Source organism: Mytilus edulis, chromosome 8 (assembly GCF_963676685.1).
Source record: "Mytilus edulis chromosome 8, xbMytEdul2.2, whole genome shotgun sequence".
NCBI classification, from domain to species: Eukaryota; Metazoa; Mollusca; class Bivalvia; order Mytilida; family Mytilidae; genus Mytilus; species Mytilus edulis.
The window spans coordinates 33135816-33196289 of NC_092351.1; the positions used below are offsets into that span (position 1 = coordinate 33135816).

The window sequence follows — 60474 nt, forward strand, 5'->3', positions numbered from 1 at the left end:
TAGTGTTATTTTATTTGTCTTTCTAAATTATTAACGTTTATATAAGTACTTCTTAGTCCATTTTTGGTAATATCCTTAAGACGTGGCTCGGTACTTGTACATCCCGCTATTGTGTTGTTGAGCTGGTGTCATTTTTTGTATTCTTTTGTTTCACTTTTGCATAAGTGCTTTGTCTATATGCCATTTTGTTTTTCCTTGTTGACATAATTGTTTGTTTTTATAGTGATTTATATTATAACACAACGTTGACTGCTGTACCCTATTTTTGACATTTTTACCTTTTTTTCTTTTTATGTCTGTTTGTTTTGTTCTGACATTGTTGTCAATATAATGGAACTTTATGCGATTTTCTTACAAGTGAGAGGTTAAGCTAGCTTTAAAACCAGGTAAAATCTTCTATTTTCTACATAAAAAAATGCCTGTACCAAGTCAGGAATATGATATGTGTTTTCCATTCGTTTGATGTGTGAGCTTTTGATTTTGCCAATTGTTAAGGGACTTTCCGTTTTAAATTTTCCTTGGAGTTCGGTATGTTTTGTTGCTTGCTACGTTTTGTTTTCTTGCGAGCTGGAAACTGACTGCTTGATAAAGGGATTAGGTATTGAAAATCTATTGGAAACTAAACATTTACCCCAACGACACTTACTCAGGAAGTCCTGAATAATTATAAGCCTATTCTATGTTTCTTTGGAATTTCTATCAAATATGAAAAACTAGATCTTCTTTCTCTGTATTGGGTACTTAAAATGCATTAGTTTCCTTACACAGATTTTATATTGCTGTGTTTTTCAAGTTCTCCATGAACACTCACTCTAAATTATTAACATCAGTTTTATCATCAATCAACAATGTATCTTGTTTTAGGGCGGATACATGATTTCAGCTTCCCAATTGTGAGCTTTCATTTCTACGAAGCAACAATCCTACATATTGAGTATATAGCTCCCAGTTGATAAGCATTTCAGTGCTTGTATTTCCTATCATGATTTCCTTGATAGACGATTGTTGTTTACAAGGAATCAGCCGAACCAAGAGTTCTGAGTTCTGAGTTGTGAAGTTGAATTCATCTCTACGAAAAATTTAACGGCCGCCATTACTAGTATAATGGCCGTTATGGAATATCTGTTTCACAAATGACGACAAATAGATTCCAATCACAATCCCGTCCCCTTTTCCTCGAAAGAGACTTTCTGATTTATACTTATCACCGGGTTTGTACTTACATGAGCAACACAACGAGTGTCACATGTGGAGAACAATCTGTCTACCCTTCAGGAGCACCTGAAGTCACTCCAGTTTTTGGTAGGGTTAGTGTTGCTCAAACTTTAGTTTTCTATGTTGTGTCTGTATACTGTTGTTTGTCTTTTTCATTTTTTGCCATGGTATTGTCAATTTACTTTTGACCTATGAGTTTTAAAGTCCCATTGGTACCTTTCACCTCTCCTTTACACAATTCCTTTTTTCCAACTTGTTCTTCACTTCGACATCTATACGTTTTCCTTCAATAGTATACAGATAATATACCCCAAGTAAAGTAATTTTCAGTTTAAGTGCAAACATTTAATAAATTTGAATTTTACCTATACTAATATAATTCGCCGTTGTATCAAAATCGTACAACTTTGACATTACAAAATATGGATATAATACTATACAACACTGACGCTTCTTTTAGATTCAGAAAGAAAATACATAAACTGTCATTCGGAAATTTTCGTTACATTTTAATATACCAAGTGACGGGGTTTTGAAAATTTTCTGTGCATACCTGAACATTGTTCCAATTAAAAATGGGTTATCTGTGCCTTTTGAACTAACAAACCAGCTCAGTATACCATCCTGTTTAGAATTTTTAGAATTGACCGAATGACCATCAACGGGACAAGAATCTCTGGTACCCCAAGATATGTCATTTATGTTTCCCAAAGCGTATATCATTAACAGCATCGACATTGATGGAATTGCCAGGAAATAGATAAAGCCATGAAAAATACAGCCTATTTCCTGAAAAAATTAAACGGATATTAGCTTGTTATATGAATGTATTATATTATAAATGTTTAAATAGTTAAAAGTCAAAAGCCCAAGTCATAGTTGGAATCAAGCATATCTTTTAATTGGAAAATCACTATTAAGTTAAAATAAATAACGTCTAACATACTGTAAAACAAAAAGACTCCGCGCATCAATAAAAATAAGCCATTGATAGAAAGCAAAGAGTTGAGGTATAATACATTTTCAGCAATGACCTAGAAGTGTTCATAATTTTTAAGAACAATTCATCAACCAAGCTTTTCGAAATTGTTTTTTAATTATATGCTTCATATTTTCTTGTGTGTTTATGTCGACAGATGTCTTTTGCAATCTTTCAGTTTAGAAACAAGAGTTCTTTTTTGCATAAATAACAACATGTGTGAAGGTGTAGATGAATATCATAATCACTTCTTAACTACCTAATGTAATGGATGCTTGAATGCCCATTTTTAACTTTAATCGAATCAGTGCCTATTACGGCCAACACGGCATCATTACGGGGAAATTATGGTTTAAACCAGTCATTACGAAACTACCCAAAATTCCAGATAAAATTCCAGATGGGTGACCATTTCGGGAGAAATCACTTCACTGGAAATAAATAAGCATCGTGTACAGAAAATCAACTTCCCAGATTTCAGCAAAAGGCTATAGGTGATTTTAAGAAAATCTATATTTATGATATAAACTAAAGTTTGAATTGTAAACAATCTGATATCAATACAATAATGACATCATTGCTAAGGATTTTCTACAACAGAACAGAATGGCAGGCGGTGGTCTGCAGGATCTGCCAACAATTACCCAACGCAAATTGGATAAAATGGCCAAAAGTGGAGAAGATATGACTAAAGTACTTGTGGACGACATCATACTGTATGAACGTTTGGTGGAAAGGGAAGAATTGTTACTTTTATTGAATTTGATTGCCGGTAATGGATCCGGAGGTAAAGATAATTTTAGAGTTGAATTGCAAGAACTGGATATATATACTCGTATTAATAAAGATTACGAACATAATTCAGGAAACTAGAGATTTGAAACTATAACTATGAAAGAAACAGGAATAAAATCACTTATAACAAAACTGAATGTGACTTAAAAATGTTTGTCGAATGTTGCAAGTCAAATGGTAGAAGACATTAATTTGGATGAATTGGACGGCTTACTTGCCAGATTCCATCTACTCTATGTATGATATTTGTGAATTGACAAATTTCTTTACTTTTTGTAAACATGTTTTGCTTTTTTGGGGGGTGTGCGAGCTGGTGGATTAAGTTAAAATTGTTGTCAAGGCCAGAACGTTGTGGGAATTACTTGTACATTTTATTTAAAAAAAAAAAGAAAATTATCAAAACAGATGTAACAAGTCTAAGAGCAGGGTTTTTTTTCTACTATATGCATATGCATGATGTCATAATAAAACCCATTCAATGAAAAGAACTCCTTCAACCATCAATCGCTACAAGTTTAAGTAAGATATTTGTCATAGGTACTATACATTTGTACAGGACTGGAAAAGTGCATGCATATGTCTCAAAATTTTGCTTTTTTGATTCATAGCTATAGGCTGCAAATTTTACTAATTATCAACAGGCATTGAAATTGATGTTTTAATTTTGTTAGGCACCAGGAGACAAAATGAAAAAAAAAGTAATGATCCAGATACACTGACAGGAGTCAATAACAGTAAATATATATTACTAAAGGACGATAGAATTGTATGTGATATAAAAAAAAATGATGAACCATTTAATCACTTGAGGATAGTACTTGAAGCAAAAACAAAAGAGTTGAAAAGTCAGGGGAAATGAAATAAGAAAAACCGAAAAGATCCCCCTGACGCTGATGAAATTAAAATGTTATATAAGAAGCAGTTACTTGGTGCAGGTTCCTTTCATATTATTATAGACTTAGTTCAAAATCTTTTGCAAATACAACATTTACTATTTCTACCTGTATGTGTTCGAGTAACAGATATTAGAAAACTTGAATGTCCTATTAGTATCCAATAAAATTATTAAATAATGTTAATAAAAAAAAGAAGATATGGTATAATTGCCATGAGACAACTATCCACAAGAAACCAAATGACACAGAAATTAACAGCTATAGATCACCTACGGCCTTCAACAATGAGCAAAGCCCACACCGCACAGTCAGCTATTAAGTACAGCTGTTTGTAAGAACCAGGCAGAGTGCAATACATGATGGTTTCAGATTTTATCAATAATTGGCCTAGTAGAAGCAGTAAATGAATATTGCTCAAAAAAAAATTTAAGTGGGAAAATATGAGTGGTTGCCATGGTAACGGACACTCTATTTTTTGGTCGTTAAGCTTGGTAAAATCTTTCAAAAAACAGCTAAATCACCACAATTCAGAGCCTGCTTATGAATAGAATCATGCATTTTTCATTAATGTTCAAATCTAACATTGATAGAACTTGGTTTAAGCTTCATTTTAGTGAAGATTGCATGTCAACCAAATTTGTAATTTTTTTAAAAATTTTGCGAAAAAATGCATATTTTCAACAATTCTGATATTGGGATTTTTTCGAAATTAACAAATTTTCTCTGGTGTTTTTCAAAAAAGTGCAAATGTGTAGAGAATAGTTAGCACAGTAGTTATGAAGTTTGGATACTACATTACCAAATTGAATTGAAAAATGCGTGGGATTTTCTTCAGTTTTATCACCATAGCAACCGATTTTTTCCTTGGAAACGGAGTTTTATTTGCAGAATATTGCAGTTTAATAGCTTAAATGTCTTGGATTTTTTCATAACCGATATCAAGTGTTGTCGACCTCAATTGTTACCACAGAAACACATATTAACCATAGCAACATCCACTCTGAAACTGCATAAATAGAAATTTATGTAAAAAAATACATAAATAGAGGGTGTTTATTTTCAAATTGGAACATGACTGCATGCTTTGCTTCACTCACAGTCTTGTCTGTTTTTTTCCCTTCAGCTTGTTCAATAAATGAAATATATAATGTAATATTGGGGTTAGAAGGTAAAAAAAAGGGGGGTAGGTTCATTTTTTTTTTAAAGATTTTTTTGAAAAGATAACGTTTGGTCGGCGAGCCTGATTATAAATAGAATCATTTTTTTCTCCCAGAAATTTCTTATATAACATCGATATAACTTGGTTTTAGCTTCAGAGCTAAGTTAAGGTACATTGTAGTTGTCATGTTTTGGGATTTTTGTCAGATTTTGGGAAACCTCAAGTTTTATTCATTTGAATGCCTTAAGAATAAATTTGTAAGGGTTCTGCGGAACCCAGTGTCTCGCCTACTTTTGCTGTAAATCGCAGGCTCAACAAAAATGAGGAAAAAAATCGGTAAAAATATTCCTCTTGATACTATCTTTTGATTGTAAGAAGCTTCTGTCCAAGTTTGGTAAAAATCCAGGATAGTTTATGAATCTAATAAATGTTTTTAAAACGTTTACTGCAGACTGTATGTCATGTTAACTGGAAGAAAATCTAAGTCCATTTAAAAGTAAAATACGGAAAAAATGGATTTTACAAAATTTACTTCTTGATACTATCCTATGATCATAAATAAGCTTCTGTCCAAGTTTGGTAAAAATCCAGCATGCCAAGGGTAGTTTAAGAAAGTTATTAAAATTCTAAAAACTTTAACCACAGAGTAAATGTAATGTTTCCCCGCAAAAAAAAAATAAGTCCATTTATCAGTAAAATACGGAAAAAATAGAATTTTATTTTTACAAAATTTACTTCTGGATACTATCTTATGATCATTGGTATCTTGTAGAGAGTTGTCTTATTAACAATTATACCACATCTTAAGATCAAATGGTCACTTTTAGAAATTTCTTTATAGTTAACCCTCTTAAAGCATTGTGTATACATGTTTCAAGATTTGATTGAGGCAAACTATAATTGCAAAATAGAAACCAATTTTGTGACGACTAATGTACTGACGGACATGGATTAAACCTACTACAACGCCCCCTCCCCCTCCCAAATTGCGGCGCGGCCATAAAAGTGTTTATTTTAGTTTTTGTCATTGTACCTTGAATCGATCAAATGTGTGCACAACGAGTGGGACATCGGAAATTTATTCTTTTTTTTTACACATGGGACAATAAAGTCTTGTATTCATGAATGATTACAACTTGTTGGGACTAGAAAACATTGATAATTACAAAGAAAAATAACATTGGTATGTACTGCGCTGTTTTTAGTGTTGCATTTAATTAAATAAGACCATGTGTGGAATTTGTCTTCAAATTATTACTGTTATTAATCTTGTATTTATGCAAATATTCTCAGCTTAGTGGTTTCATTCCAAATCTCGGGATTAATGCAGTCTTTTATAAAGGTTAGTTACAGAGACAGATACAGAAAATAGGGACGTAATTCATGTAAAGGTTAAAAAACGTTGAGAATAGCAAAATATTTTTTTTGAAATTTGAACCTAAAACAAGATGCTCCACAGGAAGCAGCTTTATACGACCGCAGAGTTCAAACCCTGAACATTGGGGCAAGAATGGACACAACATTCAAGATTGATACAGCTTTAAATTTGAATTGTGATTAAATAGTTGACACAACAAAGGTTTCTAACACATACTGAATGTGGTCTAAGAACTTAAACTTAAAAGCTTTAAATTTTAAATTGGACATTACCTATTATGGTCCAATATCCAAAATCAAAATACATGGTTAGATTCAGCATATCAAAGAACCCCAAGAATTCATTTTTTTATGAAATCAAATAAAGTTCAATTTTGGACCCTTTAGACCTCAATGTGGACCAATCTGATAACCGGTCCCAAACATCAAAAATCTAAATACATGGTTAGATTAAGCATATATCAAAGAACCCCAAATATACAATTTTGTTGAAATCAAACAAAGTTTAATTTTGAACCCCAATTTGGACCAACTTGAAAACTGGGCCTATAATCAAAAATCTAAGTACATGTTTAGATCCAGCATATCAAAGAACCACAAGGATTCAATTTTTGTTGATTTCAAACAAAGTTAAATTTTGGACCACAATTTGGACAAACTTGAAAACTGGGCCCATAATGAAAAATCTAAGTACATGTTTAGATTCAGCATAATTACCAAAGAACCCTAAGGATTCAATTTTTGTTAAAATCAAACTTAGTTTAATTTTGGACCCTTTGGACCTTAATGTAGATCAATTTGAAAACGGGACCAAAAATTGAGAATCTACATACACAGTTAGATTCGGCATATCAAAGAACCCCAATTATTGAATGTTTGATGAAATCAAACAAAGTTTAATTTTGGACCCTTTGGACCCCTTATTCCTAAACTGTTGGGACCAAAACTCCCAAAATCAATCCCAACCTTCCTTTTATGGTCATAAACCTTGTGTTTAAATTTCATAGATTTCTATTTACTTATAATGAAGTTAGGGTGCGAAAACCAAGAAAAATGCTTATTTAGGCCACTCTTTGGCACCTTGTTCCTAAACTGTTAGGACCTCAACTCCAAAAATCAATCCCAACCTTCCTTTTGTGGTCATGAACCTTGTGTTTAAGTTTCATTGATTTCTATTTACTTATACTAATGTTATTGTGTGAAAACCAAGAATAATGCTTATTTGGGCCCTTTTTTGGCCCCTAATTCCTAAACTGTATAAACCAAAACTCCCTAAATCAATCCCAACCTTCCTTTTGTGGTCATAAACCTTGTGTTTAAATTTCATAGATTTCTATTTACCTATACTAAAGTTATGGTGCGAAAACAAAGAAAAATTCTTATTTGGGCCCCTTTTTGGCCCATAATTCCTGAACTGTTAGGACCTAAACTCTCAAAATCAATCCCAACTTTTCTTTTGTGGTCACAAATTAAACCTTGTGTAAAAATTTCATAGATTTCTATTTACTTAAACTAAAGTTATAGTGCGAAAACCAAGAAAATGCTCATTTGGGCCCTTTTTGGCCCCTAATTCCTAAACTGTTGTGACCAACACTCCGAAAATCAATCCCAACCTTCCTTTTGACACACACACACAAACACACACACACACAAAACAAGATTTAATGTTATTGGAATCTTGAACTTATGAGATATATGTAGAACGACGCATAGTAAGGAATAATTCATAATTGATACAATTATTTTGCTTGATAATTTTGATTTGATTATCTTGCCAGTAATAGCATAATTATTTTACCGGGATTAGCACAATTCCAACTTAGCAGATGTATTCTATTTGTCTATTTCGGAGATCCTGAATTTTAATTGCGGGATATTAGTACAACAAAGGAGTTATTAATGATATGTTAATAGCTACATGTATATTTAAAGAGGATTCCATTATACTGGACTTCTGATATTAGCGATCAACAATTGACTATTATTATTTTTTATTAAGTCACCACCAACTTAAAATGTGTTCAATTTGCCTGTCCGTCTATCCGTCCGTCCATTACACTTAAGTTTCAGTTTAGAAATGCTTTGACCAAATGATTCTATTATTGGTTTGTTAATATTATGTTACAGGTCAATTTTGTGATTTATGCTGGAATAAAATCTTAGACGGGTGTGTGCCATAAGAAATTAAGAATTTTCTTACAATTGTTAGGGCCATATCTATCTTGCCTTGCTATAAGCCAGGTTGGCCCAGTAATTGTAAACCCATGGAGTTCATCATCTGCTAACTTCCAAAAATTGATAATCAGATGATGAACTCGGAACAAAGTCCGACCAAATGCAATTATCTTTTTAAGTATCTACTTGTATGCAACATTTAAAAAAATCAACATACCCCCTAACCCCTTCCCCCCTTTCCAACCCCAATGTTACATTATATATTACATTTATTGAACAATCTGAAGAAAGAAAATCCAGACAAGACTGTGAGTGAAGCAAAGAATGAAGCCATATTCCAATTTGAAAATAAACACCCTCTATTTATGTATTTATTTACATAAATTTCTATTTTTGCAGTTTTTAAGTGGATGTTGCTATGGATAATATGTGTTTCCGTGGTAACAATTGAAGTCAACAACACTTGACGATAGTAATTTAAAGTTTGAGTTGGCTTTTATGTATTTTCTTATTGGTTATAAAACTATTCAGGACATTTAAGCTCTAAAACTGCAATATTCTGCAAATAAAAACTCTGTTTTCAAGGAAAAAAATCGGTTGCTATGGTGATAAAACTAAAACAAATCCCATGCATTTTTCTATTTAATTTGGTAAAGTAGTATCAAAACTTCATTACTACAGTGCTAACTATTCTGTACACATTTGCACCTTTTTAAAAAACACCTGAGAAAATTTGACAATTTCGAAAAAATCCCAATTTCAGAATTGTTGAAAATATACATTTTTTCGCAAAATTTTTCAAAAAATATACAAACTTGGTTGACATGCAATCTTCACTAAAATGAAGCTTAAACCAAGTTGTATAAATGTTACATATGAACATTAATGAAAAATGCATGATTCTATTCATAATCAGGCTCTAAAATGTGGTGATTTAGCTGATTTTTGAATGATTTTACAATGCTTAACAACCCAAAAATAGTGTGTCCGTTACCATGGCAACCACTCATATTTTCACACTCAAAATTATTTTTTGAGCAGTATTCATTTATTGCTTCTATTAGTCCAATTATAGATAAAATCTGGAACCCCTCATATATCACATGTATATGGCACTCTGCCTGGTTCTTATAAAGAGCTGTACTTAAAGGCCCCGAAATCACAAATGCAAAACGATTCAATCGAGAAAACTAACGGCATAATTTAGGTACAAAAAAATGAACGAAAAACAAATATTTTACAGCAACAAACGACAATCACTGAATTGCACGCTCCTGACTTAGGACAAGAACATACATACAGAATGTGGCGGGATTAAACATGTTAGCGGGATCCCAACTCTCTCCCAAACTGGGATAGTGGTGTAACAGTACAACATAAGAACGAACTATAAAAATCAGTTGAAAAATACATTTATGTTATGGCCTTTAACATGAAGTTAAGTTTTCCTTGTTTTTCAATAAGTCTTTAAGTTTAATTTTGCACATTAATTCTAGTTTGCTATGATGATATTAATGGATTTCAATTATTTCTCGGCGTTGCCTCGTGCAACTGCAGATAAACATCCCCAACCATATTACCGACCTTTGACACATAACAGGGACATTATGCAAGCACCCATTAATTAATACTATTATATAGATTCATGCCGTACGAACTTCAAGAATATTTTATTTGATAGAATTGATAACCTTGACATACGAAAATAAGAGATTCAAAGACATAATGTATAATACTTTTTAGATTTAATATACTATACCTGTGGATGTAGCATGGCTGACAGAACAAATGCAGAAGCAACAAACAAAAGGAAAATTGTAGTCACGGAACACCATTGAGCTACTACAGCTTCCTTAATCAGTCCTACAATCACGATCATCATGACCAGAGCGTATAGTATTGATACGATGGCTGCATATGCCAACTACAACATTAAATACTTAATACACAATTGATATAAAAAATACAGCTTTAAATCGGTCAAAATGATCCAAAATTACTCGTCTTTCGTCATTATATTAAAAGCTTGATCAATCTTAGTATCTTCATCAATGTTTTATGTAAATTGGGTTTGACAAATTAAGTTACATTAACATGTGACTACAATCAAAATGTAATCGACTTATTTTATATCTTATAAATCACATAAAATTAACTAACATAACAAAATTCTCTGTATAAACTATCAATGTTAAATTCCAGGTTGATTAGAATGTCTACAGATATAGTAAAACAATGATGACATGTTTTAATTAAACACATTACTTTGAAGCTCTTACCTGCGTTTGTTTCTTCGAACTAAAACAAAGAAAAACCATAATGGCGACAGGAATAAGATTTACAACAAATGCTGTCCAAGGCTGTATTGTTGGAAAGGCTGTGTACATTGCACCTGATAAAATTTTTAATCTTTATAATGAAACATAGATATCAGATAGAACAAAAATGTCGATGATTTTGAACGCGTTTTTTGTTTAATACATCGTTTTGTCAATGAAATTCCCCACAACAAAAGTGTTCTAACATGTAACAAAACAGTAAGCTCCACTTTATTTGAAAATCGGGAAAACGTTGAATTACAAATCAAGCGAATTATTGACTTTAAAAATGCGTTATTCATTTACCAGCCGCTATAATGAGGACAATGCTCCAGCCACTTTTCATTCGAATTAAAGTGAGATCGTTAATTTGAATAAAAGAAAAGTATTACCTAGCATCATCAAAAGAATAGTTCCAGGTGTAAGAAGTGACGTTATCAGCAGAAATGTCTGATATGCTACACATATAATTGATATGTCATCATTTTTTGTAACCACTTTCTTCCAGTCAAATATCAAATCAATAATGTTTGCCATCGTTGAAGGAGACCAGCGACGGCGTTGGTTATAAAACACATCAAATCCCTCTGGTGCAAAGGTTAAAGCGTCAGATGCAGCCACGTATTCTACTTTATATCCTTGTTTCAAAAGAAGTGTGCATAACCATCTGTCTTCGCCTAGTCATTAAATAAAAATGATGAGCTATTTGCGTTGTTATACTGTTTGGGGTAGCACAACAATTTAAGGATATGAAAGGTACAGTTTGAGAACACATACAATCCAAAATGTACGCCTATATCTACAACATTCTTACACTGAGTATTTCTAAGAATGCACTTCCCGTTTAAAAAAATACGGTGTTATTTTTCTTATTGTTACAGCAAGTCTGGGCCTATTATAGCTGACTATGCGGTATGGGCTTTGCTCATTGTTGAAGGCCGTACGGTGACCTATAGTTGTTAATGTCTGTGTCATTTTGGTCTTTTGTGGAAAGTTGTCTCATTGGCAATCATACCACATCTTCTTTTTATATATTCATTTTATACACTCTTTCTTGTCTATTTCTTAATTGGACTCTTAGTGTAGTAATCATTTCTATGGTAGACAAAGATATTCATTGTGCGACAATTGAGGTAAACAACAGTACAGCATAGTGCCATAAATGAGTCAACTTTTTTAATGGACGCCATAATGAACAAAACTGTTATATGAACTTTGAATAAAAACTAATATTTTTTTATATTTTGTTATGCCACCCTTCTGAACTAGAACTTGTCTGCAGCGACGTGGAAGGCTTGAATAAAGTCTCTGAATATAAAATAATGGCACTTCTAACCAGGCACGCAATAATTCAGACTTCATGTCTTGAACGTTATGAACTAGATGAAGTCTATTTTTGTTTATCTTATACTTAATCAGAAGCCATACATTTTCAATCGGGCTCAAAACTGGTGATTACACAGGCCAGGTAAGTTGCGGTATTTGCTTTTTCATTCTTCTACAACCCTTCATAAACTAGGATAAGGATATACTAGCTGTAACAATGGTTTTTTTTCGAAAGTATTGGTTCTCAATGATCTTCAACTTCTTACTTTATTTTGCCTTTTTTTTACTTTTTGATTCGATCGTCACTGATGAGTTTTTGTAGACGAAGTGCATAATTGTTAACATAATATATATTATTAGTTTATTTGGTAAAATAGTTTTGTACATTTAATTGTTATAATGGCATACATATGTAACTATGTCTTATACCTTGATCATACTGAACATGCTGATATGCTTTGGTAGGAACTGCTGTATACTTTGCCATCACATTTTCGTCCATAAGAGCAGAGCCACGGAACAGACTGAAACATCCAGGACTACATAACACACATCCAACCATATTTTCTGCAGCTTTTTGTAACCAGTGGCTTATAGCATACTCAAATTTTTGATACCAAACCATTGGACCTTTTTAATACATCATATATAATATGTAATTATAACTAAATAATCAAAAACAGTAAGACAATTCGTATTACAAATTATCGTACACAGCTACTTTTGCATAGGTACTATTTCTGTACTAAAAAAAATGCAGTACTGGAAATTTACTTTTAATATTTAGTACTGTTTCTTTACTTTAAAACTATTGTAATATTTAGGTACTTGTATTTTACAGTACTTGATTTGTACTAAATATTTTGGTACAGAAATAATACAATAGTCCATGTTTGAAAATCATAACTTTGAGAGATTTGAAATAGAAAAAACTTTCAAAATGCTGAAAATGTAACGGTGGTAACCAAAAATCTGTAGTACCTAAATTTCAAGTACAAATAAAGTACTGTAAAATACAGGTGCCTAAATATTACAATAATTTTAGAGTAACAAAATAGTACTGAATATTAAAAGTAGATTTCCAGTACTACACATTTTTAGTACAGAAATAGTACCTATGCAAAAGTAGCTGTGTAAGACATTCAAATAAAGAAAAAAGAAAAAGACACAGCGGTATGAAAAGTAATAAAGAATAATTCTACTTCATATCATCAAGAATGTCAAGTGGAATGGGAGGATACGATTTTGAACACCAAATGTATGACATGTTAGTTGCTCTAACGCTGAATATGGTTTCTAAACATTCTACATACCGAACAAAAAATGATTGCTATTCATTATTTATTATTTTCATTCTGATGAATGAAAAAACTAAAAAGAAATTACAGAAACTCTTCATGCACACCAGCAAAAACAGAAGTGAATTTCCAAATACATTTCTATCATTTCAAAATACACCAAACTCGCGAATCTTTTATTACCATTGCCAATTGGATGGATTCGTCCACATGCCGCACCAACTTTCAAATTTTTCTTCATTCGGTCTATTAATAGATGTACAGCACGCGGCTGAAAATCAACATCTCCGTCAAGTGCAAGGATGAATGTATTCTGGGCGATAATTTTCTTTTCCTCGTCGTCTTGTTTTAGTAATGATAGTTTGTAACCAAGGAAGTAGTACATGTACATGACCTAATAATATAATTGAAGATACAAGTTAATCAGTTTTGAATCCGTCCCGCATAAAGAGGCAATGATACACACAAGACAAGAACACTCATAAAGCAGTTTACAAAACAGTTGTCCGAAATCTAAAGTCTGAGCATCACGAACCGCACAAAACAATAGTCGATCAATTCAGATGCTGCTTCCGCCATCAGGTTTACTTTTCATTGCAAGTACTTTATCTATTTAACATACAGTCTTTTAACTTTCATATCAACTTAATATCATATCATGTTGTTTAAAGCTTTTATGTGTTTAAATAATTTACATTTAAAGCTGTCCTTTAAAGAGATATGACATGAACCAAACTATTTAATCATACATAACTTCATCAAAAACATTGATAGCAGTATAAATTTCAAGTAATTGTTAAAATATGTACTTAAATGCATCGATCTTTCAAAAAAAGAGGGACGAAAGATACCAAAGGGACAGTCAAACTCATAAATCTAAAACAAACTGACAACGCCATGGCTAAAAATGAAAAAGACAAACAGAAAAACAATAGTACACATGACACAACATAGAAAACTAAAGAATAAACAACACGAACCACACCAAAAACTAGGGTTGATCTCAGGTGCTCGAATATTACTAACAAAACGCATGATGAAAAATGGTTGTGTTTGCGGTGTTTGTATACAATAAAGGAAGTAAGAAGATAATTGATTTAGAGTATCCCGTTTTTCGAACGTTGCTAACTTCAACTACCAATTATGTATTTTCAAGGCAGCTAAATCAAACTGCAACATATACATTGAGATTGAAAATTTTCTATTTTCAAGGCAGCTTAATTCAAGTGCAACCTATACATTGGGCTGCAAAAGTTTCTTATCATCTACATCCGATTTCACCTGGAAAGATGCACGCTTGATAAAGCTAGTTGGTCTAGCGAAATATTGCGATTATATATACAAAAGAGGCACTATTCTATACCCCTCTTTCTTTCTTTTTTTTTAAAGAAATGCATAAACGAAAAGGAAATGATATACTTCTAGACTATACAATTATAGAGAAAAAGCTTAAATTTGCCTCTAACTTTGAATCAATTTTAAGTGAGTTTTATCTCCCAAAACTTTCAGTCTACTGCTACAAAAACTGTTAAAGAAATACAAATAATAGTAAAACAGGCAATGTTAGAAGGGTGTGAATCATATCTTGTACATTCTAATATTGCAATCCGAATACATTTGTATATAATTAGTGACAAAATTTAGACAAGGTTAACCCTCACCTAATATAATTTTGTTGATACTTTTAGAATAAAAATAAAATATAAGATATGTACAATGTCTAAACCATAAGATGATGAAATCCGACTTTTTCAAAGTGTAAAATAAATAACAAATTAATAAAGTGTAATTTGGAACCAAACATTTAAAAGACATTTAAAAAAACAAATGTTTTAATATTTCACCAATATTTCACTCATAAGTACCCTCAGATTTCGAAGCAGTCAAGGTCTTCATCATTAGAGTCGAAGAAGAAACTTCAGAATAAAAATATGAGTGTTGTAATAAATTTGCTTATTGCAATAAACAAATGAAATGCTCAAAAGAGAGAGAGAGGGTTGAAATTTGGGAATTTAATTATTACTTTGCCTATGATAACGAGTATGTTATACTATATATGTGATGACTGAATAAATAGTCAACGATTAATCTTACAGGGCGATGGATCATGTAATATGATTCTGTACACTACAAAATATAATATATAACAAGTCAAAAAGAGTACAACATCACCATTAAATAACTATAAAATATACAAATATTAGATATTTCGGATAACAGATATCCTTCTTCGGTAATTGCACAATGACAAATGAATCATGTCAATTCAAATTGAGACTCTATCAAAATCTTGATTTATCAAGATTTTGATAGAGTCTCAATTTGAATTGACATGATTCATTTGTCATTGTGCAATTACCGAAGAAGGATATCTGTTATCCGAAATATCTAATATTTGTATATTTTATAGTTATTTAATGGTGATGTTGTACTCTTTTTGACTTGTTATATACTATATATGTGTATATATATAATTTGACTTTTTAAAATTATTTCAACATAATATATTCTTTTCTTGACTAATTTTAACAATTTTACCTCGTAACCTTTTAATTTTAGGCGACTGTCATACATGTGAGAGGTATAGCTAGCTTTAAAACCAGGTTTTATCCACCATTTTCTACATAAGGAAATGTCTGTACCAAGTCAAGAATATGACAGTTGTTTTCCATTCCTTAGATGTGTTTGAGCTTTTGATTTTGGAAATTGATAAGGGACTTTTCATTTTGAACAGTTTTGAAAATGGGGTTCGGTATTTTTGTTGTTTTACTGTTTACATTTGCTTGTTAGATTGAAAGTTCATTTACTAAAAAAACATCACAAAATAAATGTTGATAGTAGTAGGGAAGAAGTAAACAATTGATATTTTATTCAGACATGTTTTAAAAGCCGTATGTTTCTGTTTATTCAACTGTAACATATCTATGATAAAAATCCTATAAATTGAAGAAAAAAGAAAGTGTAGTATGTTTATAAGTTGAAGTGTGATGATGTATGGTTTAAAAAATCAAACATGCATCTCTTACGAAAGCTTTATTTTAGCTTTTCTCTCGTTGTGTATACTTGAGGTGTCTAAAACGGTACTGTAATAGTGAGAAAAAAAACTGATTTCAGTGGATTATCAATAATTTGAAACTAACAGTATTATTTTCTTATTTGAAAAAGAAAGAAACTACAGATAGCGTGAAGAATACATTTTCTTTTCTTTGTTATTTTCCACACACAAAGGCTTAATAATATGACGAAATGCATTGTCTTCCCGGATTGTCTTACGTTTAGAATTTATCGGAAATACTGTACATCATGTAATTGCGCAGAACGGTGATCGACATCTCCCAATTTGAGATTTGTTTTGGCTAGGAACCAGTGACGTCATCAAGACCACATATGGTCTCTATATTGTTACAAATCATTGATAATGACACGGGATGCAAACAAATGGCGATTGACCAGGTTTTTACTTCAAAGGTACACGATGCATGTTTTACAACTAATAATTATTGATTTATATTCAGAAAATAATTCCATAAAAATCGTGTCGCTTTTTTTTCAATAACATCTCTTTTTAAATAATACCTGGCTCCATCGTTTCTTCTTACGAATTTTCTTTTCATCTTTTAAATGTGCAACAAGCTTGTTTCCCCCTGGTAAATCCCAGATAAGTTGAGCTCCATATGGGGTTTCTATCTGTTTAGGATCCGATATTGATACATATTTATCGTACACAATGCTGTTAAGAGAAACATTGTTTTACATTTTTTTTAAGTTGGCTACAAAGTGTGATTTTCAAACTAGCGATACTAATAAACCAATTTTGAGCTGCACCCGTCATTTTGATCTGAACAACTCTAAAAAGACTGAACAATATTTAATACAATCATTGCCAGTGTTTCGGTTTAGTTTCACACTTATCCACTGTAGTAAGTTCAGTACTGTAAGTTACTGGTAAAGGAATAAGTTTTAATTGTGCGGTGTAATTTATAAGTAAATACTTAATATGTGGCAAGATTGACAAATATTTTATAATGATTCTTTACAATTGTGGCAGTAATCCACTATACTTATAACTATGGTCACAAGTCAAAATTCAAGTTTTTACCAAATAAAAAGGAGGGAAGCATTTCATTGATTGATTGTTGGTTGCTTAACGTCCAGTGGCAAATATTTCATGCATATTCAGGACGAGAACAAGTTCACAATAAATACATTAGGTAGGTTGATACGATAGAGGCCATCTGGGATGTTGGTCGGGAAAATTTGGACTGCCACTGGAAAAGGAGGGTATATTGGATAGGGACAGAAATTTTGCCTTGCAACAGGCCACCTACGGACCCCTCAAAGAGTTGTTGCAAGGGTTCTTAACGCTCTTTACACGAGGCATCGGATTTAACGTCCCCCCCCCTTCTGACCGGACGTGACTGCGAACTTGATACATCCCGCACAGCCAAACGGACGCCCCACTTCGGCCAGCGTTTTACTGCCGGTCGGGAGAAGACCAAATGACCATATTTCTATAACCCAGTCACCCTTGTTATTTCATTTATTTCATGAAGCATTTCATCAGCTATGATATAAATTTCCTTCCATGTTTGTATATAGGTTCAAGATGATGATGACAATTATCAAGTTAATCAAATTTTTAATGTGTAAAACACTGGAAGTGAAATGAATTTTTCGTTTGTTTACATTTTGTTGTACAAGTGTTACGGCAGTGAATGTATGTAATTACTCATGGCTTACCTTCTACATGCTATATATCATGTAATTCCCGTATTAAGGATCATTTCTTGTAACAAAATATTCATATCTAAACGTCTGATATGCCTGATATACATAGGAAAATACTTCAACAGCAATTGTTTATTTACGGAGACTTTGTCGTCTGCCATTTTGTGGAGACCGAAACATGTGTTTTGATATCTTTAAATACCAATTCGTCCCCTGGACAATTGATCTAATATTGTATTTTTAATACCCCAGATAAGATATTTTATAAGTATACCCTGCCGGACACAAATATATCGTAAATATTTAGATGGTTGAAATGAACTATGTTGTATGTTATTTACGTATTATGTACTAACGCAGATCGTCTGCTAAATCAATGCGCGCGCAGTGATGTCCGATTGTTTATTTCAAGCTTCTTTATCGATGCTGTAGCTTTGTTTTGATATTTTATGTATAGGAACAATGTTCGGACAACTTAAGATAATATGTATAATATGTTTTTCATTATCTGAAATTTTTAGTTCCGGCTTCCCGGAAAGGGCAAGTTTCCATTGGATTAGTATGTCACGTGACAATTACAATTTAGTATATAAACGCGCGAGCACCCAGCAATGGCAGATAGCCCAAAGTTTTGCTGGCGGCAAGTTCAAAACTTGAAAAACAAATAAAGCAATAATAACCTTTAGGTGAGAATTAGGATAACATAATGAAGTTTAATGATATTTAATTAGCCGTCTTTTGTACAGTAAGCCATCTCCCACCACGTCGGACACCACAAATATGTATTTAAGGATTTATGATTCAGTACACTTGAACGCAACTGTTTATTTATATAGTTTTACGATGTTATAATGTTACATACTTTTAACAGTGAACAAATAAAAACTGTTAACATTGGAAAGATATCTTTACTTTATTAAACTTGGACACATACAAAAAGCACATGAACTTACACTGATGAAAACAATAGATGTCGGAGGACGCTCGTTCAAACATAAAAACTATGGAAAGCCGTTAAGAACGAAATTAGCTCAATAACACGCGAATACAAGGGATCGCTCAATACATACATATTAAACATTCCGAACACCATACCTGACAAGTAATTTAGGAAGTTTAATACAAATGTAGAGTTGCTACATGAGTCACATACTGTATTTAAGTGTTATTAAAGTAAACTACCGAGTATAGGACGGGATGCTCTCGGGTGGCTTACAGTACTGTTTAGACTAGACGCTTGCAGTTAATATAGATCTGGTCAGCCTATGATCAGACTATTCAATAGTTGTTGTTTACCTGCTAACTTCAACATTATACTGAATTGTTTGAAAAGCTACTGAACAATACTGAATTAAATGATACTGATTTGTCTGAACAGTACTGAAAGACTGAGCATGACTAAAACTTTCTTGTTCAGATTTTTCAGTTGATGATAAGATCACAATAGCCGTTTCAGACTTCAATTTATTTGCTAGTGTATCAAACAAAAGTGTGAAAGTTCATCTTGTTACTTGTATTCGAATTAGATATATCAGCGGTTTTATACTTCCATGAGCAACACGACCGATACGACATGTGGAACTAGGTATGATAACCCTTTCAGAGCACCTGATATCATCGCCGATTTTCGGTATGGTTCATGTTGCTCAGTCATAAGCTTTCTTTGTTGTGCTTTGTATATTGCATACTGTTGTTTGTCTAGGGTTTTTTTTGCCATGACGTTTGCAGTTTATTTTTGTATTATGAGTTAGAATGTTTAACTGAATCTCATTCAAATTGTAAACATACAGCTTGAATTTGCGACAGGCCTAGGGAGGAGACATTTAGGGACAAAAATACAGATTGAACGCTCTGCTACTGGATCGAAACTGAACATTGAGTTTCTAGATAAAACGTTTTGGAAAACGCACCAGTACATGTACATTCTTGTTATACATATATATTTTGGATAAATGAACTGTGATGTAAAAAATAAGAATCGCTTTGAAATGTAAGTCGAAGCTGAAATGGTTGGAAAAGAAATTGTTCTCTAAACATTACGAGATTAGTAATCAATGATATCAATACAACGTTCAAATATGACGTCATGAATTATTTTTGATGGTTATAATGCATTGTAGTTGTAAATTAAATTCGTTGTAGTTGTAAATTAACTGTGTACAAAACATTGCATTTTTCGAAAAAACTGTCGAATTTCTACACACATGAATAGATTTCCTTAGCTTTTCTACCGTGTTTGAATCGAGCGTCACTGATGACTCTTTTGTAATAGAATAGAGTTCTAAATATTACACCTGGTATCTATTATTTTATCGAATTAAGTGAATACGAATTTATATGCTTACGATGTTGCATCTCTGACGCATTTGATAAATGTCCGCACATATTCATTAACTGTATAGCTCTCTTTTTCAACGTCATATTTGAAAGCATCGTCAAAGAAAACATGTGCTGAAAAAGTAATTAAATTGTTAGTTACAATGTATGAATCGACATAAAAATAGTTACCAAACGGCAAAGAACACCACGAAGGTCATACATTTATTTACATTTCTAGTTGTCTATCCTTAATGATAAAAGTTTGATGATTTTTTTTTATGAAATGTATAATTCAGAACCACAAGTCTCTTAGTAGACACTAATACTACACAAGAAAATCATACCTTGAATATTTGTTTTTACTTCTTTTGAAGACAAGTCTACATAATTTTATATATGACATTCAACGTCGGTTGTTGGCCTCGGTGAATATCATATCTCTGGGGTTGATAAATCATTGTACCAACCTCATCAAAAGTCAATAATTGTATAATATTGATATGCTAATTGCATTTAGTGTTTTATTACAACAATGAAAAAATGAAGTAAAAATTTCATGAACATGCGGTGAAACTCGATATCGTAAGAATTCAACAAAACATTTGATAATTTTCTATTATTAACAGCATACCTTGCATTTCATAATAGTCTGGATCATAATCCACAAATTGATCTGTGACGTTTCTTCTTGCACTTTGATCCTCGTCTGTTCTGTTTTAGAAAAGAAAAACAAAATCTGAAAATTAATAAATGTGCACAAATTGTGTGATAAAGAACAGGTAACTTTTACTTTCGAACAAACTTTTCTGTTCATTAAAATACTTAAGTGAGAGCGTTAGCGCTATAAAACCAGGTTTGATCCACCATTTTCTACATTTGAAAATGCCTGTACCAAGTCAGGAATATGACAGTTCTTGTCCATTCGTTTTTGATGTGTTTTGTTATTTGATTTTTGCCATGTGATTATGGACTTTCCGAATTTATTTTCCTCTAAGTTCAGTATTTTTGTGATTTTACTTTTTATCATTTGAAAATAGTCCGAGACAGAACTGAAATAAGCCAGCAAGCAAAAAGGCAGTGGACATTAAGATAAGTTGAACAATATGGAAAACCAAGACATACGTAAATAAATGAAGAAAGACCGTATCAAAGCTATTTCATTTTAGTACAGGGGTGCAAATTTTAATCTGATAAAGGCGAAACATGCGTGTAACGAAGTACAATGTTAGCCTCGTGTCTTTTGTAAGTTTTTTTGACACCTAATTATAGACTTCAGAAGTTGTATCATCTCATTTCGTTCTTCATGCCACATAGTTGCGCACATGTATATCATTGGCGTTTTGACTTTCCTCTTTGATGACCAGTCATCTGTAGGATTATAGTCTGTATCATCCACAGATTTTGGTAGTTTGACTTTGGAAGCTTCGTTCTGTAAAAGAGAAACTGTAATTTGAACCGAAATGTCAAGATATGTATTGTATTTCTTCTCTCGCTCTGGCCTAAAATATAATTACTTGACTACGTATATATAGTATTAGGTCACTAGCACACTGTTTTACTATTAGTATCGATAAAGATAAAAAAAAATATATTTGGAGTTTTCTCTTTGTAAAAAAATTTCTAAATAATTTTTCACAAAGTATATCCTAAGATACAATAAATCAAGGTAATTAATTATGAAATCTAACACACCTTTCAGCTGATAATAACAACACTAAATATATTTATATAAGCATATTGCCGTATGTTTGTTTATTCCAAATTGGCTAGATGTAAAAGGGGAGGGTTGAGATCTCACAAAACATGTTTCTATGTTTTAATGTTACACTAATATTTCAGGTTAAGGTGAAGGTTGGCAACTGTTAAAACGTTTAAATCCGCTGCATTTGTTTGCATCCGTCCTAAGTCAGGAACATGTTGTTCGGTGGTTGTCGTTTGTAGAATGTGGTTCATAAGTGTTTCTCGTTTCTCATTTTTTATATAGATTAGACCGTTAGTTTTCCTGTTTGAATTGTTTTACACTAGTATTTTTGAGCCATTTATAGCTTGTTGTTCGATGTGAGCCAAGGCTCCGTGTTGTATGCCGTACTTTGACCTATAGTTGTTTACTTTTTACACATTGTGACTTGGAGGGAGAGTTATCTCATTGGCACTCATACCACATCTTCTTACTTCTATTAACCTCGCCGAGATTTTGCGCCTGTCCCAAGACAGGCACCTCTGGCCTTTGTAAGTCTTGATTGTTTTAATTAATTTTGGTTCATTTATATGTTTCGTAGTTAAGTGTGATGTCCAGTTTTGATCAACTAATATACATTATTGTTTATGGGCCAGCTGAAGCTAGTCTCCGGGTGAAGAACTTTTTTTGCTGTGTTGAAGACCTATTGGTGGCCCAGGACTGTTTTATGCTCTTTGGACGGGTTGTTGTCTCTTTGAAGCATTTCCCTTTTCCATTCACAATTTAATTCCTATAATTGTTCGAGAGGGAGTTCAATTTTTGATCTGTATATATACTCTTTTAGCCGAGAGAAGCAGGAGCAATGTTAATTCGTTTTCCGTTTGCACTATTCTGTTTGATTTTTTCGAATATTCATTTTTTACGTATTTTCTTATTTAAAATAAGTATTATTGCGTAAACAATTAAATTATTAGAACTATCTGTATATGATTCGAATATAGTATCCTTTATTAAATTTATTAAAATTACAAAATTGTAAGTTTTTGACAACTGTTTCTATCAATGGTTTAACATTGTAACATTAATAAAAGAATGCTCAAGAGTTTTGATATTGTTATCTTCATCACATAATTGAAATATTTCGTTTAACATATGCTCTATTTGAAGTCTGTTCTCGGTATGTAATATACATACATTTCCATTGACATTCTTTTAGTTTTCATTTTAGTTCCACTTTACTGAGAATCGGTCAAATTTTGTCCCAATTTATGTATACACTAAATATTATTATTATTGTGTTAGTATTAATCAAAATCCATTATCCAGAAACATGAAATAACGATTAATATAACATGCTTTCGAACAATTCAAGAAAACAAGGCGCAAAATCTTATCGAGATTATTTAGTACACTGTAAGTCAATGAACTTTTTGCCCATCATATATAATTTCAGCGCTAGCACAAGTGATATGATAGAATACATATGTTTAGTTTTTAAGGTTCCTAATTGCTGCATCATTACGTGTTACCATGGTTACGTGTGCATATCCGAATCGCCAGTGTTTTTATATGAAAACATTTTAAATGTATATGCATTGCTTTACAATATAACCTTTTTACCCCAGACACTTTAAATAAAGTATGGAAAACTTAAATTACCGAGTGTGTTGTGATTTCATAATCGTGTTCACGGTACCGTCTATTCAATAACAGGGACAGGTCTAGAAAAATACCACAATACATAGGTTTAATGAATAATCTGAAAAAAATAAAAAAAATATTCCTTGAGTACTGTATTACTAATCGCAATTCCTATAACTAACCTTTACATCGGCGAGGGACAAGGAACAGTTTGAGGCGGGGGCGGAGAGGGGGCCAAGGTGCGGTTGGAGGCGATATACGTCAATGATAACCCAAACGACAAGAACAACCAACATATTTTTATATGGCAAAACAATAGACAGGTGTCTATATATATATGCAAATGTGCATACCATCTTGGTTTTTATAGGTTTTATCTTAAAAATAATTCTAATCATAATTAGCAAAGTATCACAATTTGCATGACGAGAACAAAAAAAAAAAAAAAAAAAAGACAAAAAACAAAAACAAATAAATATTACCAAACTGTGACTAAAATGACAATACGCATGTAATAACAAATAGCACTAACAACAATGAGAGGTACTGCAAAATTTCACAATACTAAGGTTTAATAAATAATATGAAAATATATCAATTTAAAAGCCTTAATGAAAAAATGAAGAGAAGTGTTATGGTTGACCATAAGATGTATAAACATGATTTCAAATGAAGTGGTACAATATAGTAACCATTTTTAGGCAATCGTACGACATCCAAAACTAAAGGCCTTATTTATAGCAAAACAATTTACCAATAACAAATATAACAGACATGAACCAACGACAACCACTTAATTCCATGCTTCTGACTTGGGACAGGCACATGAAGAATGTGCCAGGGTTAAACATGTCTGAGATTGCTTCACTATCACTCGAACACGGGACAGTGGCGTAACGGTAAAACAAAAACAAATCTTGAAAATCAGTATCAATTGGCTATCGGTACGCGGACAGACCGACTAAAATAAAAACAAATAACACATAACAAAAAAATGAGAGTACTCGCAGTTGCTAAAAGCTATTTCAAAAATAATTACAACTAATAAATAAATCATGTTCTCCCAGATTAAAGTATCAATTAGTACATATCAAACCGATATAGTGTAGAAACGTCTAGACAGTCTGAGACACGCTTGCCCTTCAGTAATGTCAAAATATAAGTAAGCAGTATTAACAAGATGTAGGATGAGTTTTCATAACTGTATATTATATTGCAACATATATTTAGTTATGTTGTAATTTGTCAAAAAACGGAATAAATGTTAGTTCCAATAAAACAATATTTAAATTGATAACCTTTGAAAATAAGTTTATTCATAGAATAAATTAGTCTACATGAACCGTATATAAATTAACGGGCTTTGTTAAACAATATCACCGTTAAAATTATGATGTGATAACCCGTTACTCTTCAAGTACAGTCAAATTTCCTGCAATTATACACAAATTACCTTCATTGAAATATAAAGCGCCACCAAAGAAAAGGGCATAGCGAACAATTAATGAAATATATGTAGGACTCTAAAGTGCTATGGTACTCTATAGTGCGATGGTCATGCTAAAGTGCGATTGTCTACGCTAAAGTACGATGGTGTATCACGCTAAAGTGCGATGGCTGTTTGTTCGCTAAAGGACGATGGTTTATCACGCTAAAGTACAATGGACCAACAGATTAATGTTTAAAGGGATTAAAACATTAAAGAACACGGATGTAATAAATAGTCTTTTTGCAAAAGCTAGTATGATATTATAAGTTATCTACGTTCATATCCGTAGATATGGATATTTTAACACCCTGAAGTACCCCAGTACACCATGAGGCGTAGCCGAAGGGTGTACAGGGTACTGAAGGGTGTTAAAATATCCATATCTACGGATATGAACGTAGATAACGAATTTATCCCCGGTCTTAGTCCGAATTGGGCAAGTTTTATGGAAATTCGGGTACAAAGTGTAACGTGAAAACAACGTTTTTTTCATTATCTATTTTTTTTTTATTGAAATTTGGAAATTTTACATATTTTTTACGGGGTGTAGGGTACTACCTTTGGTAGAACCCTACAGGTAGTCAAATATAAGACGTTTCTAATACGGAGACAGAGAAACTGGATTGAGTCAAATTTGGCGCTCAATGTTGTGAGAGTTACGTCATAGATGATGTGACGTCAATGTGGGTCATTTGCATAGCTAGGTCAGTAGTCCCAGTCCTTGAAAATGTGGCAGTCAAGTGATGCATTTAATGAAATGAGTGTAAATGATCGGCATAATAGGACAAAATCGTTAATGAATTAAATATTTAATTACAAACATCATGGATAATCTACAGAATTCAATATTTCACAAGGAGCAATCATGGAACTAAGGAAAACTTGCGTGAAGTTCCCCGGGATAATGGTTAGCAACGTCCGGGGATATGGGTTAGCAACACCCAGGGGCTATGGGTTTTGTAACGAAGTGCGTTAACCAATCAAAATCCTAGATATATACTAAGCCGAGGATAATAAGGTATTATAACATAAGTACCTGGTCACCTGCATTATTTTGCTATTATTTCATATAAAAACACATTTTTTCAAAAAATATTTTGAGGGCATGTATGGTTGGATTTTCATCAACAAGGCCTTAAAAGACGTAGAATTGTCTAAAGTATGTTTGTTCACGTAATAATTTCTCAAATGGTAATTTAGGTGTGACAAAAATCTATATATCCTGCATATGATTTTTTTTTATAATTCGGGACGGTATCAAATATTTGGATAATTGGTGTAGCTTGCCGTTCACATGTAGTCTATCACTAATATGAGGCACTAATATCACCTGTGAATGGGGACGAAGTCTGTATGTATTATTTTCTTACCTCAAACATGTTAATAAAGGAAACGGAAATACCGTAACGTTCCCGATTTCGGTTCTGTGGTTAGGGATTTAGCTGTGACGTTGTTTAAATTATGACGTCATATTCAATGTAAACAAAAGAAACGCTTCCATCAGGTAACGTTTTTTTTTCGAATCAAACAATTATTAAAAATGAAATTGTATTGAGTTCCAATATTATATTTTACTAGACTGATACATATAATTTTCTTTTCAAAGTCTCATGCAAACAAGACAGATTTCTGCGCAAATGCGGGGAAAACCGGAACAGGAACTAGATCTGAAAAAAAAGTTAACGATTTTGAGTTCATTAGTAGAATAAAAAATTCGGGAAATTTTCCCGATTTTTTTTTTTTTTTTTTTTTTTTTTTATTGATTTTTCTACCGTAATTGGGGACTTCGTCCCCATATAATGTGAACATTTCCCCTTAAAGTCGTCATTGTAAATTACAAATACAAAATTCGTTCATGAAACATAATATGAGGCAGGCATTACCTGTAAATGTGGACGAAGTCGTATGATTCAATTATTTTTTTGTAACTTAAATATTTGTTTAAAAAAAAAAGAAACGGAAATACCGTAACGTTTCCGATTTGGGTTCTGTTGTTAGGGATTTAGTTGTGACGTTATTTAAATTATGACGTCATATGCAATGTAAACAAAAAAACGCTATCATCAGGTAACGTTTTTTCATATCAAGGAATTAATATGAGGCAGGCATAACCTGTGAATGGGGACGAAGTCTGTATGTATTATTTTCTTAATTCAATCATGTTGATAAAAGAAACCGAAATACCGTACGTAACGTTCCCGATTTTGGTTCTGTTGTTAGGGAATTAGCTGTGACGTTCTTTAAGTTATGACGTCATATTCGATGTAAACAAAAGAAACGCTTTCATCAGGAAACGTAACGTTTTTTTCATATCAAACAATTATTAAAATTGAATTTGTATTGAGATCCAATCTTATGTTTTACTAGACTGGTAAATATAAAAAAGAAATCAAAGTCTCATGCAAACAAGACAGATTTCTGCGCAAATGCGGGAAAACCGGAACAGGAACTAGATCTGAAAAAAAACGTTAATGATTTTGAGTTCATTAGTACAATGAAAAATTCGGGAAATTTTCCCAGATTTTTTTTTTTTTTTTTTTTTTCATTGATTTTTCTACCGTAATTGGGGACTTCGTCCCCATATTAAAAATGAAATTGGTATTGCGCGTTCCTTCCTATTTTATACTAGACTGATAAATATATATTTTACTCAAAGTTTCATACAAACGAGACCGGAAAAAGGAAGTACATTGTACATTTCTGCGCCGGTCCGGGATTTCAAAACACGACAAAAAAAATTTGAACGATTTTGAGTTCATTAGTACAATGAAAAATTCGGGAAATTTTCCCGTATTTTCTTTTTATTGAATTTTCTACTGTTATTGGGGACTCCGTCCCCATATAATTGTTTAAAACATTCTTATATAAATGAGAGATAAATACAATGTTCTCCTAGCTTTCTCCTTTTCGCAGCGGGTTCAAATACAGGTTGTATTTTCCTACAATGTACAAACTATTTTTTTAGCAGACAATTTATGATTTACGCATGAAAACATGTATCTTTATTTTTCAATAAAATCGACAATATTTTAACGGGGACCGTAAAGTAACTGCAACACAAACAATTATTTCAAGGCATCCGTTAGCTTCTAATAGAAACAGGATAAAGGATACTTATGCGTATACTTTTGTATCTGTATGGTAAGATGGTGGACTGCAGGACAAAAGCCATTCTTCCAGTACCCGAAAAAAAAGGAAAAAATAATAATCGGGAACGAATTTTTCATAAATATTTGTATAGCGTTTCGTGTAGGCGACTGAAATATCCAAATCTAGAGGGACAATTATTAATTTATTTAAAATAAGTACCTTTGGGTATATTTTCGCATAAATTCTTGCTTATTCAAAGCAATATTATCAATGTAACGTTATGTAATTTTTAAATTTATCAATTACATGCAAGTAAGACGGATGTTTACTGAGTTTGGCCTTAAACTGGATATCAATACAGGAACAAGTCTTCATATTTTAAAGGGGCGCAGTTTGTACCAATATGAATATTTACAATCTGAAAGGTACATAGATGTTGTCAAAAAGAAAATTTAACGCTTTAATCATCTCATCACAAGTATATATAATGGAAAAAAACAAAGGATATTGGGTTATCAATCCATTACACAAAATCAGTACATGCACAGAAAAACACACAGACGACCCCTAGCACCAGCTTCAGCAGAATTCTTTGCGAAATAATTCGGATATACATGTACGTTGTTAAATATAATATCAAAAATACCGAACTCCAAAAAAAATCAAATCAGAAAGTCCCTTATCGCATGGTAAAAACAAAAGCTCACACACATCAAACGAACGGTAAACAACTTGTACAGGTATATCATTATGTATAACATGGTGGGTTTAACCTAGGTTTATAGCTACTTAAACATCTCACTTGTATGAAAGTTCCATAAATCTCATTATATTGACAAAACTGTATGAACAAAAACACCTGACATAATAGATAACTAGAGGCTTTAAAGAGCCTGTGTCGCTCACCTTGGTCTATGTGAATATTAAACAATGGACACAGATGGATTCATGACAAAATTGTGTTTGGTGATGTGTTTGTAGATCTTACTTTACTAAACATTCTTGCTGCTTATCTCTATCTATCTATAACAGTACTTTCTGTGGAAAATGTTATTGAAAATCTTCAAATTTTAAGAAAATTGTTAAAAATTGACTATGAAGTGCAATAACTCCTTAAGGGGTCAATTGACTATTTTGGTCATACTGACTTATTTTTAGTTCTTACTTTGCTGTACATTATTGCTGTTTACAGTTTATCTCTATCTATAATAATATTCAAGATAATAACAAAAAAACAGCAAAATTTCCTCAAAATTACCAATTCAGGGGCAGCAACCTAACAACCGATTATCTGATTCATCTGAAAATTCCAGGGCAGATAGATCGTCACCTGATCAACAATTTTTCTCCCTGTCAGATTTGATCTTAATGCTTTGGTTTTTGAGTTATAAGCCAAAAACTGCATTTTACCCCCATGTTCTATTTTTAGCCATGGCGGCCATCTTGGTTTGTTGGCCGAGTTACCGGACACATTTTTTAATTAGATACCCCAATGATGATTATGGCTAAGTTTGGTTAAATTTGGCCCAGAAGTTTCAGAGGAGAAGATTTTTCTAAAAGATAACTAAGATTTACGAAAAATGGTTAAAAATTGACTATAAAGGGCAATAACTCCTAAAGTGATCAACTGACCATTTTGGTCATGTTGACTTATTTGTAGATCTTACTTTGCTGAACATTATTGCTGTTTACAGTTTATCTCTATCTATAATAATATTCAAGATAATAACCAAAAACAGCAAAATTTCCTTAAAATTACCATTTCAGGGGCAGCAACCCAACAACGGAATGTCCGATTCATCTGAAAATTTCAGGGCAGATAGATCTTCACCTGATGAACAATTTTACCCCATGTCAGATTTGCTCTAAAAATGCATTTTACCACTATGTTCAATTTTTAGCCATGGCGGCCATCTTGATTGGTCGGGCGGGTCACCGGACACATTTTTTTAAACTAGATACCCCAATGATAATTATGGCCAAGTTCGGTTAAATTTGGCCCAGTAGTTTCAGAGGAGAAGATTTTTCTAAAAGATTACTAAGATTTACGAAAAATGGTTAAAAATTGACTATAAAGGGCAATAATTCCTAAAGCGGTCAACTGACCATTTTGGTCATGTTGACTTATTTGTAGATCTTACTTTGCTGAACATTATTGCTGTCTACAGTTAATCTCTATCTACAATAATATTCAAGATAATAACCAAAAACAGCAAAATTTCCTTAAAATTACCATTTCAGGGGCAGCAACCCAACAACGAAATGTCCGATTCATCTGAAAATTTCAGGGCAGATAGATATTGACCTGATGAACAATATTAACCCAGTCAGATTTGCTCTAAATGCTTTGGTTTCAGAGATATGAGCCAAAATCTACATTTTACCCCTATGTTCTATTTTTAGCTGTGGCGGCCATCTTGGTTGGTTGGCCGGGTCACGCCGCACATTTTTTAAACCAGATACCCCAATGATGATTTTGGTCAAGTTTGGTTAAATTTGGCCCAGTAGTTTCAGAGGAGAAGATTTTTGTAAAAGTTAACGACGACGGACGACAGAAGACGGACGACGACGACGACGGACGCCGGACGCAAAGTGATGGGAAAAGCTCACTTGGCCCTTCGAGCCAGGTGAGCTAAAAATGTCATGTATAGGGGTCAACATTGTGTTATAATCTTAATTAATAAAACAATCAATATGTCATATAAACAAAAAAAAACATAAGTAAAAATGAAAGACAAGAATACAAAAAATTACCACAGCATAGAAATACAGTGGCGGGATGCATAAGTACACAGCCACGCCAAAAGGATATGACTAAAATGGACTAATCAGTAAAGGATAATAATTTACAATGACGAATAAATGAATAGTATAGCATGTAATTAAGATGATAAACAACGTTAATACCTAGAATCTATACTGCAAGACCACTTTGTATTATTTGTGAAGTTGAAATCGAATATTTATCAACAAGTAAAATTGAGAAAGGAAATGGTGAATATGTCAAAGCGACAACCACCCGACCATAGAGCAAACAACAGCCGAAGGCAACCAATGGGTCTTCAATGTAGCGAGAATTCCCGCACCCGTAGGTGTCCTTCAGCTGGCCCCTAAAATATGCATAATAGTACAGTGATAATGGACGTCATACTAAACTCCGAATTATACACAAGAAACTAAAATTTAAAATCATACAAGACTAACAAAGGCCAGAGGCTCCTGACTTGGGACAGGCGCAAAATTGCGGCGGGGTTAAACATGTTTATGAGATCTCAACCCTCCCCCTATACCTCTAGCCAATGTAGAAAAGTAAAAGAATAACAATACGCACATTAAAATTCAGTTCAAGAGAAGTCCGAGTCTGATGTCAAAAGATGTAACAAAAGAAAATAAATAAAATGACAATAATACATAAATAACAACAGACTACTAGCAGTTAACTGACATGCCAGCTCCAGACCTCAATTAAACTGATTGAAAGATTATGTCTTCATCATATGAATATCAGGTACAATCCCTCCCGTTAGGGGTTTAGTATCATACTATCATAAAATATATGAGAAGAACATAACCCGTGTCATGCCAACAACTGTTTTTTTAGAAATAAATGTGTTTAGTTCCGAGGTCTTGGTATTAGACACTGGTGACGTTTTATAAAGTCTTGGTAGCAGCTGCATGCTCTTGAATACCGAATGAGTTGGGAAATGTATATCCCATATGCAGGTGAAGTTGGTATATTGCTACCAGGGTTGGGACGAATTACATTGCAATTACTTTGACAAAACCATGCATTAAATTACAATTACATGCTTTTATCAAAGTAATGCATTACAATACAATTACTTTTGCAAAGTAATGCAATTAATTACACATTACTTTTTATAAATTTGTAATTTATAAATTTGTTATGAAGTGAAAAATAAAAATAAAACATTTTGAAAAACAACATAAAGTCACAAAAGATTCTAGAATATTCATCAACTGTATTAAATTTAGTCAGACGTGTAAGAAGCTTATTCAACACGAACATTACATTGTAACATCATAATGGTTTTGAAAGATTTCATGAGCCTTCATGCACATTAAGGGTTTCGAAAGGTTTCCTCCTTCATGCACATTCTATCAGGTCTAAACTTTCAAATGATATTTCTGACTATCTGACTGTTTCACAAAACCAACCTATCAGAGTCGATAGCTCTTCTATCTTTAGTTTTAATGTTTCAAGATATACATTTGTACATCTCTCATTTTCACTAAAAAGAAATTACAGAGATGAAGTTTGATACTTATTTTAACTTAATGTTAACTTTACTTTTTTAAATATACATTCAATGTTTTTTTTTATTAATTTTTAATTTTGCAAAAACATCTTGAAATTAAGAAGCAGTAAACCAAATTATATGGTGTATGGGGAACTCGGAAGATTTCCTTTGGAAACCATTGTTTAACGTAAAATGGTGTTGTTTTGGAATAATTTATTATTGGAAAATAACAAGTTATCTTCCGTTATGTATGAATTAATGCTCAAATTACATTTTCAGAACACCACAAAATTTAAATGGATTACGTACGTTAAAACCATATTTGACGAAAATGGAATTAGCTTTATTAGGCAAAATCAACTTCCATTGAATAAACTGGGGTTAAAGAACATTATTTCACAAAAACTGAATGACCAATTCATCCAACATTGGTTTTCCCAAATGAATAACACTTCAAGAGGTGCATTTCATTCATTTTATAAAGAGGAATTTCGTTTGGAAACCTATTTAATAAAGTTGAAGCTGTGTGACAGGATTTATATAGCAAAATTCAGATGTTCAAATTTAAAATTTCCTGTAGAAACGGGGAAATTGACCGGAACACAAAAACATGCACGTATTTGTCATCTCTGTGGAAATGGAATAGGAGATGAATTTCATTATCTATTCAAATGTCAAAAAGAGGAAATAAAACTTTTTAGAAATAAATATATACCACAATATTATACTGCAAATCCAACTGAGTATAAATTAAAACAGCTTTTGACATTTTGTCATGTAGAACTTTACAAAAACTTAGCAATATTTTAAAAAATTCTTACACGATACTTGTGATTTATGTTTGTCTTTTTTGAGTTGAGTGTTATGGTAGATTGTAAATTGACTTTTTGCTAAATTTTACCATGTATGTAGCATTATTTTCTTTAGTGTGAATGTATTGAGTATAAAAATGTGTATAATTGTATATATGATGTCCTCCGGTACACCTATGTGTCTGAGGTTTATTAATAAAGTATTGTCTATTGTCTATTATTTCAAAATATTTACTCAGAATTTCTTTCCTAATTATATTATAAAACATATCTATGACCAAGTGTCAAGTTGGTGAAAAGATTAATTGTAAAATAAACTAATTAGTTGTTTATGACAATCTGTTAATTAATCATGACAAGGTATTCATTGATCTTTTGACAACAATGGAACACTTGTACAGTAATACTTTTCAAATATCACTCTTTTTAAAAGGAAAATATATGACCTAAAATGAAATAACAAAAAGAACTAATTCTGATTTATAGTGTTGTGTTATTCCATCAAGTGATTTATGTGAAGTGTGAAAAAGAAAAAGAGAATAGAAAATTAATATTCAAATGATTATTTTCTTTGTTGACCAAGAAATCTTAATTTCTGTTTTTGTTAAATCTCCAACAATCTGTTAATTCAAAGATATAATATAGTATTTGAAAAAAAAGTAATGCATGTAATGTAATGTAATGCATGAAATTACACAACTTTTTGCTAAAGTAATGCATCAAATTACAATTACATGTAATGCAAAAATTGCTGCATAACACATTACATGCAATTACAAGGAAAATGTAATTCATTACCATGCATTACAACTACAAATTTGCATTACCCCATGCCTGATGCTACTAAGGTGGGGGAAATTGATAATTCAAAATTAAAATAGTCTCGTTTCTCATGAATTCTGGTACTGAGATGACTGCTTATGTCAAATATGAGGTATAAGTGTAAATAGAGGCAGATGAAGCCGTGTCTGTGGTTTCTTTAATTTCTAGTTCTGGAGGATATATTATAATGGAATCCAATAAGGAAGGTTGAATTGTTATTGGAAAGGACATATATATCTATATATATATATCTGAATTTGTGAAAATAAATGATCGGGCTTCTTTGAATATCTTATTTTTGGCATGTGAATGAAGGAACTCCAACTCATATGAAAATAAACAGCGGTTGACAAGGAGAGACGAATTGTGAAAGGTTAAGGACTGGTGATCCTTGTAGAAAATATATTGACTGATGATTTTGAATAATACAAAAATGTATGAATGAACTATAAAAGTGAGGGCATATATATGTATAATCCACAGACACCCATCAATACTTAAATTTTCATTCGTGTCATCCGTCCCATACAAAACGAAATATACCTTACTGTATGGCAAGACGGATTTGTGCTATAGTATCTGACCATAACATTCGAGAAGTACGTTTTGAAGGAATTAAAAGGCTATTTGACACAACAGCTATACCCAGAGGGTTTAATCGAAAGTGAAATTCGAAAATCTAAACTCTTGACACTTCAAGAATTACGAACCCCGAAAGTGAAAGACACGGACGAAACCTTAAAGAAAATACCGTTTGTTAGTACACATGACCCATATTTACCAAACGTTTTTAATACAATTAAATCAAACCTTCCTATTCTACACGAAAGTGAAACTATGAAAAAATTGATACCGGAAGAAAACTTAATCTACAGCCGAAGACAACCTAAAAACTTAAAGAAACACTTAACCAGAGCTCGGTTCGAACCGAAGGTTAATGACTTTGAAATAAAGTCTGGCGGAGATTCAAGATGCGGTGTTTGTGGCCAAGATACGAAATATTTAGAAACGGGTAAAATGAAATCATTTAAAGATGGCAAAACATTTCATGTGAACGCCAATATGACATGTAAGACAACAAACCTTATTTACTGCGTCACATGTCCTGGTTGTCACGAAAATTATATTGGACAGACCGGGAATAGCCTCTGTGAACGGGTGCGAGTTCACAAAGAACAAATAAAACACCCACAATACAGAAATTCGCCAATTAGTGCCCATCTTGACATTTGTGGTAAAAAGCATTTTCAAATAATGCCTATTTTTAAATGTAGACGGGATGAAGCATATAGAAAAGAGATGGAACGTTATTTCATAACAACGTTCCGATCAAAATTAAATCCCGAGAACTTTTAATAACGAACAATGACGGAACGTCATAAACCTCCTTAACGACGTCGCTTATAGCGACACTACATCAGTTATCCTGAAGAGTCCCAATGGAAGGATGCAATCGATAGAATGGAACTGTTAACTTTTTACTTATTTTATTATTTTATTTAATGAATATATATATCTGCACATGTGAAAATTATTTTTTACGCCTATATATACGAGTGTGCAAGACAATAAGATGAGTAAATCAAAAGGAGGATCAGAAAGTACAGATAAACTGTTATCGGAAATATCCGGAAAATTAACACCAATGCTTACAAAGTTCGAAACGCTTACGGGAGCAGTAATGGAAATGGGAAACTCGCTGAAGAATCAAGGTAAGACATTTGAAAATTACCTTGAAAAATCTGGAGATTCTGGGAACAATACTTTAACAAATCTCACTCAACTTCAACAACCATTTCCTTTTTTACAAGAAATGAACGATATCCAAATAAATATTGAAGCAGCACGGCAAAGAGATCTCATCAATGATATGTGGAAAAAAATCTTTGAATGAGAGAAAAATTGCGTACTACAATGCGTTGAGGTGTGATAAAAACGCAGAAATATACATAAAGTGGCAAACAATGGAAAACCCGATTCTACCAGAAAAATTTCTTATACGAGAAATTAAAGGAGAACACTGTGAAGAAACGGAAATCCGTGGACAACTAGCCCTTCAACGTCTAGCTACGGAGATATCACTGCTTCAAACCAGAAAACACCGATTTGAAGAAAAGTTTCTGTCAATAGACGCAACAGTATTAGCCGAGATATCCGAAAAATGTAAAGGCAATATTGAAGCAAAACTTCACGAGATGTGGACACAGGACACAAAATGTGAAGAAGAGAAATCTAAAGCGGTGTGGCAGAAACATCAAGAACATTTCGATAATTACGAAAAGAATTATGGCGATGAGTCCATATTGAAACTAAAACCGCAACGACCAGCTAGAACAAAGGGAAACAACGATATACACATGAATAATGTTAATATCAATACCACCCCTAACCAACCAAATGTTTCACAGAATACAAATACTGGAACATATGCCGCCGTTGCTTCTAAATCAACTCAAAAGAAATTTGACAACACCGCATTAAGGAATAAATCGTCAAAGAGACCGAACACTCAAAGCCGCAATCCGTCCCCAGAAAATTTTCAACAAAATAATGATGAATGGAAAGTTGTAAATAATAGAGGCAGAGGACGCGGAGGAAGACGTGGACGAGGTCGTGGAAGAACCGAAAACTCTAATCGCGGTGGTAGAGGTGGAAACAGCAGAGGTCGAGGAAGAGGTACACGACAGCCTTTTTTAGAGAGAGGCCAAAACTTGCAACCACCCGACCCGATTTCGACTGCAAACCAACATCCGAACCGACGATAGACCCCAAAATTATAAACCTCTCACAAAGAACATTAAACGAAAATGAAATTTATTTGTTATCAAAAGGTTTTAAATTTGCTCCCGTCCCATACTCAAATGTTCCGGAATTAAAAGCTGATATCAACAATTTCTCTAGACGCCTCCGTTTAAAAGAAGAATTCGGAAATAAAAAGGACCATGATAAATCTCTCGTAAAAAACAAATCAACTTACACCCCAAGATCGGGGAAAGATGATTATCTAGATACTTACATTGAGACAATAACAAAATTTCCCGTCCGTACACGTAAATGTAAACAGAATTTAACCCGAAATGAACAGGATGCGTTAAAAAGTCTTAAAGATGACGACTCCATTATCATTAAAGAAGCAGATAAAGGAGGAGCCATCATCATTATGGATACCGACTTTTATAAAGAAAAAGTTTTGGAACAGCTTAATGATGAGGAATACTACAAACAAATAACAAATAACCCGGATAAAGCAACTAAAAAGAGATTAAAGAAACTGATAAAAGACTACAATCAATGTCTAACCGAGAAGGAAATAGCGTACTTGTGTGACTTTGATCCGAAAGAGAGTAATTTTTATGGACTTCCAAAAGTACATAAAAGTGCACAAATACAAAATACTGTTCGAGATCAAAACAATATTTACGTTGAAACATTCCGTCCCGCCGATTTGAAATTAAGACCAATTATAGCCGGACCGGAATCATTAACTCAAAGACTAAGTCATTTTATCGACCTTGTTATCAAACATCTATGTCCGTCAATTCCAAGTTATATCAAAGATGATATGAAATTTTCAAATCACATTCCTGCCATAGTTCCGGAAGAAACACTATTAACAAGCTTTGATGTTACAAGTCTATACACAAATATTCCCCATGATCTAGGTCTTACAGCCGTAAAATACTGGATCGAAGAAAAACGGGATGAAATTGACAGTAGATTTGAAACAAACTTCATACAAGAAGCTACCAAAATAGTTCTGGAAGAAAATACATTTTATTTCGACGGAAACAAATACAGACAAATTAAAGGTACAGCCATGGGAACTAAAGTTGCCCCTACATACGCAAATTTAGTGATGGGATACTTAGAGCAACAGATGTATCGACAAATATCTGTCCAATTCGATCAAAATTTCTGTGATTATGTCATTAAATTTTGGAAAAGATATTTGGATGACTGTATAATATTTTGGAGCAGATCAGAAAAGGATTTATAAATATAAATTTAAAGATCTTATCAACTCCTTACATCCGTCGATTAAATTCACCATGGAAACCAGTGACACACAACTACCATTTTTGGATATCCTCATCTTAAAATCAGGCAGACATATAACAACGATATTTATTATAAATCCACAGACACCCATCAATACTTAAATTTTCATTCGTGTCATCCGTCCCATACAAAACGAAATATACCTTACTGTATGGCAAGACGGATTTGTGCTATAGTATCTGACCATAACATTCGAGAAGTACGTTTGAAGGAATTAAAAGGCTATTTGACACAACAGCTATACCCAGAGGGTTTAATCGAAAGTGAAATTCGAAAATCTAAACTCTTGACACTTCAAGAATTACGAACCCCGAAAGTGAAAGACACGGACGAAACCTTAAAGAAAATACCGTTTGTTAGTACACATGACCCATATTTACCAAACGTTTTTAATACAATTAAATCAAACCTTCCGATTCTACACGAAAGTGAAACTATGAAAAAATTGATACCGGAAGAAAACTTAATCTACAGCCGAAGACAACCTAAAAACTTAAAGAAACACTTAACCAGAGCTCGGTTCGAACCGAAGGTTAATGACTTTGAAATAAAGTCTTGCGGAGATTCAAGATGCGGTGTTTGTGGCCAAGATACGAAATATTTAGAAACGGGTAAAATGAAATCATTTAAAGATGGCAAAACATTTTATGTGAACGCCAATATGACATGTAAGACAACAAACCTTATTTACTGCGTCACATGTCCTGGTTGTCACGAAAATTATATTGGACAGACCGGGAATAGCCTCTGTGAACGGGTGCGAGTTCACAAAGAACAAATAAAACACCCACAATACAGAAATTCGCCAATTAGTGCCCATCTTGACATTTGTGGTAAAAAGCATTTTCAAATAATGCCTATTTTTAAATGTAGACGGGATGAAGCATATAGAAAAGTGATGGAACGTTATTTCATAACAACGTTCCGATCAAAATTAAATCCCGAGAACTTTTAATAACGAACAATGACGGAACGTCATAAACCTCCTTAACGACGTCGCCTATAGCGACACTACATCAGTTATCCTGAAGAGTCCCAATGGAAGGATGAAATCGATAGAATGGAACTGTTAACTTTTTACTTATTTTATTATTTTATTTAATGAATATATCTATATATATATATAACAAGTCAAAAAGGGTACAACATCACAATTAAATAACTATAAAATGAACAAATATTAGATCTTTCGTATAACAGATATCCTTCTTCAATAATAGCAGAATGTCAAATGCATCATGTCAAAATATTCAAACTGAGAAACTTTTTCTAAATCTCGAAATTTATACAATTTAAGCGAACACCACAGACACTGATACAATTTTAAAATTTCCAAACACGGCCCAAAGATTACAAAGATATGTCAAATGAAAATAGTTATTTTCGATGTGAACTGGCACAACTCTAAATTTTCAAAGGTTGTGACAGTTTAGATGTTATAACTGCATTGAGGGCAGTCCTCAAACAAAAAAATCAAAAATGTCCTAACCGATCCAAGTTTGTATAATATTTCAAATTTGACAATGATAGGGCAATTGCAACAGAAACTACATATTTAAGCCTACCAAACGAATAGCAGTCTAAATGATTAGAAAGTTAAGTTTGATCTAATGAGGTAAAATAATTGAACGTGGCTACGTACTTATACATCCATCCCGAATGAATGAAGCCCTGTAATTTAAACTGGTATTTGAAAAAAATTCGAACTGTAAAGCCAGTACTATAGCCGGAGTTACTGGAAACAAGTGACGACAGGAAAATGAGGGGCTCATTCTATGTTTTTTCACTTATGCCCTCTGGGGAAACTGTCCGTAATTTTCTTATCCAAAATCTTTTCCGAGCGACTCTGTCAATCTTCGACCAACCCTCATTGTGGTCTATGATTGTGATGGTAAGGTTTTTGAGATCATCTTGTGTGTGCCCAGTTGATCTCAAATGACGACTAACGGGTAGGTCGGGCTTGCAAGTGTAGTACTTCGATGACCATTCATGCGTTTGTTGAATGGCTGCTCTGTCGCGCCAACATACTGCATGCCACATCGACACTGAAGGGGGTATACAACATTCTGGGTTTTGCAAGTTACATTGCAAAATATAGTGTATACAGACCCAGTCGAGTGGCAAGTAAATGGCGAGTATTTAGTATTTGTTGACAAGTCAGACAACGTCTGTTACCACATGACTTGCACCATCCTGCAATTGAATAGCTTTTATTTGAGGAGACGTCAGCTCTAACAAATAAGTCTTTGAGACTTGCTGGTCGCCGAAAAGCTAAGACAGGAGGATTGGTAAAGATCTTGGATAATTTAGGGTGTTTGGCAATAGTTTGCCAATTGGCACGGATCAAACGTGAAAGGTTAGTAAAGGCTGGATTGTATGTTAGAACAAACGGGACTATTTTGCTGCGCCTCTTCCTTTTGTACTTTAAGAGGTCATTGCGGCTGTTATTGTTAGCGCGCGCAAACCCCCTATCTATGTCAAATTTCTTGTAACCTCGTTTTGTCAAAAATCCGCGAAGTTCCTGTAACCGTTTCGTGACAGCCTCATCACAGGAGCAAATCCGCTTGACTCTGAGAGCTTGACTGTACGGGATACTTTTTGTACAGTGTTTGGGGTGACAGCTTTGGGGAGAAAGGTACTGATGTTTATCTGTGGGTTTACAGTAGAGGTCTGTTGATATGACACCGTCCTTTATATATGTGGTTGTGTCTAAGAAAAATATCTTGGAGTTGGAAATTTCATACGTAAATTTAATTGAATGGTGGGCGTTGTTTGCATGTCTGATGAAATCATCAAGTTTTTGTTGGGATTCAATCCATTTCATGTCAAGATCATCAATGAAACGGAATCAAGACAAAGGTTTGTATAAAGATGCTGCAATAATTTGTTTTTCTTATTTGCCCATGAAAATATTGGCGTAAGACGGTGCCATTTTCGTCCCCATCGCTGTCCCGTTTATTTGAAGGTAATGATCACCATTAAAGGTGAAATTGTTGCATTTCAGGACCAGAGTAAGCAGCTGGTCTAAACATTCAGTAGGTGGTTCGAAAATGTTGCGCGAGTCCCATATTTCCCTACAAGATTGTATGCCGTCATCATGAGGTATGTTGGTATACAATGAGGTGACATCCAAAGTGACAAGGAGGGTTTCCGGGGGAAGAGGGTTCATGGATTCCATTTTACGAAGATAATCTGTAGTGTCTTGAATGTGGGAAGGAAGATTTTCTACAGTCGGATGGCCGTTTGTGGATACAATGGGTCTACCAGGGTTGTTAATCTTGTGTATTTTGGGAAGAAGATACAATCGACCAGGTTTTATCACTATATCATCTCGGTTTCTCAGCGATTGTATGGCTTTTTTCTCGTCATGAGAGGTGTTATAAAATGACGAGTACTTGTTGCTAGCTAGATGAACTACATCCGATTTGATTTTGTCTATGACATCTTCCAGTGTAGCAGATTTACTAGGTTTTGGAATCCATGAACTCTTCTTTTTAAAATGCGGAATTATGATTTCTTCCTCCGAGTCAGACGTGTCTGAGTCTTCCTCATAATCCACCTCTTTATCCTTGTTACCAAAATATTCTTTGATTCTGAGGGTTCTGGCAAAGTTATCAAGGTCATCTCCTAGTTTCATATTATCTATGTTATTGGAAGTAGGGCAAAATATTTGTTCATTTTATAGTTATTTAATGGTGATGTTGTACCCTTTTTGACTTAATATATATTATGTTTTGTATTGTACAGAATCATATTACATGATCCATCGCCCTGTAAGATTGATCGTTGACTATTTATTCAGTCATTTTATATCTATATATATATTTATATATAGGCATTGCAGTATGCCTTATAGTGCCTGACAGTATTTTGTGATATGGACGAATACGTCCTTAAAGTGATGGCATTTAATTTTCATGTAGGCAGATTTGTCTTCTTTGAACTTATTTAACTGATTTCGTTTGGATGAAATGGACAAATAAACAATTTAATAACAAAAAATCTATTTTCTGTTGAGACACACTCATTTTTAACCTTTTATAAACGTGCGTAATATTATCTAAATGTTTCTCCTAAAAAAAATCTTTGTAAAGGATGTAAAAAATGTAAAGTATCTGGAAATTGTGCTTTTATTAACATTGTAAATAAATGTGTCATAAGAGACATAATTCAAACCGGAAGAATCAAATATAGGTTTCATGATTTTTTATTACTTGTTATTGGCTTTGAACTAGCTGCCAGTATTCACAGATCTTTACATAGTGTCCTTTTGTTGCGGGGATGTATAAGTACCCTGCCACCTCCAACTGATAAGTTAAGCCTTTTGCAACTGATTTTTATAGTTTTTCTTATGTGGTACTGTTACGCCACTGTTCCATATAAGGCGGAGGGTTGGGCGCCAGCTAACATGTTTAACACCGCCACATTCTGTATGTGCCCGGCCCAAGTAAAGAGCCTGTTATTCAGTGGTTGTCGTTTATTTCTGTGTATCATATTTGTTTTTCGTTCATTATTTTGTACATAAATTAGGCCGTTAGTTTTCTCGTTTGAATTGTTTGACATATGTTTTTTTCGGGGCATTTTATAGCTGACTACACGGTTTGAGTTTTGATCATTGTTGAAGGCCGTACCGTGACCTATAGTTGTTAATTTCTTTCTTTCTTTTTGTCTTTTGTGGAGAGTTGTCTAGTTGGAAATTATAACACATCTTCTTATTTTTATATTCATAAATTATCTTCTAGCAATGGAACTGACTTTTATTTTTTATTTTATTATTGCTGTATTTGGCAAAACTTTTAGGAATATTTGGTCCTCAATGCTCTTCAATTTCGTATTTTATTTGGCCTTTTTAGCTTTTTTTTATTCGAGCATCACATATGAGTTTTTTGTAGACGAAACGCGCGTCTGGCGCAAATACAAAATTTCAATCCTACTATCTATGATGAGTTTGTTATTTTTACTCAAAGCTTTGCTTTTGTACCAAATTTACCAAATGTTAATTTAAGATAAGCTGAAAGACCTTTAATTGATCTGTCAACAATTGGTTTGCTATTTAATTTCTTAAATAATTTTTAAATACAAAGCCGTCTTATTGGCAATCATACCACATCTCGTTTGTATGATAACAATACCACAATAAAACCGAAAAACAACAAAAAGGTCAACGAGCAGTCGACAAAACGTAAAATGAAAACTTAAGATGAGTAACTCGAACCCAACTATATACCGGGGTATACACATAAACTGTGGAAGGGTAAGAAAATCCTGCAAACGTCTATTTCTCTCACACAATCTCAACACTTAATAATAGTGTTCAAACTGATTTTACTCACGTATCAGTGGATTGCAGTCGTTCTTTTTTCTGAATCCATATGTAGCTAGTGGTAAGGCAAAATGAACCAAAGCTGAGAAGTCCTCCTACAAATAACTTCCAACTACTATCATTATTTCTATTTTCATTTGACCAATGTGTCAACTCAATTTTGCATTTACTAGAACCTAATAAAAATAAAACAGTGCTATCCTTTTTCGACAGTTCGTAAATTAAAATGAACGATATCGGTGTCGCCATTGTGAGAGGAATTCCGAATGCCAATTTTTGCGCAAGTATCTTGCAAGCTGCTTTGCCTATTTTAAAACAGATTCCATTCAGAACAATATAAATTAAAGCTATTAAAAATGGAAACAAGTTGCTGAAAGTTTTGCACTGCTCAAAAACAGTTCCCTGTGTTAAAATTGTAGTCATGATTGATGGATTTCCAGTAGCATTGACTTCTCCTGAATTCTTTACGAATAATACATTTAAGCAGTCATAATTGCAGTCACTTTCACAAAAAACTAAGGCATACCAAGCCGGAAAGGATACGCTTAACAAAATCTTATACAACATAGACACAAAAAGGATCTTACTATTACGCTGTTTAGATTTCAATGACCTTTCTATTTTACAGCAACACATAAGCCAGTGTAATAGATTGTAAAAATTTGGTTTAAAATTTTCCCACCAACTGAAAGAAATACAAACTGATGCTACTATTAGCCAAATATAAAGCGATGTATCGATGTACCAGCACGTAAGACTAAGGCCACCTATATGGAATAAAATTGCAAAAAAATTCACGATAAAACCTCCTATTCCAGAATGATTTGGGTTGTCGATATTCTGTTCAGTATCGTTATTGAGTGATCGCTCGTTGTTGTTGTCATTTCTTTGGTGATAAGAGCACTGGTTCTGGAACGAAGAAACAAGTCTCAGAATCACCGGAATTGTGACGATATTCAATATGGCAGCACATGAGACTAAGGGTTCCAGATCTGGCAAAACTACGAACAGCATAAGAAATATTCCAGTTGAATGAATGGTTTCAATAACAACTTCCTGCAACATAATAATATGTGTTATATCATATTTTTGTGCCCTACAAGAATCTTAGAACACGATGAAATGCATAGTTTCCGTTAGGTCAAATTTTCGAATTAACAGTTAGAAGAATTAAATCCGTTTTTTGAAATTCACGAAAAATGATGCAACGAAAAAGTAAAATTGCAGTATACTCCTTGATATCTTGAAAACATAAATAAATGTGTACTAGATATTAAGTAAACGAACTTATCGTAAAAGACCAGTTTTGTCTCATATGAAATTAAAAAAAAGTTTGTCACTACTTTGGGTTGCTGCCACTAAATTGGTAGATTTAAGGAAATTTTACAGTTTTCTGTTATTATCTTGAATATTATTATAGATGGATATAAACTGTAAACAGCAATAATGTTCAGCAAAGTAAGATCTTCAAAACAGTTACATGAACAAAATTGTCGAGTGACCCCTAAGGAGTTATTGCCCTTTAAAGACATTTTTACACAATTTGTTCATTAAGTTTGCTAACATTTAAAAATCTTTCCATCTGAAACTACTGGGCCCAAAACCTTTAAACTTTAACTTAATGTTTCTTAGGGTATCTAGTTTATAACTTGTATCCGAAGTTTTGATCCATCGACACACATGGTTGTAGTGGCTAAAATATAACATATGGGTAAAATGCAGTGTAAAGAATTGCCCTAATCTTAACGTACCTTTTTGCGGTACGGCCACTATCTTTGTGACGTCGCGTAATTGTGATACTTTATGTTGTATTGAATAGAAACGTATAATGGCAGACGTAGTTCTATCTTTAACGCCTTAGTTGGCTTACGATCAAATACACAACGCAACGCAATAATCTACATTGGTGCCGTGACTTCAAACGGAGAGAATGGACATCAGCCGACTAAAATCCTTGAGAGCGGGGAACAAAGCAGCAGTAACAAAAGTTTTAAAAAAAACTGGAGGAAGCCATCGGAGATTCAGAAATAGACACGGAGGAAGTATCAACATTGCTCGAAACAATTGAGAAGAAAAAGAAGACGTTAGCCTCAATAGACGAACAGATATTAAATGCAGTCGAATCAGAAGATATTACAAATGAGATTCTTGAAACATGAGTATTATTTAGATTTAGAGGGTAAAATTCGAAAATTTAAAAAGTTCTTAAAACCCGTACCAAAAGCAACATCTTCGATACTAGATTCAACCGCACCAGAGTTTGTTCCATACACAAACCCATTTACTCACACAAGTCAGCAATTATCTCAGTCAAGTTCGACCTCAAGTAATAACCATCGCCTACCAAAGCTATCTCTTCCCAATTTTAATGGAGACATTTTACAATGGCAATATTTCTGGGATTCATACGAAACCACGATTCATCACAATCACACTTTATCTGACATTCAGAAATTTTCGTACTTGAACTCATTGCTTCAATTTGAAGCTGCAAACGTAATTTCAGGATTGACCATACCAAATCCAAACTATCACAAAGCAAATGAATTATTGAGAAACCGCTATGGCCAACAACATAAAATCATTAATGCATATTTGAGAACACTACTTGATATACCCGCACCACATGGTACATTAGAAAGTTTGAGAACATTTCATGACAACTCAGAATCTTACATACGGGGTCTAGAGTCTCTCGGACAATGTCAGGAAATGTACGGATCACTATTGATACCAGTGATTCTCGGGAAGATACCGCATGAAGTACGAAAAAATATAACACGAGAAAACGGGAGCGACAGTTGGAATATTCAATCGCTTAGAATTGCGATAGGTAAAGAGATTTCTATTCAAGATTCCGGATACGGAGATTATGCACGGACGTATTCAACCGCAAATTTCATAACAGGCGTTAAACGAGTAACTAAAGATAAAACCCGTCCGATAAACACAACAGACAAATCATTAACCTCGAATCGGAAGAAACAATGCACATATTGTGACGGAAACCACTGGCCAAACGAATGTAAAGATGTCATACACGATAAAAGAGTAGCCATTATCAAAGAAAAGAGGTTATGCTTTATTGTTTAGGTAAGCATAAAATAGCCGATCGAAATCCAAGAATACGTGTAAGTGTTGCCACCGGAAGCATCACTCTTCTTTGTGTAAACAGAACTCGTACTCAAATAAACACCATATTGAAACTGCACAATCGCAAAATAAAGTAGACACAGAAACTTCTAAGTTGTATACCGCTAGCGAAGAAAGGTTCACTGTTTTATTGAAAACCGCATTCAGTCCAGTCGTTCACAAAAATACATGTATAGATACAAGAATACTATTTGACGAGGGAGCTCAGCGCTCGTTTATAACCGAAGAACTAGCAGCTTAATTGGACATTAAAAAAGAGAGGTCTGAAACATTAAGTATAGCTACATTTGGAAGTACTACAAAAAAGGTGAGAAATCTTGACAAAACAACAATTAATCTAAGTCTACCGAAGGAGAATTAATCCCTATTAAAGTTTTAATTGTATACCAACCATTGCTTCGCCACTTCAAAATACAACATAGGCATAACGCAGAAGTTTTCATATTTACGTGGTCTACAATTAGCACACCCAGTCATGGATGGAGAGCAGTTTGAAATATCCTTATTAATTGGAGGTGATTTTACTAGGACATAGTTCAAGACAAAATAAAATAGTCCGTGGAAACGGTCCAAACGCAGTTAGCTCGAAAATTGGATATTTACTTTCCGGTCCTGTCCCTACACGAACCAGTAATGCATCTTTATCAATGATAAATATACTAGTATGTCACAAACAAGAAGAGTGCGATCCTGAAAAATTTTGGAAGCTTGAATCGTTGTGAATTGACGCTAAAGAACAAAATGATCCAGACCTAGCTGAATCAATTGAAAATTACTTACAAACCTCCATTACGAAAAAAAAAAATGATAAGTATATTACGAAATTACCATGGAGAGAGAATGCGCCAGAACTACCGACAAATGAAGACATCGCAAAACGCATAACGGAAAGCGTTATTCGTTGCCTTAAGAAGGATCCCGAGATGTTCCGAAAGTATGGTGAGATAATTACAGACCAAGAGCAAAGCGGATTCATTGAAAAGGTATATGATAAAAGTACATGCACAAACAAGGTTCATTACATTCCTCATCATCCCGTAAAAAGGATTCAGTCACCACCCCGATACGCATAGTATATAACTGTAGCTGTAGAACGAACGACAGTAGTCCTTGTCTTAACGATTGCCTAGCAACATATCCACCAATTATGACTGATTTGACTGAGATATTAGTACGCTTTAGAATGCAGTTACAGCAGATATTGAAAAAGCATTTTTGCATATTGAATTAGATGTTGATGACAGAGATGTCACAAGATTTTTTTGGTTAGAGAATCCCTTGCACATAGAAAGCCGTTTGATTACTTACTGGTTTAAGGTTGTACTGTTCGCCATTCATGTTAAGCGCCACGCTAATGAAACATTTTAGAGACAATCCGTCAAATACAGAGTTACAGAGAAATTTATACGTGGATAACGTTCTGACCAGTTTTATAGATAAACAATCACTTTTGAAATTCTACACGGAGTCCAGAAAGTTATTGTCAGAGGCAGGATTCAACTTACGGTCTTGGAATTCTAATAGTACAAAATTACAGAACGTCGCAGGACGAGACAAGAGCGGCGACAATGACGACATAGTCAAAATTTTAGGCATGAGATGGGATAGGCAATCCGACGATTTCAAATTTCAACAGATTGAATTGATGGAAAAGGGCAAAATGATAACAAAGCGTGAGGTTTTGCGCACATCGTCTAGAATTTTCGATTAATCACCTAGGATTAATCACGCCAATTACGGTAAAAGCTAAGCTGTTTATGCAGAATTTATGGAAGGCAAAGTTGGATTGGAATGAATGTTTGTCCGACGAACTGAGAAGTAAATGGCAGGTAATAGCTTTAGATATCGAGGAGGCTACCAAAATAGTATTTCCACGAATGTTTCGGAAGGAGTTATAACCGAGAAAACGTCGCTACATATTTTCACAGACGCCAGTCAGTTAGCATACGGAGCTTGTGCTTACTTAGTTACAGCAAATTCATCGGTCATCGTCATGGCTAAAAACAGAGTAGTACCCGTAAAACCGATTTCATTACCACGTTTAGAACTTATGGGCGCGCTTATCGGCACCAGATAAGCAAGGCATATTCTTAAAGTCATAACAACAGAACATGTGTATATGTGGAGCGATAGTCAAATTGTTTTGAGTTGGATTAAATCGTCAAAAAACTTATAACCGTTCGTAGCAAATCGACTTAAAGAAATAAGAAAATTAACAGCGAATGCTGAATGGAATTATTGTCCAACAGATGACAATCTAGCTGATTACTTAACTCGCGGAATTTACGCTAAACACCTTTATAATAACAGCTTATGGATGAACGGTCCACAATGGATTTTAAATCGTGAAAACGGGCCGACATGGACGAGGAAAATTGAAGACTGCAGCACGCTGTTAGTGATGACAATACAGACGATAAAAGTAAAAATACTTTAACACAGACAATTTCATGTATAGATATACAACGATACAGATCTTTAGAAAAAAACAATTAGAGTAACAGCATACGTGTTGTGTTTTATACAGAATTTACAGAATTCAAAAGATAAACGGTCAATCGGATTAATCAGTGTTGAGGAGCGATGTAAAGCATTAAAAGTTCTAATAGTAACAGTACAACAGGAAACATTTAAGGATGAAACTGAAAGCTTGAATTCATCTTCACAGAAAAAAGTGCCACTTGTGCGACAACTTAAACTATATACAGACAAAAATGGATTACTACGTTGTACCGGGAGAATACAAAACGCACCTGTGAAGGAGAGTACTGAATATCCGTTGTTATTGCCAACACACCACAGTCTTACGTCCTTAATCGTAATGAATGCACACACAAAGACTTTACATGCCGGACTTAACAGTACAATCGCATATATTCAACAGAAATATTGGATACAAAGAATAAGGCAGTGCGTAAAATCACAAATTCGCAAATGCGTTCAATGCATTAAAATATCAAGAAATGCCTTACAGTGCACCCGATCCGCCACCGCTACCTAAAGATCGAGTCAACTACGATTATCCTTTTTCAGTAACCGGCGTTGATTTCACAGGAGCTTTGTATACAAAAGGAAAACACAACGAATTAAGCAAAACATATATTTGTTTATTCACTTGCGCCGCTACACGAGCTATACACTTAGAGATAGTCACAGATTTAACCGAGGAGTCTTTCATGCTTGCTTTTAAAAGATTTGTCGCTAGGAGATCTACACCAAGGATAATGTTGTCCGATAATGCAACAACATTCAAGGCAGCCGCCGAAAAGATTACAAGATCAAGCCAAGACAGCCGAATACAATTAAAACTTGCCGATCAAAGAACTGAATGGAAATTCATACCCAACCGTGCACCGTGGTTTGGAGGCTTTTGGGAACGCTTAATTGGACTCACGAAAAAGTCAATTAAAGCAATACTAGGAAAGTCATGTGTCACTACGGAAATGTTGAATACAATTATAATCGAAATCGAGGGAACTCTAAACAATCGTCCTATAACTCACATTTCTACTGATATCAAAGATCCCGAACCGCTGACGCCAGCGCACCTTTTATATGGTCGTCGACTTGACAACCAATCGGAACAGATTATTGACAGTGTTACTTCCGAAGATTTGCAAGTGAAACTGAATAAAAATTTACAGAGAAATAATGAACTAATCAACCATTTTCGCTCAAGATGGAAACACGAATATCTGACGTCACTCCGTGAATTCCACCGTACATCTGGAAGAAACGAACAAACAATACAAATAGGTGACATTGTACAAGTACACAATGACACAAATCGTATAATGTGGAAATTAGCAGTTTTTAGATTTAGATTTAGATTTAGTTCGTGGAAAGGATGGGCTCATTCGATCAGCTGTTATCAAGACCGACACAGGAATTACCAACCGTCCGATTGTGAAGCTCTATCCGTTGGAAATATGCAGTACAAATGATTACAGTGAATGAACTTTTCTGCCCTGGAGAAATTAGTTTATGTATAGACTGTTCAATTAATCTTAACGAACTTTTTTGCGGTACGGCCACTATCTATGTGACGTCGCGTAATTGTGATACTTTATGTTGTATTGAATAGAAACCTATAATGGCAGATGTAGTTCTATCTTTAACGCCTTAGTTAGCTAACGATCAAATACAAAACGCAACGCAATAATCTACATGCAGTTTTAAGCTTATATCTCGAAAACTAAAGTTTTGAGAGCAAATCTGACAATATGAAATTGTTCAACTGGTCACGATCTACCAGTCCTGAAATTTTCAGTCGAATTAAGCAACCCATTGTTGTTTTCTGTTATTATCTTGAATGTTATTATAGATAGATATAAATTGTAATCAGCAATAATGTTCAGCAAAGTAAGATCTACAGAACAGTTAAATGACTAAAATTGTCAATTGACCCCTTAAGGAGGTAATGCCTCTTAAAGACAATTTTACAAAATTTGTTCATGAATAGGTATAAGAAGAAGGACAATTTTACACAAGTTGTTTTTGTTTTTTAAATTTAAAAATCTTCTCAAATGAATCTTCTTATAAATTTGTATTTAATTCCTTGTACGTCAAGAAACATATACACTATGACTCAAATGGAACATACTAATAAAATGCCTTTATTTGTTTTTGAAGAAAATATGACAGATACAATGAACATTTAAATGGCATTCTTAAGCCACTCATTAATATATACCGAAAAGCAAAAATAATCATTGATGAAAGATTTAAGCAAAATAATAACAGATTCAAACTCTTGAGAGCCTCTTGTTCTTCTATAGATTAACTGTATGTTCGTCGTCATATGACACCTTTATTTCATGCTGAAAGACTTGGGGACAAGGGATCAAAGAGTAACTAGCTTTCCAGTGTGAGATTAGTCACGTGAGAACATTATAACTTCATAGATAGATAGATACTTTATTCTCTAAAAAACTAAATACAAGTTTACAGAGAAACATACAATATAAATACATATATGACTACGTCATCGGCGTTGCCTACGAAAAAAGCGATGCGCAGATTATCTTTGCTTTGAAAGTCCAGAACATTTTCAGCTGCTTTGCCTTTCGGTGACATTTTAGCCGAGACATATCCTCTTATTTTCATAAACATAGAAATATGTTATTATACGTTAAATAATTTCATTAACTGTACGTTGTACTTACCACAATAAGCTCAATCCAACTAAGTGGATTGCTTTTCTTAAACAAAAGTCTGTGAAGACTGTCTAATAAGGTAAAGACATATGGTGCTAACAGGCAAACACACACAGCCCATATCCACCTTACATCCGTTTTATTTACAGGGTAAATCAAATCTTTGTTGTTATTGTTCAAAGCTGTTTGATTGTGATTAACGGGAACATTGATGTGAGATATCATATAGAATAGCATCAGTTTTGACGTGACAGCAGTTACACACACAGTTGAGGCAAATATTATGATGAATATAATTCTTGATATCTTGAATACAGTGTTCCAGAAAGCTACATGTGTATCGTCGGTAATATTTCCAGACCTTGTCTCAAAAACATCCCACGAGTGTCTCCTGTAAACAGCAGAGTCACATGATCAAAGTATTACACCTTTGAGGTAGGGTGAAATGTTAAAATTAGTATCGATAGTATCAAGGTGGTACCAAACATCTTGACTAAAATCAATTTGGCTCGTTTAATTTTCATAAAATTTTGACAAAATATTAACTTGGACCCATTGTAAATATAAAAGCTAAAAAAACTTGAACCACACACTTTATTGGAAAAACTTCATTGGATATATAGCAGTTTGACAAACACTAATTTTGATCATTGAGAAGCTTCATATTTTCTTAACAATAGAACATGATTAAAATATTTAACTGATTTTTACAGAGTTATCTCCCTGTAATGTTATGTACCTCCTTGAGTACAATTGCTAAAAAAAGGGGGGGATTAACAAATATTCCAAACTCCAAATTAAATTCAAAAAGGTTAAGTCCATAAAATTTAATCTATAATACTAAAATAACGAGGTCCAGTTTGTCAGCCGTCATCGGGTAAAAACGACAAATCAAAGAATTCAACTTTATATATAACTAATATAGGACAATGGTGTAGATTAAATATTACACCACTTCAGACCCTTTTGTTTTCCACATAATTAATATTGACAATTATTAACAAATTCCGGGTCTAATCCGATACCGATACCAATAGTGTATATATTTACCTGTTACTTATTAGAGGTTTCCCGATTTGCAACCGTACCAACCGTAGTACGAAGTGGGAGCCGTCATTTAACTTTTGGAAATTATTGATGTATACACTTAATATCAACGAATATTTTAGGAATCATATGCAGAACTATTTTGAGAATTATTAGCTGTAATTTGGGACTAATTTCATGTGGTTACTTCTTGTATTCATAAGAAGCAATCTTGTGCAAGTACCCGTTAGTACGAAAGGTTTATAGTTAAGAGTTATTTCCCCGTAAAACAACTTAGACACAAAGAAGCTAAATTACAAAACAAATTCAAAACCAATATAAATTTTATTTGTAATAATTTTATATCATTATAAAATATTAAAGTTTTGCATTTTTCTGGTAAGTTTTTAGATAACATAAACAAATAAAATGCATATTAACAAAATAAATTGACCACAATAACAAAAGAATAATGAAAAAACAAGAGGCTGTCACAACGAGAGCAAACCGGATTTATTAAAATTTATTTGTGTCCTGGCAATATCACAAGAACCATTACTGATGAATGGTGAAAGTGAAAATCGTCAATATCAAATTTGACCTCCATTTTGTCATCAGTATCAACATCTTAAAATTTGAAAAGCTTAGATTGAATGGTTCATTAGTAAATGCAACAACGTGAATGGAAACGCCATTTCACAATCTTTCAAGAACCATAACTCCTGAACAGTAAAAGTCAAAATCGTCATAATTGAACTTGACTTTTAATTTGCCATCAGTAACAACATATAAAAATTTCAAAAGCTTTGGTTGAATGGTTCATGAGAAAATGCACGGACACGACTGGAAACACCATTTTTCAATCTTTCAAGAACCATAACTCATGAACGGTAAAAGTCAAAATCGTCATTATTGGACTTGACCTCCATTTTGTCATCAGTAACAACATATTAAAATTTGGGAAGCTTAGGTAGAACAGTTCATGCGTAAATGCACGGACACGACTGGAAACTCCATTTTTCAATCTTTCAAGAACCATAACTCCTGAACGGTAAAAGTCAAAATCGCCATTATTGAATTTGACCTCCATTTTGTCATCAGTAACAACATATTAAAATTTGGGAAGCTTAGGTAGAACAGTTCATGCGTAAATGCACGGACACGACTGTAAACTCCATTTTTCAATCTTTCAAGAACCATAACTCCTGAACGGTAAAAGTCAAAATCGCCATTATTGAACTTGACCTTCATTTAGTTGTCAGTAACAACATATTAAAATTTTAAAAGCTTTGGTTGAACGGTTCATGAGTTAATGCACGGACAACATTTGATTCCCGTCCGCCCGCCCGACCGACCGACCGCCCGCCCGACCGACCGCCCGCCCGACCGCCGTACATCCCCAAATCAATAACCGACATTTTTGTCACAAAAATCCGGTTAATAAAATTAAAGTATGTAATACAGATGAAGATTAGTCACCTAACATTAATTATACTCAGCATGTTCTACACTAAAAAAAAACAGGCAAATAGTGTATATGTTTCATTCTTGTCAATATGCTGTTGAGTCAACTTCTGTTCGATAAAGAAATAAGATGTTGTATGAATGACAATGACAATGAGACAAGTCTCCATCCAAGTCACAATTTGTAAAAAGTAAACCATTGTAGGTCAGCTTATAATCTTGAAATATATGTAATATTACTGACGAGGTAAACGCAAAGAAAAATATTGCTTGACTCACGGCAAAGTTTGCTATGTATTCGAACCAAATTAAAATCATAAAAAATTGCATTTGTGTTTAACCCATTGAATAATGAATAAGAACATCACTAAAAATATGGCCAAAATAAACAATTAAACTTCAGACATTTCTGCATCTTATGGTATCTATTTTATAAAAATCAATCATAGACTTACTTGGTAATATTTTTTTGAAAAATGTCGATTTTAGTTGAAATAAGAGGACATTTTTTGAGGGGGATCTCACTTTTGTCCTATGACTATAAGCGTCATATATCTTGAATTAATATTGAAAACGGACTAAAATTCTTTAGTTGTATACATGTTGATATAAAAATATCGCCATAATTCGCCATCCATAATAATTATTTAAAAAAATGTTTATTTGGCATGCCATACTCGATAAATTAAAGTGCGGACGTGAAAGAAAGCACTATTCTCGGTTTACGATACACTTACGATGATACACACGACGTAACTTGCGATCAACTTAGTAGTTCTTTACGATGCCTTTGTGAAACACACGTAACGGGAACGTAGAACCACACGTAAACCGATCGTAAACTGATACGATGATCTTCATAGGCTGTTGTTTAAGCGTTTAGAGTCCAGAAAAAGCGCTTTAGACGCACGAGGTTTATAAGATTTGTTTTCCCTTATTCTGAAATGAAATGGCAATGGCTAATTACATAAAAGTGCAGTTTATCAATAGAATGAAAATTGAAATGAAAAAAAAGATGCTGCATCCGAAGCGATTTACAGGAGTCGGATCTAGCCCTATCAAGAATTTTCAAACCTAGATATTGAAAGCCAAAGATGTAAAAGTACCTGAACACATAAAATTAGTAGAAAAAAAATGAAAACAGGACTTTTTTTAAACTTCATGAGTCCGAAACGCTTTCCTTTTTTTTATGTATCTTGGCGTTTGTTATTGTAGCAGTTCAGTGTTTCTGTTGTTCCGTTGTTTTCCTCTTATAGTTTATGTGTTTCCCTCGGTTTTGGTTTATGACCTGGATTTGTTTCAGTTAAATGGATTTATGACTATTGAACAGCGGTATACTACTATTGCCTTTTTTTACCTTCACCAGGAACGTTCAATGCCGAATAGTTCAAAGCTTTGGATGTATAGGAAACGCACCATTTGAAAAGCTATATGAAGAAGGGACACAAAAAAATAGCACATTTCAACTTACATCAATTTTGCTTGAGGGAGTTGCAACCTTAGTTTCCTAAAAGTTTTCAAATTTATAAACGAATAATTGTAAATTTTTTTTGTTATAAATCATGTCGGTTCCAAAGTACTGACTACTGAGCTAATGATACCTTCAGGGAATAATAGACCACTAGAAGCGGTATCGACCAGTTCTGTTGGAAATATAATAACACTTTTTAAATATCATGCGTCCTAAGTGCATTTCAATTAAGATTTACCTTCATCAGAAACGCTTAATGCAAAATATTTGTAAGACAGGTATTATACGACTGAACGACAATAACAATCAAAACCAAGGAGTAAACAAAGACTCATAAAACCGAAAGACATTTACATCAACAGTTATAAATTATAAATAAGAAACAACACGAATCTCACTAAAAACCGGGAAATGAACACAGACGATTAGCAATAAAGCTAAAAGAAAAAGCTCTTTAACGTTTAAGAGCACTTTAAAAGTAGCATACTTGTGATATATGTTGGTAACGGCTGTTTATCAACGACTTCACGAATTGAAAACTGACACAAGTGTGGCGATGATACGACAATGCACTTAATTGCAAATAACATGCTCAACAATAAAATTGAGAATGGAAATGGGGAATGTGCCAAAGAGACCACAACCCGACCATAGAAAAAAACACAACAGCAGAAGGTCACCAACAGGTCTTCAATGTAGCGAGAAATTCCCGCACCCGAAGGCGTCCTTCAACTGGCCCCTAAACAAATATATACTAGTTCAGTGATAATGAACGCCATACTAATTTCCAAATTGTACACAAGAAACTAAAATTAAAATAATACAAGACTAACAAAGGCCAGAGGCTCCTGACTTGGGACAGGCGCAAAAATGCGGCGGGGTTAAACATATTTTAAGAGATCTCAACCCTCCCCCTATACCTCGTGCCAATGTAGAAAAGTAAACGCATAACAATACGCACATTAAAATTCAGTTCAAGAGAAGTCCGAGTCTGATGTTAGAAAATGTAACCAAAGAAAATAAACAAAATGACAATAATACATAAATAACAACAGACTACTAGCAGTTAACTGACATGCCAGCTCCAGACTTCAATTAAACTGACTGAAAGATTATGATTTCATCATATGAACATCAGGCACAATCCTTCCCGTTAGGGTCTGCAATGCATGTTAAAATAACGTTGTATCTAATAACTTGTTGTATATTGTTGTCTCAAACAAATCAAGCAAGGACCTTCCTATAAGGGTTCAAAAAAAAATATTCATTGGCATAGGAACTGATTTCTGATTGATAACTGATTATTCAATAGAATGATATATATGTTAAAGGATGCATTAGTTATCAAGCACGTGTACTGGTATAATAACGATTTTTCTAGGTAAAAAACTATGTTTGAATTCATGTTATAGATTAAAAATATATGAATGCCATCGTTTAACCTGTATTAGAATATTTTTTGTGGGCCAGATCAGTGAAAGAAATGTTTATTCCTTGTTTCAATTGTCAATGTTGACATTCTTTACTTTTTAATGAACGAACTACATGTTGAACACATGCGTGACCATCTCCACTAAAGGCATAGCTCAACTAAAAGTTGCAGGAAAACGGATGAAATTATAAATGAGGTTGACTTTTGATTTGCATGTCAATGATACATCAGATATGTTCTTGTTGCTTATTTTAAAGTTAACAAAATTAAATTACTCTGACTATTAATACCCAAAGATTATAACTCTATTGTACTTAAATGATAGAAACAAAATAAAATCATTATTCGTAGCTAAGGTCTTTTTAATGCTGACAGGGTTCATAGTATACCAATATTAATAGAAGAAGGTAAGGAACAAAATCTACAAATTGATAGGTAATTCTAAAAAAAAATTTAACGGAACAAATCCGACCTCTTGTATTTTTCAAATCGAAAAATGTATTCGTAGCCAGGAATTTCCCGGGGGGGGGGGGGGGTGGGGGGGTGTTCGTTGGACTCATGAACTCGACTTTAACAGTCACAATTTGAACAAAACGTTGACTTTAACAGTGCTTATTTGATTTCAGATTTCAAGGGGGGTTCGTCCGAACCCCCCGAACCCCATGGCTACGGGTATGATTACTATGGTACACCGGATTTGCGTATTGTCTAAAAACAGTTTGTGGCGCTAGATTACAAATTGGAATGTTATTACGAATTTGAGGAGAATATAATACCAAATGTTTAACAACATTTCGTCAAACCTAGCTAAGATAATCTATGTATGACGTATAAAACCTTTCAAATACTTAATTGTGTGTAATGAGACGGACAAGACTAGAACTGCAACCAAAATCTCTGAACACAGTTTTATTTATCTTTGGGATGATATCTGACAATAACCTGAGGCTAATCGTATGATAAAATATTTTAACCAATGTTGAAAAAAAAATCATTTACCACAAAATTCACTAACTGGCTTGTCAAAAACTACATATTATTTCATTAAGACAGTTTCAGAACTACATGTTATTTCAAAAATACCAACCAAACGTTTATAATTGTCAAATAGAAAAAAAAAAAAAGAAATCAAACAAAATTTGTGAAGGTTAAATTATTGAAGTTAAACTATTACAGTAAACATAATTCTGCATCTTAACCAAATGCATAAAAAAACTTACTTTTTAGATCTCTTTTCTCTGTCCTCTCCAATATTGTTGTTTGACCAATGTACTTCTCTCTGCGAATCAGCATTTTCGTCGACATTTTCGTGATTCTCTCCAGAATAACATTCCTTTAATTGAGTTTCTTCCATGTCAGCAACACTTTCAATTACATCCCAATCCTGATCATCCGAACTATGGGGTATTTCTTTTACTAGTCTTTCGGTCGTATCAAAAATGTTTAACTTAACGTGACGGTCCTTTTTAATATTTATGGCTTTGAAATTCACTTGAGGGGATTATTTTCTCAAATTCGTTCTTTTGAAAATCATTTTATAACCAAGTTGTTCATCTTTCATGGAAATTTTTGTCAATGCTTCAAAAATGAAAGTAAATCTTTATTAATTTTGTGTCTCGGAATTAACTGTCATCAGAACATTTGAAAGCCATGAATGCTAAAATACAAAGAAACGTGGAGATTATATTACTAAAAGGGACATAAATAGTAACTAAGTTCATCTAAGAGTTTAAACCTTATTGTATACCTCAATTACATTACTGTCCTTACCACCAACGTAAGGTATCTTGTCTTACAATTGTTCCACAAAACCTTTGTCTAAATCATTTACATCAATCTTATAAGAAATCAAAGCCGTGTTACAGAGTTATTCTGACCTACCAATTATAGGTACTCTCAAACATAAACCCGTGCACCATTTAATTACACGAAAAAGCATGATAATTTGGTTAAAAATACAACATAAGATTTGAGCAAATAATTAACAATCATGTCGCCAAGACACTGATCTAATAGTTAAATGCTCATATCCACATTTATCAGGTTAATGCTTTACATTCCTTTTGGTAATAAATGACCTATATGTGGTTTATATTACATTTTGAGTTTGAATATTAAGACATGACTATTGAGGCCCGAATGTTAGGCTACAGTTCAGAAACAAAGATCAATAGATGCCAATAAACAAGGGAGGGAACACTAACAATAAATTACGAAAACACCAAAAGGTATATAAAACATTTAGGCAGGAAAATTTTTTGGAAAATGTAAAATTAGGGTTGATGATTGCCAAACGATCTATTCACAGTGTGTTCAGGTTCTTAAATTAAGATTTAATTCGTTTGATAGTTATCGTGTTTTTTTTCCAATAGGGGTTTTACTTTAAAATGTGCCATCTTTGATAGGTTTATAGCGTAAAAAGTCCTTTCCTCTTATATAAGACTGCAATACCAAAACATCGTCGTTTATGCACATTTTTACTTTCGAAAAAAATAATGTGAAGTTTTCTTAATTTACCGCTACAATAAAGGGACATATGTGAGATAAATTTAATATTTCAAAATTTTCCTTAGCAGTTTAAAAAAAGCCAGTTTTAACACATTCGTGTGAAGGATTTTGAAAATCTTATGATTCACAATATATTGGAAATCATAATTTTCGCGATGAAAAATTCATTAAAAAAACCCATAGCCAACCCATTTCATACACTAAGTTGATGCAATAAATTACTTACAAAATAACTTGTTTTTTTTTCATACACCGTTATCGAACAGTAACAGTTCTTTTGTGTCTTGCTTCATGCAGTTACAGCAATATGTTTATTATGCCGGGATAATGATTTCTAAAGTTTACATTAAGGTTAATAAGTGCGTTTTATTTCACATTATACATGAGCAGTAGGGCGTATAAAAACCTGAACGCATTAGAAAAGAATATCACACTTTAGCGTGGTCGGTCAAATAGGATGCAAATCCTGGAAATCTATATTTCAGACGGTCTATGACATGTAT

At 33.3% G+C, this 60474-nt stretch overlaps 2 protein-coding genes across 2 annotated transcripts; one reads left to right on the top strand and one right to left on the bottom strand.

The window, feature by feature from the left end:
• Positions 1 to 1393: 1393 nt before the first annotated feature.
• Positions 1394 to 44165, bottom strand: LOC139484042 (chitin synthase chs-2-like). The gene is made up of 13 exons (XM_071267764.1): positions 43772 to 44165; positions 23923 to 24022; positions 21845 to 22014; positions 21217 to 21296; positions 20612 to 20717; positions 17115 to 17268; positions 13722 to 13932; positions 12670 to 12870; positions 11307 to 11591; positions 10876 to 10988; positions 10356 to 10520; positions 1769 to 2004; positions 1394 to 1499 (listed from the first exon to the last, which is right to left on the bottom strand). Exons 1-13 carry the CDS (start codon positions 44008 to 44010, stop codon positions 1394 to 1396), a joined length of 2166 nt encoding a protein of 721 aa, XP_071123865.1. The 5' UTR covers positions 44011 to 44165.
• Positions 44166 to 49877: 5712 nt separating this feature from the next.
• Positions 49878 to 50858, top strand: LOC139484043 (uncharacterized). Its single transcript, XM_071267765.1, has one exon. It carries the CDS (start codon positions 49878 to 49880, stop codon positions 50856 to 50858), a length of 981 nt encoding a protein of 326 aa, XP_071123866.1.
• Positions 50859 to 60474: the final 9616 nt, after the last annotated feature.

Excerpts from the sequence above, each read along its gene's own strand:
- LOC139484042 (XM_071267764.1), bottom strand. The coding sequence starts at position 44,010 with ATGGCGACACCGATATCGTTCATTTTAATTTACGAACTGTCGAAAAAG. Across the intron at positions 17,269-20,611 it reads TGCGTCAGAGATGCAACATC|CATTGTGTACGATAAATATG; the intron begins GTAAGCATATAA and ends TTCTCTTAACAG. Across the intron at positions 13,933-17,114 it reads AGAAGAAACGATGGAGCCAG|GTCATGTACATGTACTACTT; the intron begins GTATTATTTAAA and ends TTATATTATTAG.
- LOC139484043 (XM_071267765.1), top strand. The coding sequence starts at position 49,878 with ATGCCTTACAGTGCACCCGATCCGCCACCGCTACCTAAAGATCGAGTC.